We start from the raw sequence: 64,768 nt of genomic DNA, 5'->3' as shown, positions 1-64,768 counted from the left end.
TAAAAACTGCTTGTTAAAAGTTTGCGATGTCGTGTGCCCAGATAAAAGACAAGCATTTTTAAACGTCAGTCTGAGCAGAAACACCGTTGCTGATCGTGTATGTGAGCTCTCCAGCAATTTACAACAACAGCTGATGGAAAAGGGAAAACATTTCATCGCATACTCCCTCGCTGTGGATGAGAGCACCGACACATCAGATACGGCCCAGCTGTCAATCTTCATCCGCGGAGTTGACTCAAGCCTGCGCGTTACAGAGGAACTTTTAGGACTGAAATCAATGCATGGCACAACTACCGGGAAGGATCTCTTTGATGAGGTGTGCAAATGTGTGAATGAAATGGGTCTGCCTTGGGATAAACTTGTGGGACTAACAACGGATGGGGCGCCAGCGATGTGCGGTCAAAAGAATGGATTGGTGGGCAGGATTCGGGAGAAGATGCTGGAGGTGAACGGCGCAGGTGAGCTGACAGCGTATCACTGCATCATACACCAGGAATCGTTCTGTGGCAAAGCTTTGAAAATGGATCACGTAATGAGAACTGTAACACAAGCAGTTAATTTCATTAGAGCCAAAGGTTTAAATCACCGTCAATTCAAGTCCTTTCTGGTGGAGATTGGTTCGGAATATGGTGATGTGGTCTATCACACAGAGGTGCGGTGGCTAAGCCGGGGGAGGGTGCTGAACTCAGAACTCAGAACTTGCTGCAGCTCAGACTCTCATCTCATCTCACCTGCACCACGGATACTTTTCCCGATGAAATAATCCGCAAAAATTCATCCAGCGTACACAATCAAAAAAAGGTAACTAGAAGGGGCAAGAAAAAAGGAGGAATTAAAGCTAGGCTTAAACGGGAGAAATTTAAACAACGGCCACTTCCGTCTATCATCTTGGCCAATGTGCGCTCCCTCCGCAACAAAATGGATGAGTTACAAGCCAACGTTAACCACATGCATGAATACAGAAGTGCCTCTATTCTTGCTTTCACCGAAACGTGGTTAAATAAGAACGATGAAGAAAGCACGACGCATATTGATGGCTTCGCACCCCCTCTCAGACTCGACCGGGACAGTGAGCGCACCGGTAAACAACATGGGGGCGGTGTGTGTCTCTATGTTAACACCCGCTGGTGCTCCACAGTTGTAGTGAGAGAGAAACTGTGCACCCCTGACATCGAGCTCCTGGCTGTCTCCCTACGACCCTTTTACCTCCCCAGAGAGTTTCCTCAACTTTTTATCATCCTGGCTTACATACACCCCAGAGCAAACGCAGTTACTGCCACTGAGCACATCAAAAGCTCATTAAATAGACTAGAACAAATCTCACCAGACTCCCCAAAATTCATCCTGGGTGATTTTAACCACTGCTCTCCTGATAAATCACTCAAAGGCTTTCAACAATATGTAACATGCACCACTCGCCGTGGGAGGACACTGGATAAATGCTATGGCTCTGTACCAGATGCTTTCAGGTCCATAGCCCTCCCCCCTCTTGGCACTGCCGACCACGACACCATCCTGCTTGCTCCATCTTACATACCTGTCATAAGGAGGGCAAAGAAGGTTATTAAAAACATCAAGCAGTGGACTAGCGACGGCATCGAAGCGCTGCAAGGATGCTTTGAATCCACTGACTGGAATAACCTCCTAACCCCTTCAAACGACATGGAGGAGCAAGTGGACACCGTCTCATCTTACATCAACTTCTGTGTGGACAACATCATCCCCTCCAAAACGGTCACCATCTTCCCAAACAATAAGCCCTGGATTACAAAAGAATTGAAGGAAATTCTTAACAAGAAAAAAAGGTTTTTCTTCACTGGCTCAGAGTTTGAAAAGAAGGAGGTCAACAGGGAAGTTAAGCGCGCCATAAAAACTGCTAAGCTGAAGTACAAGAACAAGGTTGAGGAAAAATTCATCCAGGGGAACCTCCGCTCAGCCTGGCAGGGCCTCAAAACCATGGCTGCTGTTAACACCGTTGCTACCAACCACAAAACCATCCAGGTGGCGGGTAGTAGCTCTACATCTCTCCCTAACGACCTCAACTCCTTTTTCACCAGGTTTGAGACTGACAACTCCACCCAACTGGCAGATACATTAACAACACTGAAACCTGGTGACTCCACACTCACCTTTAAAACAGAGGAGGTGGTCAGAGCCCTCAGGAAGACCAGGGAGAACAGCTCTCCTGGCCCAGACAACATCAGTGGCCGCGTCCTGAGGTTCTGTGCTGAGCAGCTGGGGGGAGTGTTCCAAACCCTGTTTCAGAGATCCATGGACACTAGCACAGTCCCCCAGCTGTGGAAACACTCTATAGTCATCCCCATCCCAAAGAAAAGCACCATCAACACTCTGAACGACCTCAGGCCTGTGGCCCTCACTTCCCTGGTGATGAAGGCCATGGAGAGGGTTGTTAAAAAACACATCCTCACTGTAACCGACACCCTGATGGACTCACTACAGTATGCTTACCGCACAGGCAGAGGTGTGGACGACGCAAAAGCATTCATCATTGACACTGTACACAAACATCTGGAGCGGCCCAACACATCAGCCAGACTCTTGTTTATTGACTTCTCCTCTGCATTCAATACACTACAGCCCCACATCCTGGCGAACAAACTCACCTCCTACTTCCATCTAGACGACCAGCTCATCCGGTGGATAATGGACTTTCTAACCGACAGGTCACAGAGAGTCCGGGTCAACAACATCTTCTCCGACCTCCGACACACCTCGACGGGCTCCCCTCAGGGCTGTGTGCTCTCACCTCTGCTCTTCATCCTCTATACAGATGACTGCAGATCCACACAGCCTCAGTGTCACCTGGTGAAGTACGCAGACGACACAGTTCTCCTGTCCCTGCTCTCAGGTCCTTCACAGCAGCATGGATCAGCTCTCCAGGAGTTTGTGGAGTGGTGCGACAGCTCATGCCTTGAGATGAACGTGAGTAAAACCAAAGAGATGGTGGTGACCTTTTCTAAGAGGCAGAGAGAGCTGGCCGCAGCATCCATCATCTCAATCCACGGGAGGCCGGTGGAGCTGGTGGAGGAATATAAATACCTGGGCACCATCTTCGACAGCCAGTTGAAATTCTCCTCCAACACTGAAGAGATCCTTAGGAAGTGTCATCAGCGGAAGTATCTCTTAAGGAAACTAAATTCCTTTGGAGTCAGCAAAAACATACTGCTTACTTTCTATTACTCCTTCATTGAAAGCATCTGTACATTTTCTATAACTTGCTGGTTCCACTCCATCACCCTCCAAAACAGAAACCGCCTGGAGAGTACGGCCAGAGTTTGCTCTAAAATAATTGGACTTTCAATAAGAACTCTCTCCTCCTTCCACGACCAGCAAACACTCCGGTTAGCCAAAAGAATTATGCAGGACCCCTCACACGCTCTACACCCTGCCTTTGAGTGGCTCCCCTCAGGGCGCCGACTACGCTGCCTCGGCTGTAGGACACAGAGGAGAAAAGCAACCTTTGTTCCCAAGGCTGTTCACCTCCTCAACTCCTCCTAAACCCCCCACCCGGGCTTGTGCCCTCCCCACATGGACTGGTGAAGCCGTGTTTGTTTTTGTTTGTTTGTTTTTGTTTGTTTTTGTTTGTTTGTTTTTGTTTGGACATGGCCCTGTCCTTTGTAATGCTGCTGCTATGTGCCCTCAATTGCCCCCTGGGGACAAATAAAGTTTTTTTGAATTTGAATTTGAATTTGAATTTGAACAGATGTTTCGAGTTGCGTGAGGAAATATGTCAGTTCATGGAAAGCAAAGGGAAAGACACAACAGAGCTCCGGGACAAAGGGTTTTGGTGTGAATGGGCGTTTCTGTGTGACATTACGAGCCATCTCAATGCGCTCAACCTGCAGCTTCAAGGACGGGATCATGTGATCACTGACATGCACGCTGCGGTGAAGGCGTTTAAAACCAAGCTGCGCCTGTGGGAGATGCAAATACTGCGAGAAAACCTGGGCCATTTCCCGTGCTGCCAAACTATGCGAGAGCAGGTCTCTGTGTTCCCAAGTGCACAATTTGCTGAAAAGCTCGGCCTACTTAGCGCCGACTTCACACGCCGATTTGCCGACTTTGAAGCCCAAAAGAGTAGGTTTGAACTGCTCAGTAATCCGTTTGCAGTTGACGTGGAAAGCGCACCAACCAACCTCCAAATGGAGCTGATCGAGCTCCAATGTAGCGACACACTCAGGTCGAAGTATGACTCTGTTGGTGCTGCACAGTTTCCAAGTTTCATCCCTGACACAATGCCCCAGCTGCGTGCTCAAGTTGCTCAAATGCTCTCTATGTTTGGTAGCACATACCTATGTGAACAACTTTTCTCTGTAATGAAGTTGAACAAAACATCACACAGGAGTTGTCTCACTGATGAACACCTTCACTCAATCCTGAGGATTTCCTCAGCTCAGAGCCTGACCCCAAACATAGAGGAACTTGCGTCGAAGAAGAGATGTCAAGTATCTGGTTCAGGCACCAGGGCAAATCACAGTGCAGTAAACTGAGGTTTAATGTTGCATAGGTTTCATTTTTGCACTTTTGTATATGTTTGGATTTTAATTGAGGCATGTGAAATTAGTGTCTCTTTTATTGTATTTTGAAATTTGATTTGAGTTCGATTCCTTGTTTCAGATTACACATCTATTTATAGGTGTAAAACTAAGGCTGAGTTCATGTTTAGGCCTATAAATAAATAAATCTTAATGTTTGGAATTTCAATGAGAGGCATGATAATTAATGTCTTCTTTATTTTATTTAGAAAATCGATCTGAGACTCCTTGTTTCAGATAACATATATATGTGTGTAAAACTAAGGCTGAGTTCATGTTTAGGCCTACAAATAAATAAATCTTATTGTTTGGATTTTCAATTTGAGAGGCATGAGAATTAGTGTTTTCTTTATTTTATTTTGAAATTTGATCTGAGTTAGACTCCTTGTTTCAGATTATATACATATATGTGTACAACTAAGGCTGAGTTCATGTTTAGGCCTACAAATGAATAGATCTTATTGCAATAAGCCTAAGCTTTAGGACACTTTCAGATTCAATATGTGTAAAACTTAAGTTCATAATAAATATTGAACATGTCCGGCCCTCGACCTTGACCCATTTTTTTACTTCGGCCCACTGGGTATTTGAGTTTGACACGCCTGCTGTAGAGCAGTGCTGACATTGGGCAGCCCTGCCTTACTGACCTCTTGACATCAAAAGAGTCAGTCAAAACACCGTTACACTTTATTTTGCTCTTAGCCCCCCCATAAAGCAATCCCACCCACCCCCTTAATTTAGTCCCAAATCCATGTTTCTCTAGTACCCTCCCCAAAAAATCCTGATCCACCCTATCAAACGCTTTATTTAAATCAATCCCCAGCCACAATCCTCCCTCCCCTTCCATATCTCTTACTACCTGTTTTATTGTTATTATTGAATCCCCAATGTCCCTCCCCGGAATACTATATGCTTGAGTTTGACCTATTAATGAACCTATCACCTCCCTTATTCTATTCGCAAGTATTTTAGCAATTATTTTATAGTCAGTGTTGAGTAGACTGATTGGCCTATAGTTATCTAGATTTTTGGGTAACACTTTATAATAACTACACACAATTCATCATTTATTAAGCATTTTTTACCTATTGGGTAATGGTTTGTTCACCATTAGTTATTTATTGTTCATACATAACGTATCATTAGTAAAGCATTTCTTCACACAGTTATAAATGGGTTTGTTCATAGTAAATAAGCCTTCTAAAAAACTATTAAATAATGGTTTGTTCACCATTAGTTATTTATTGTTCATACATAACGTATCATTAGTAAAGCATTTCTTCAAACAGTTATAAATGGTTTGTTCATAGTAAATAAGCCTTATAAAAAAGTAATTTTACCATTATTATCTAGGTACTTAGGAATGTATAAGGCCGGTTAAAACCTGGAAGTTGATGATTAACAGACTATCTAGACCTACATTTGTTCATGCCTTAAATAAAATGTTATGATTTAGAAATAGGCCTCAACTAATAGCTGGGGTGTTAATACACATGTTACAAATACTTACCAATTAGGTTACCCATGATTAATTCATGAGTTACTACGGATTAGTTGACTACATGGTGTGAGCCCATCTAAAGTGAGCACTTTCTATGCTTTACAAAGCATTTATAAATGAATTGCAAACATAACCTGGACACAAATATGTATTATTCTATTTGGACATGCCTTCAGAACTATGCCTACGGATAGCTAGTGTTACTACGTCTTTAACAAGCACTTAAAAAAACTTAAATTCATGATTAACTCATGAGTTACTACTGATTAGTTGACTATATGGTGTGAGCCCATCTAAAGTGAGGACTTGCTATGCTTTACAAAGCATTTATAAATGAGTGGCAAACATAACTTGGACACAAATATGTATTATTATATTTGGACATGCCTTCAGAAATATGCCTACGGATAGTTAGTGTTACTGCATCTTTAACAAGCACTTAACAAGACTTCAATTCATGATTAACTCATGAGTTACTACGGATTAGTTGACTACATGGTGTGAGCCCATCTAAAGTGAGGACTTGCTATGCTTTTCAAAGTATTTATAAATGAGTGGCTAGCAGATACCAAAGAGACACAAGTTAAAACAAAATATTATTTTAAGAAAAGGGAAAGAAGCTATGTGCTGAAGTGCTGAAAACGTACAAATATTTATTTTAAACTACATAAATTCTTCTTTTCAACAAAGAACACACAACAAAAAAATACAGATAAAATATGAACAGTGGTATTGTACAGAAAATGTAAAAATTACTTTACAGGAACACTTGTAAAGCATAATACAAAATGCACATAATTATTTCTTTTTCAGTGGTAGCAGCTTACCACTGGCTTTAAGCGTGTTGACTGCGTCAACTATTTCTACATCGCCTAGAATTGTCAAGGCACAGTGTTCCGCAAATGCTTTCAATTTTGTGGAATGGGTATACGTTTTCAAAGCTTCCTTGTACTGGTCTGGGGCAGCAATGGAAAGCTCGGCGATTGGTGCATTGACCACCACTGTATTACGGTCAACACCGACCTTTCGAAATGCCCCAGACATGGTTCCAAGCCTCTTGTAGCATTTAAGAATCTTTTTGTACCGGGCCAAAGCCTGCTCAGGATTCCGGGCTGCAATTAAGAGAACATACAATTAGTGCTATCTATAGTAGTAGTTTTGTCATTTATATTACTGTACTCATACTGTACTCATCTTTAACATGCACACACTATCTCCTTGAACACACACACACAACGGCAACTATGCTCAGTATGTGTTGCCGGTGAGAGGCAGGAGAAGCTACAGTGGTGGAATGCCCACACACACACAGGGTGAAGGAGCACACATACACAACATCTACTTCCCCACACACACACACACACACACACACACACACACACACACACACACACACACACTACACTATGAATCTAGTGTGGCTTGTCAGCTACACACTTAAATCTGATTTCAATCTAGAATATGAGATGACCACAAGCTATTCCTCTAAAATTCACTGTGTGAGTGCTAGAAACAATCACACATGCAATGTCACATCATATGGGAGGAGCCAGCCTGGAGAACACAACACAGCGAAGCAGGAGTGATCTAGCACCCAGGTGAGTGGAAAGTGTTGAAATGAGTATTTCTAACCTCTTTGCAGTGTTTTTTCCATTTTAACCATCTTGGATGCCTTCTTTCTCCCTTTCCCCTTCTTCTTCCTCTTCTTGTCCTCTGAGGATGAGCTGTTGGATGACTCTGAGTCTGTACTCTTTGAACTCATCTCGGAGGAAGATGAGTCCAGTGTAGAGACACTAATGGAACCGGCAGTTGCTTTGGGCTCATCTTTTTTAAGAGCTGTTTAAAAAGATTAAAATACAAACATAAGAGTCACAACACATAATACATAACAACACATGTGTGCACGCATACAATGCACAGCCAGATCCTGCAAGTTCATGGTCACACTTTTTCCCCCACTACTTTTTAAAGTAATTTTAATACTAATGTGAATGTTAAAACAACAATCACAATACTAATGTAAATTGTATTCGGGAGATATGCGAATAACAGGTACACAAACACACGCAGACTGAGAGTCAGACGTTCCTGTCATTAATTGATAGATGTAGCCTGCTGCCAAGCAATAGTAGTACTATTTCCGATGAAAGCAAAGACTGCCTCATAAACCAGAACCTTACTAAGCGAAGACTTTAACATCATGAGTTTGCGGTTGTGTGTTAATAACAGCAGTTCAATAACCTGATGGACTGTGGAAAGGGAATGTGTGAAACTGCTAATATGGAATAGGGCTTTGACTTTGGCCCAAAAATCATATTCGAAGTTCGTTTGTTTATTAATATTAATATTCGAATATATTCGAATATTTATTAATACTATTTTGACCATTAAATGCCTTCAGTAAGACCTGGGCTGAATCTGAATACTTAGTACATACTATTTCTGTTCAGTGTCTACTACTTCACCGTACTACAGCTATGCGTAGAACGCCTCTGAAACTCCACCGGACGTTTGGAGATGACGTATCTCCCCTCAGATGCCGGCAAAATTACCTTGATAAGTTACCTGTTTTCCGTCTTGTCATCGTTGCTATTAAATTAAAAATGTCTCTTTTTACTTAATTACTTACTTTACTTTTTTAATGTCTCTTTTTTTCGCCGCTTTCTACGACGTCTTTCTAAGCCGCTGTTAGGGCCCTTACATAGTCGACGCGAGCGACGCGCGTAAACGACGTGAGTGACGCGAGCGTCGCGCTTCCTTTCATAGTCTACACAGCATACGCGAACGTCGCGGGCAATGCATGACATGCAATACACCACTCACGCCATGGGTGGCAGCAGAGTCACGGTGTTTTCGCGGGGGGACGTTCCAGGTGACGTTCCGATCAAAGTGGCTACGGAAGATGAGTGATGAAGCGCAGAGATATGCGGTGGTATGTGCGCCCTTTAAATACCACACGATATCAGGATGGGGAATTTGTTTCTCTGGTGCTTCTGTAACCTGCGTTGTGTTTTGTTTCCCTTCAAGCATTGGACTCGGACGCTCAGCATTGGATGCAGCGGTTTTATTGCCTGCACAATGGGTCAGCAACATAAAGGACAGGTTTAGAGCATTTCCTGGTCCGCCTGCAGCAGTTACCGTTTTCTCTGCTCTATAATTTATTATATATATTTAAAACAGTTGCGCTAAACAGCGCGCATAAACAGGTGATCCCTCCCCTCATGTGGCGACCAGCGGTATTGCATGTAAAAATGGCGGGACCGGCTAGATTTTGAATGCTAGCATTGAATGCTAGCAACGCCACAAGTGGGATTATAAACATACATTTGACTAGAACAACCTATCGGTTACCTGCACAATGGGTCAGCAACATAAAGGACAGGTTTAGAGCATTTCCTGGTCCGCCTAGACAAAATACATACAATATTACAAATGCAAACGAAAATCAAAACTCAAATAAAAGAAACAATACAATGCCAAATATATGAAGAGTGTATTAAACAACCGTCTACAGATAAGTGACAATGATATTGATGAATTACTGAATCAATGAATTACTTTAATAAACGTTTTATGCTCAACCTACCTGCAGCAGTTACCGTCTTTTCTGCTGCAGGATATCCGGAATACAACATTAACAACATATCAAAATAAAAGTCTTGACCCAATGATACAGGATTTAACTATACACATACTCATTTTATTTGTTCCGTTACATACACCTCCCTTAAATCCTGCTAAATTGGGGACGTAGCGGTAGAACACTCACCAAAATAAAGAGGTAGAGAGATAGAAACAAATAATAAAAAATAATACCTCCTAGGCCTCAAAACCGAGAAAAAAAAATAAAATAAATTATACAGGCACTAACAAGTCAATAAAACCAAATATCACTAGCTGTCGATTAAGGAATCCTCCAACTAAGGAGTACTTAAGGAATGTGATGGCGCCATCCACAAGACCAAAAGTAGACTCTTGAGATGCCTGTTACACCTCAAATATTGCTATAAATGATACTTATCTCTAACTGTGTCTTACTGTGTCTATAGACTGACTACACTGACATCTAGTACCTATATGCTGAATCTCAAAACAAACTTTTAACTAAATAAATGAAAGAGTTCACTGTGGACTCTGAAGTGTCAAGGACTTGTTCATTCATTTCGCAAATGAGCCTCTCTGGAGGGTTGACAGCCCTGCCTCGTCTGGTTCGAGCTACTGTGTCTTCAACACCCAGAGGTTGAGTGCATACTGGAAGTGCATCTGTGGATACCTCTTCATGTGCAATGACCACAGGGTGGAGCTCAGCACTGTGTCGACCATTGATTATAGGGGGAACATCACTGTCCTCCAACCTCCGATCACTGCCGATGACACTAGCTGAGTGAAATGGCTCAGACACCCAATCAGACACATCAGGTCCTTCAGAGAGGCTAGTCTGTCGATCCTCCAACTCAGAATCATCAGGGCTGGACAGCACCCAGTGTACAGTCCGGTCAACGCTGCCATCAATCTCACCTGGGAGGTTGACTTTGGGAACCATCCCCTCACTGACATCCACCTCAACTACAGGATTGACTTCAGGCACCACCTCGCCTCTGTGATCTACTTCTTCCGAAGGGCTGACTTCAGGAACCACCTCACCACTACCCCTGGTGTGGGTGTCTTCTCCATCACCAATCGGTAAGAAGTTCACAGGAAGCAGTAGATTTCGGTGGACTACCTTCAGTTTATCAGAGGCAACGTCTTTGATCTTGTAGACATTGATGTCAGGGTTTGCAGCCACAATTTCGTACATTGTTGACTCCCATTTGTCAGCCAACTTCCTTCTCCCTCTTTCACCTCTGTTCGCAACGAGCACTCTGTCACCAATGATTAGAGGTGACCCCTTGACCTTCCTGTTATAGAGCCTTGCGTGTCTAGTCTGTTCTTTCTGACTGTGTCTTTGTGCAATCTGCACCGCTTCACGCAGGTCTTTCTTCAGGCGTGACACAAACTCATTGTGACCCACCACAACATCGTCAGAAACCACAGTTTGAAACAGGACGTCAACTGGGAGACAAGGGACTCTACCGAACATCAGATAGAATGGTGCGAAACCTGTTGTCTCGTGCTCTGTGCAATTGTAACAGAAGGTGAGTAGCTGTAACATCTGGGGCCACTTTGCTTTGGATTTAGGAGGCAACGTTCTGATCATGGACCCAAGGGTCCTGTTGAATCTTTCAACCACGCCATTGCCCATGGGGTGGTATGGTGTTGTGTGCGACTTCTCGACACCCGAAAGAATCAACAGCTCCCTGATCAACTTGCTTTCAAAGTTCGCTCCCTGATCAGAATGAATCCTCCTAGGGAAACCGTATACGAGAAAGAAATCATCCCAGAGCTTCCGAGCCACTTGCTTAGCGGACTGATTTTTGCATGGGAATGCATGAGCCATTTTGGAAAAATGGTCAGTCACAACAAGCACATCCATGGACTTCCCATCATTGACCTCTGCAGACCAAAAGTCAATGCAGACCAGTTCCATCGGCTCCGATGTGCGGATGCTCTCAAGTGGAGCACAAGCACCGGGCTCTGGTGTCTTTCCAACAACACAGCGATGACAGTTTTTCACATGATCATCAACGTCTCTTTTCATGCCAACCCAAAAGAATCTCTGCCTAGCCAGAGACAGCGTTCGGCTCTTCCCTTGGTGACCAGCGGAATCATGAATTCCATTCAGTACTTGCGCTTTTTTACCTCTCCTGGAACCGTCACCTTATCGTGGTGGAGAGGTTTGCGTGTCCCTGTGAACCTGAGGGCTGTGTTGTCTGGAGCCTTGTGCTCCTGGTAGGGTCTCTCATGGCAGAGTGGTCTCAGGCGAGGGGCCAGACTAAGAATGGTTCAAAAATCCTCAATGAATATCGAAAAAAGAGGAGATGTGACCCGGCCCGGAGGAAGGCCGGGGCCCCCGTCTGGAGCTAGGCCCAGACGGAGGGCTCGATGGCGAGCGCCTGGTGGCCGGGTTTGCCACGGAGCCCGGTCGGGCACAGCCCGAACAAACTACGTGGCACCCCCCCTCTCTTCATCTCATGGGCCCACCACCTGTGGGAAGACCCGTTGGGGTCGGGTGCGCAGCCACATGGGTGGCAGCGAAGGTCAGGGGTCTCGACGGACCAGACCCGGGCGGCAGAAGCTAGCTCTGGGGACGTGGAACGTCACCTCGCTGTGGGGAAAGGAACCAGAGCTTGTGAGGGAGGTGGAGCGCTATCAGTTAGATCTGGTGGGGCTTACCTCCACGCACAGTCTCAGCTCTGGTACCGTACTCCTGGATAAGGGTTGGACTCTATTCTTCTCCGGAGTTGCCAAGGGCGTGAGGCGCCGGGCGGGTGTGGGGATACTCATAAATCCCCGGCTGAGCGCCGCGGTGTTGGAGTTTACCCCGGTAGACGAGAGGGTCGCCTCCCTGCGCCTAAGGGTTGTAGGGGGGAAAACTCTGACTGTTGTTTGTGCGTATGCACCAAACAGCAGTTCAGAGTACTCGGCCTTCTTGGAGACCCTGAATGGAGTCCTGTATGGGGCTCCAGTAGGGGACTCCGTAGTTCTGCTGGGTGACTTCAACGCTCACGTGGGCAACGATGGAGACACCTGGAGAGGCGTGGTGGGGAGGAACGGCCTCCCTGATCTAAACCCGAACGGTCGTTTGTTATTGGACTTCTGTGCTAGTCATGGATTATCCATAACAAACACCATGTTCGAACATAAGGGTGCTCATAAGTGTACCTGGTACCAGAGTACCCTAGGCCGAAGATCAATGATCGATTTTGTGATCGTGTCATCTGATCTGAGGCCGCATGTTTTGGACACTCGGGTAAAGAGAGGGGCGGAACTGTCAACCGACCACCATCTGGTTGTGAGTTGGATCAGGGAATGGGGGAAATTTCCGGATAGACCTGGTAAGCCCAAACGCGTAGTGCGGGTGAACTGGGAACGTCTGGAGGAGGCCCCCGTCCTAGGTATCTTCAACTCACACCTCCGGCGGAGTTTTTCTAGCATTCCTGTGGAGGTTGGGGACATTGAGCCGGAGTGGGCTGTGTTCAAAGCCTCCATTGCTGAAGCTGCGGTGGCTAGCTGTGGCCTCAGGGTCTTAGGCTCCTCAAGGGGCGGTAACCCTCGGACACCGTGGTGGACACCGGTGGTCAGGGAAGCCGTCCGATTGAAGAAGGAGGCCTTCCGGGATATGATATCCTGGAGGACTCCTGACTCGGTTGCAGGGTACCGACAGGCCCGAAGGGCTGCAGCTGCTGCCGTGTCGGAGGCTAAGCAGCGGGTGTGGGAGAAGTTCGGAGAGGCCATGGAGAAGGACTTTCGGTCGGCACCAAAGTGTTTCTGGAAGACTATCCGGCACCTCAGGAGGGGGAAACGGGGAACCGTCCAAGCTGTGTACAGTAAGGAGGGGACTCTGTTGACCTCAACTGAGGAGGTTGTCGGACGTTGGAAGGAACACTTTGAGGAACTCCTGAACCCGAATAACACGCCCTCTATGTTGGAGGCAGAGCTCGAGGTTGATGGTGTTTCGTCGTCAATTTCCCTGGTGGAGGTCACTGAGGTAGTCAAACATCTCCGCAGTGGCAAAGCCCCAGGGATTGATGAGATCCAGCCAGAAATGCTAAAGGCTCTGGGTGTTGAGGGGCTGTCATGGTTGACACGCCTATTCAACATCGCGTGGGAGTCGGGTACAGTGCCAAAGGAGTGGCAAACCGGGGTGGTGGTTCCCCTGTTCAAAAAGGGGGACCAGAGAGTGTGTGCCAATTACCGGGGTATCACACTTCTCAGCCTCCCTGGTAAAGTCTACTCCAAGGTACTGGAAAGGAGGGTTCGGCCGATCGTCGAACCTCAGATTGAAGAGGAACAATGCGGTTTTCGCCCCGGACGTGGAACTACGGACCAGCTCTTCACTCTCGCAAGGATCCTGGAGGGGGCCTGGGAGTATGCCCATCCGGTCTACATGTGTTTTGTGGATCTGGAGAAGGCGTATGACCGGGTCCCCCGGGAGAAACTGTGGGAGGTGCTGCGGGAGTATGGGGTAAAGGGGTCTATCCTCAGGGCCATCCAATCCCTGTACTCCCAAAGCGAGAGCTGTGTTCGCGTCCTCGGCAGCCAGTCAGTTTCGTTCTCGGTGGGTGCTGGGCTCCGCCAGGGCTGCGCCTTGTCACCAATCCTGTTTGTGATATACATGGACAGGATATCGAGGCGTAGTCGTGGTGGGGAGGGGTTGCAGTTCGGTGGTCTGAGGATCTCGTCACTGCTTTTTGCGGATGATGTGGTCCTCATGGGATCATCGGCCTGTGACCTTCAGCACTCACTGGATCGGCTTGCGGCCGAGTGTGAAGCGGCTGGGATGAGGATCAGCACCGCTAAATCTGAGGCCATGACTCTTAGCAGGAAACCGATGGATTGCTTACTCCGGGTAGGAAATGAGTCCTTAGCCCAAGTGAAGGAGTTCAAGTACCTCGGGGTCTTGTTCGCGAGTGAGGGTACTATGGAACGTGAGATTGGCCGGAGAATCGGAGCAGCGGGGGCGGTATTGCGTTCGCTTTACCGCACCGTTGTGACGAAAAGAGAGCTGAGCCGCAAGGCAAAGCTCTCGATCTACCGGTCGATTTTCGTTCCTATCCTCACCTATGGTCATGAGGGCTGGGTGATGACCGAAAGGACGAGATCGCGGGTACAAGCGGCCGAGATGAGTTTTCTCAGAAGGGTGGTTGGCGTCTCCCTTAGGGATAGGGTGAGAAGCTCAGCCATCCGTGAGGAACTCGGATTAGAGCCGCTGCTCCTTTACTTAGAAAGGAGTCAGCTGAGGTGGTTCGGGCATCTGGTAAGGATGCCCACTGGGCGCCTTCCTTGGGAGGTGTTTCAGGCACGTCCAGTGGGGAGGAGACCTCGGGGAAGACCCAGGACTAGGTGGAGAGATTATATCTCAACACTGGCCTGGGAACGCCTCGGGATCCCCCCGTCAGAGTTGGTCAATGTGGCCCGGGAAAGGGAAGTCTGGGGCCCCCTGCTTGAGCTGCTCCCCCCGCGACCCGACCCCGGATAAGCGGAAGAAAATGAGATGAGAATGAGATGAGACTTGCGCTTTGAGAGAGTTGGGCACGACAAAGAGAAAAAGTCGTCTGTTCATGCCTTGATCTTTTCTCACCTTGCACAGTAAGCCATCATGGATAACGAGCCTGTCCCAATACTTCAGGAGCTGGCGCACACTGAAGGACTCATCTGTTCTCTCATTTTTCGATGGCTTCCGCCGTCTCTCGATATAGTAGAGGACTCGGCTGATCGTACTATCCTGCCCTTGTTGGTTCACAAGACTGCTGTGAGGAATGGGGGAGTCAACCTGCTGCAGTTGAGGAACAGCCGGACTCGCACCCAGGACTTCACTCAGACCACCACTGGAATGAGCTTCCAGAACAGCTGAAACATCTGGAGCTCCGACCGAACCAGTGTCTGAGGCTTCGTCGGCGGACGTGTTATGTGGATTTTTGCCTGATCTCAGGACCATCTGATGATTGTTGGAGTACCTGAAGGCATTTTGGACTGTGTCATCCACAACACCACTGAAATTTCTCAAGAGAGACATGTATGGCTCGGTAACAATGCGGTGGCTTACGCAAGACTGGACGAAGGGTTCTCTGCTTAAAGCATCTGCCACAATGTTTCTAGGGCCTGGGACATACTTTATGTCAAAGCTGTATGATGCAAGTTTAGCCACCCATCGCTGTTCACAGGCATCCAGTCTGGGCTTTGTCAAAATGTATGTCAAAGGGTTGTTGTCAGTCCATGCTGTGAAATGTCTTCCCTTAAGCCAATGGCTGAACTTTTCACAAACAGCCCACTTCAGTGCAAAGAATTCAAGTCTATGAGCAGGGTAGTTCATCTGTGACCGAGACAACGTTCTGCTGGCAAAGGCTACCGGTCTTGCTATCTCCTCACCAGGAGGGACTTGAGAGAGGACTGCTCCAACTCCGTCAAAAGACGCGTCAACAGCCAGAATGAAAGGCTGGTCGAACATTGGGTGAGCTAAGGTCACACTCTGTAGCAGATCTGACTTCAGGACTTCAAAGGCCTGCTGACAAGCAGGTGTCCAATCAGTAGGGGCGAGTTTAGTGACACTCGGCCGTTTTTTTGGCTTTCTCCCCAACTTCCCACGAGTCTGCTTACTGGACCCTGCTGTCAACTTGAAGAGTGGCTTGGCCTTCGCAGAACATCCCTCAATAAAATGTTGATAATACATCACCATACCAAGGAACGATCTGATCTTCTTTGAACATGGTGTCTGCCCGTCAGCCTCCATCAGATCAACTCTCTGGATTTTGCTGATGGCCTCGACCTTGTCTCGATCCGTCTCAATGCCTTTCTCACAGATTATGTGGCCAAGGAATTTAACAGAACGTCTTAAGAAGAAGCATTTCTTTGGGGCCAGCTTCAGATTGTGACTCGACAGACGGGAGAAGATCATTTCAAGACGCTGAAGGGCCACAGACTCGGAAGGAGCAAACACCATGAGATCGTCCAGATAGCACAGGACACTGCTGAAGTTCTCATCGCCAAAGATTGACATCATCATTCTCATGAATGTGGCTGGACTGTTTGAGAGACCCTGAGGCAGTCTGTTGTACTCGTGCAGGCCGAAAGGAGAAGAAAAGGCTGTACATTTCTTATGCTCTTCCTGCAAAGGCACATTGTAATAGCCTGATGTCAGATCCATTGTGGAAAAGAAGACGTTCCCGCCCAGTGCAGCCAACACATCAGACTGGTGAGGCAACGGGTAGGCGTCTCTGACCGTCCGAGCATTCAACCACCTGAAATCTGTACAAATCCTTAAATCGCCATTCTTCTTCCAGACAAGCACGAGGGGAGATGCATAATCACTGTGTGACTTGCGAATGATTCCCTTCTCCTCCATGTCGTTCAGAGTCGTCCTTAGTTTAGCATACTGGCTTGGTGGTATACGCCTGTAAGGCAAACGAAAGGGTCGGTCATCAGCCAGATGAATGCGATGGACAAAGTCACTGGCTTCTCCACAGTCCATTTTGTCTCTTGAGAATATTGACTCATATCTCTCAATGGTCTGGAGCAGCTTGTCTTTCCAGTGTGCCGACACCTCACAAGACTCCAGATCGATGTCAGGGAGGTTCAAACTGCACAAGGCACGTTTCATCTCTTCCTCTGACCTGGGAGTTGAGGGAGTTGAGGGGCTGCTGTCCGTACACTGCACATTTGACTTGATCTGTTCTGGCTGTGGCAGGTCTTCCACAGCAATGCAAGGTGACACGTCGGCTATCTTAGCATTTCTCCTCAGGACTATTCTATGATTGGTTGGGTTTATAACTTTCATCGGAATGGAGCCATCACCCCAAAGCGGTGTGATCACTCTGCCAACCATTATCTGCTTAGGTCTTGATCTTGACTTGGTCGGCTCAACGATGACTGTGCTACCCACAGACAAGGCTGAAGACACGGGTAGCTTACCCCAAACCAGGTGCTCTGTTTGTGGCTCTAATGTCACACTTCTCATGAGCTTTACAGTGCCCACTCTGTCTGGCACAGACTCACCTCTCCACCTCTGAGTGTTGGAGAAAAGGGACAAAAACTGAGAGCATTCATCACTCTGGTTATTGCTGGGCATGGACGTGAGCTTCCAATTGCCACCTGCCTCTCTCAGACACGTCAAAAGCCTTTTGATGACGTTACTGCCCAGAATCATCTCCTCAGATTGACCTGGGACAACTAAAGTGGGAACAGTCATTGAATAACCGTACACACTGACTTGGAGGTCATAGATTGCTGTTGGAGTGACACGATGGCCTCCACAGCCAACAATCACAATATCTTGAGCTGACTGCTTTGAAATGCCTGGAATGTATTTCAACAACATGGCTTCAGCAGACTCACTAAGAGTACACGCCATGGATCCACTATCAATAAGCGCTTTGAAAGAGAGTCCATTCACTATTGAAACTGATGTGTAAAATAAACTATCAGACCTGGGAACTGTCTGCAAATTCTGAAAAATAACTGTCTTCTCTGACGAACAATCACTACTGTACAACTGACTAAGAGATTCATAGTCAGAAAAAGCCTCAAAGCTAGAATTTGGAAGCACACTTTCACAATCTACGTGGTCCTCCCCCACACGCAGATCTGTTAGTTTGACGCCTGGCCACCGGGTACTGCACTCTGTCCCCTACGTGGACATCTGTCCCTTGCATGGTCAGGAGAAAAACACTGGAAACACAGTCTGTTATCCTTACAGTGTGACAAGGCAGAATGAGAGGGGTCTTTGCAAACTAAACACGGTGTGTCTTTAAGACCTTGAATACGAGGTAGACCACTTGTCCTTCTATCCGCTGATCTGGACTGAGCAGTATTCATAAGAACCTTCTCCATCATACCAATCATCCTCTCCAGAGCAGAGTGATCAGCTGATGTGGACTGTGGTGTTGGCTGAGCGCTACACAGGGGAGCTAGGCTACTCTCCACCTCCATCCTGTTCACAGCCACGTTCTTCTCCCCAACAGCCCCATCTTTCCCTACCCCTGCTGCTTTGATGACCTTCTCTGAGTGGTACTCATCCAAAACTTCTTGCACTTCTGCAGCCGACCACTTGTCGATGGTCTTAGAACGAAAAGTGAGCAATAGACCGGAATCTGGGCAGTTCCTAATGAACATACGTGTGACCTCAATGGACAAGCTGTCTTGCTGCTTACCCTGTTCCAGGAGACACTCGGCAGCAATATCAGCAGCACAGTTAAGGCGAAGCCAGTAGTCAAAGGGATCTTCCCGTGGTTCAGGGAAGGTTGTGTAGAAGTCTTGCAGAGGCAGTGGTGAAAACTGCTTGCAACTGAAATGCTTCCTTAAAAGGCTATAGATAGAAGCTGGACTATGTCTGATGTCAACGCCACTTGATTTAATGCCCACTTTGAGTACATCCTTGGCCTTGCCCCTTAAATGGTTGAGAATCTCTTCCCCCTGCTATCCAATAGATAGACCTCCCTTCTTTATGAAAGTTTGCATTAGCTCAATCCACTCTTCAAGAGTAACTGAGTCTGAATTCTCACCTCTGAAAGTAGGGGGATCTCTCACCTTCCTCTGACTCATTACATGTAGCTGAGATGATGACACAGAGTCCTGAGCTGGAGCGTAGCTACCACTGTGTACACTTGGAGTAGACAAAGCCGCCGCAGGACTAGACCTACCCAAGTGTGTGAGAATGCTGTCTGCTAGTTGTTGACCTATGTGTTGCACGATGCCACTCATCTGGCCTACAAGGTCCTCTGTAGTTAAAGGAGTGGAAGTGCAGGGGGCCTGTTGCGCAGGGAAACTATTTTGTTCTGTGTGAGCAGCGTGTGGTGTGTCACTAACAACAGGACGTGGAGACCTCCCTGCCATCCCTACAGTAGTACCCACAGACGCACTAAGCTGAGGGAAAGGGATAGGCAACCCCAACACACCTCTACCCCGACCCACACTAACAGGAGTCAGAAAGCCTTGAGCTCCAGTAACCCGTGAGCCAGCCATGACAATGGAAAAGACGGAGAGAAGAAAAAAAAATAGTAATAAAAAAAAATACAAAATGTCGATGTGCACTAAAACAGTCACATTAATATCCACTCATAACATTTCATATATTCTACAGTTCCCCAAATATAACACAATACCCAAGTGTTCTCAGTTGATCTCCAGTGTGGGAATGGTAACAGGCCCTCCGGTAAGGGTTGTTGGTCAGCGACCAATCAGTTGAATCCGGGATCACGGCACCACTGTAACCTGCGTTGTGTTTTGTTTCCCTTCAAGCATTGGACTCGGACGCTCAGCATTGGATGCAGCGGTTTTATTGCCTGCACAATGGGTCAGCAACATAAAGGACAGGTTTAGAGCATTTCCTGGTCCGCCTGCAGCAGTTACCGTTTTCTCTGCTCTATAATTTATTATATATATTTAAAACAGTTGCGCTAAACAGCGCGCATAAACAGGTGATCCCTCCCCTCATGTGGCGACCAGCGGTATTGCATGTAAAAATGGCGGGACCGGCTAAATTTTGAATGCTAGCATTGAATGCTAGCAACGCCACAAGTGGGATTATAAACATACATTTGACTAGAACAACCTATCGGTTACCTGCACAATGGGTCAGCAACATAAAGGACAGGTTTAGAGCATTTCCTGGTCCGCCTAGACAAAATACATACAATATTACAAATGCAAACGAAAATCAAAACTCAAATAAAAGAAACAATACAATGCCAAATATATGAAGAGTGTATTAAACAACCGTCTACAGATAAGTGACAATGATATTGATGAATTACTGAATCAATGAATTACTTTAATAAAAGTTTCATGCGGACACGTTTTATGCTCAACCTACCTGCAGCAGTTACCGTCTTTTCTGCTGCAGGATATCCGGAATACAACATTAACAACATATCAAAATAAAAGTCTTGACCCAATGATACAGGATTTAACTATACACATACTCATTTTATTTGTTCCGTTACACTTCCAATGCGACGCATGGACGAGGAGAGGCATTTCCAGTATTTTCGGATGTCGGCGCCAAAGTTTGATGATCTCCTTTCGCGAGTCATCCGATATCTTCCCGACTCACCAAAACCGGCCCTTGTCAGGGAGCAGCTGGCAGATTATTTTTTGTCAGATGCTGGCGTGTTTCCCCACCAGTACAATGTGCTACGATTGGGTATGCGCACTGACCAATAAATGTATATACATTGGTCACTTGGAAGCATGACTTTTGATTCATTAGTTATCATGTTACACAAGTTACCTAATTTGGTTTACGTCAAACTCATTAATTCATATCCATATAAAATGTTTATACAACGAGCTATTGCCTTGACAGATGAATGAATTATTTAAGTGTAGGCCTATAGCCAAAGGCTTTAAGCTATAGCGCATAATGTCCACAGAAATTATATGGTAGGCAAAATTATTAGAGAAAAGGGGTTTATTTATCAAATACAGAAAATAGTCCCACCATACACGCACACATTTTTCATTCACTACACACTCACGCTTTCAAATTTCATTCACTCAAAGAGGCTACTGAACTTATGTTTCACACAGAACATGAACATTTATGTTTCACATAGAACGTGAACACAAAACATTACGTAATTAATTCAAATAGGCTAATTCTAAAACAAATAAGGCCAGCAATAGAACGAATATCGGGTGACAAGAAGATCATTCAAATGGCTCACAATCCCGCATCAGCTGTCTGATGTCGCGCATCAAAATAGCACTTTGACCCTGTGGAAGGGTTCGCATAAATTGGCTCAGATAAAAGTAAGTTAGTAAAAGAGACGTCAAGTCATTCTTATCACGTTCCCGCATCCTCTCATATGTTCTTCTGTAAATATAACCTATAGTAGTAATAATGTACAATATTTGCAGTATCGCCCCCACCGACAACGCTTGGTATTGCATGGTTCGGCGCGTCGCGTATCAAAAATTTGGAGGACGCGTTTTGCTACGCTTCGACGCTTAATGGCGGCCGAAGCGTCGCGTAGCGTAGCTTTTTGGACGCGTAGCGTAGCGTTGCGTCGACTATGTAAGGGCCCTTAGTGTCGGGTCAGCCATCTCTTCACCAGCATTAAGTTAGTTTAATATTCAACATTCATTTAACATTCAAAATACAAACCTATAATGCGCTTCAACCATTTGAGTGAATGATGTCAAATAAACTGTGCAACATACGGATTAATGTCCCTCATGTGCCACAAGGCTTATTTTTCAAATATATATTTTCATCGATTTTTTACTTCTTTTTTTTTAAACGTATTATGCTCCTTGACCTTTTGACCTCAAGATGTCAAACCAACTGTATAATACAGACAATAATAACCCCCATGTGCCACAAGGCTTGGTTTTCAAATATATCATTTCAGCGTTTTTTTTAAATTTATGTAAAATTTATAAATAAACGTATTATGCTCCTTGACCTTTTGACCTCAAGTTGTCAAACCAACTGTATAATACAGACAATAATAACCCCCATGTGCCACAAGGCTTGTTTTTCAAATACATCATTTTAGCAATTTTCTACAATTAATATAAAATAAATACATGTACTTATTATGCTCCTCAACCTTTTGACCTGAAGATATCAAACCAAGTGCATAACACAGATAATAATAACCCCCCTGTGCCACAAGGCTTATTTTTCAAACATATCATTTTAGCAATTTTCTACAATTAATATAAAATAAATAAATAAACGTATTATGCTCCTTGACCTTTTGACCACAAGATATCAAACCAACTGTATAACACAGATAATAATAACCCCCATGTGCCACAAGGCTTATTTTTCAAATATATCATTTCGGCAATTTTTCACAAATAAAATAAATAAATAAACGTATTATGCTCCTTGACCTTTTGACCTTAAGATATCAAACCAACTGTATAACACAGATAATAATAACCCCCCTGTGCCACAAGGCTTATTTTTCAAATATATCATTTCGGCAATTTTTCACAAATAAAATAAATAAATAAACGTATTATGCTCCTTGACCTTTTGACCTCAAGATATCAAACCAACTGTATAACACAGATAATAATAACCCCCATGTGCCACAAGGCTTGTTTTTCAAATATATCATTTCGGCAATTTTTCACAAATAAAATAAATAAATAAACGTATTATGCTCCTTGACCTTTTGACCTCAAGATATCAAACCAACTGTATAACACAGATAATAATAACCCCCCTGTGCCACAAGGCTTTTTTTTCAAATATATCATTTCGGGAATTTTTCACAAATAAAATAAATAAATAAACGTATTATGCTCCTTGACCTATTGACCTCAAGATATCAAACCAACTGTATAAGACAGATAATAATAACCCCCCTGTGCCACAAGGCTTATTTTTCAAAAATATCATTTCGGGAATTTTTCACAAATAAAATAAATAAATAAACGTATTATGCTCCTTGACCTTTTGACCTCAAGATATAAAACCAATTGTATAACACAGATAATAATAACCCCCGTGTGCCACAAGGCTTATTTTTCAAATATATCATTTCGGGAATTTTTCACAAATAAAATAAATAAATAAACGTATTATGCTCCTTGACCTATTGACCTCAAGATATCAAACCAACTGTATAAGACAGATAATAATAACCCCCCTGTGCCACAAGGCTTATTTTTCAAATATATCATTTCGGGCATTTTTCACAAATAAAATAAATAAATAAACGCATTATGCTCCTTGACCTTTTGACCTTAAGATATCAAACCAACTGTATAACACAGATAATAATAACCCCCCTGTGCCACAAGGCTTATTTTTCAAATATATCATTTCGGCAATTTTTCACAAATAAAATAAATAAATAAACGTATTATGCTCCTTGACCTTTTGACCTCAAGATATCAAACCAACTGTATAACACAGATAATAATAACCCCCATGTGCCACAAGGCTTGTTTTTCAAATATATCATTTCGGCAATTTTTCACAAATAAAATAAATAAATAAATGTATTATGTTCCTTGACCTTTTGACCTCAAGATATCAAACCAACTGTATAACACAGATAATAATAACCCCCCTGTGCCACAAGGCTTATTTTTCAAATATATCATTTCGGGAATTTTTCACAAATAAAATAAATAAATAAACGTATTATGCTCCTTGACCTATTGACCTCAAGATATCAAACCAACTGTATAAGACAGATAATAATAACCCCCCTGTGCCACAAGGCTTATTTTTCAAAAATATCATTTCGGCAATTTTTCACAAATAAAATAAATAAATAAACGTATTATGCTCCTTGACCTTTTGACCTCAAGATATAAAACCAATTGTATAACACAGATAATAATAACCCCCGTGTGCCACAAGGCTTATTTTTCAAATATATCATTTCGGGAATTTTTCACAAATAAAATAAATAAATAAACGTATTATGCTCCTTGACCTTTTGACCTCAAGATATCAAACCAACTGTATAACACAGATAATAATAACCCCCATGTGCCACAAGGCTTGTTTTTCAAATATATCATTTCGGCAATTTTTCACAAATAAAATAAATAAATAAACGTATTATGCTCCTTGACCTTTTGACCTCAAGATATCAAACCAACTGTATAACACAGATAATAATAACCCCCCTGTGCCACAAGGCTTATTTTTCAAATATATCATTTCGGGAATTTTTCACAAATAAAATAAATAAATAAACGTATTATGCTCCTTGACCTATTCAAGATATCAAACCAACTGTATAAGACAGATAATAATAACCCCCCTGTGCCACAAGGCTTATTTTTCAAAAATATCATTTCGGGAATTTTTCACAAATAAAATAAATAAATAAACGTATTATGCTCCTTGACCTTTTGACCTCAAGATATAAAACCAATTGTATAACACAGATAATAATAACCCCCGTGTGCCACAAGGCTTATTTTTCAAATATATCATTTCGGGAATTTTTCACAAATAAAATAAATAAATAAACGTATTATGCTCCTTGACCTATTGACCTCAAGATATCAAACCAACTGTATAAGACAGATAATAATAACCCCCCTGTGCCACAAGGCTTATTTTTCAAATATATCATTTCGGGCATTTTTCACAAATAAAATAAATAAATAAACGCATTATGCTCCTTGACCTTTTGACCTCAAGATATCAAACCAACTGTATAACACAGATAATAATAACCCCCCTGTGCCACAAGGCTTATTTTTCAAAAATATCATTTCGGGAATTTTTCACAAATAAAATAAATAAATAAACGCATTATGCTCCTTGACCTTTTGACCTCAAGATATCAAACCAACTGTATAACACAGATAATAATAACCCCCCTGTGCCACAAGGCTTATTTTTCAAATATATCATTTCGGGCATTTTTCACAAATAAAATAAATAAATAAACGCATTATGCTCCTTGACCTTTTGACCTCAAGATATCAAACCAACTGTATAACACAGATAATAATAACCCCCCTGTGCCACAAGGCTTATCTTTCAAATATATCATTTCGGGAATTTTTCACAAATAAAATAAATAAATAAACGTATTATGCTCCTTGACCTTTTGACCTCAAGATATCAAACCAACTGTATAAGACAGATAATAATAACCCCCCTGTGCCACAAGGCTTATTTTTCAAAAATATCATTTCGGCAATTTTTCACAAATAAAATAAATAAATAAACGTATTATGCTCCTTGACCTTTTGACCTCAAGATATCAAACCAACTGTATAACACAGATAATAATAACCCCCCTGTGCCACAAGGCTTATTTTTCAAATATATCTTTTCAGCTTTTTAGTATGTGGGTAGTATGGAACATGCCAAGTTGAAACAGTAAATTTTCACTTCTCATGTATAACTGCTTGCAAGGCTGATCTTGTCAGTAATCGTGAAATCTTAAGTGTAGCACGTTTTTGGAAACATTGGTTGAGTTACTAAAATCTTTAATTCAGTCATAAGATTATTTTTTGTCCAGCATTTTCTTATTTTTTGCAGTTGAATAACCTATTATCCATCCTCTTCAAATGGCTTTAAAAGTATCCTTTTCTATTTGGGCTGATTGTCCTGAGATCCGATAAATGGCTAAGAAATCAGACATTTCTTTCTCTTAATTTATTATTATTTTCAAAATCACATCAAAATGTAACATTGACGATCTCTATCGTAACTCTATATTTAGTTTTCTTTCCGTCTTCTTACTTTCCTTGTGTCCTGGTGCCTATAGATAGAAAAATGTAATTACTAATTTTAAAGCATTAAAAAGTTTGTATTGACTCAAAATAATTTTTAATGAACACAATAATGCAGTCAGAGATTTTATTTTCATTATTTCACATACCTTTTTCATTCTGTCTTAACATAAAAGACAGTGCCATGGCAAGTCAGTTTCTGGGGAGTTACTTTTATTTAGGGTAATGCAGATATCGTGAAACCACCGCTTGCATGTCTCACATTGGGTCTAGAAAATAAAACATTTGAACACCAGTTACGTTTATTGAGTTTTTTTTGAAGGCATGTATGTATGTTTGGTCAAATCATTTCTGCCTTAGGGGTCAAAAATAACTTGAGAGACAATCTGATAATGTTTGCTTATGTGCCTTTGTACATGTTTGTGTGGGTGAGTGTGCGTACAATTGAACAGAGTGGCATGTTTGGGTTTTTAAGTTGGACTATGCAATCCACATATGTTTCAGTCAGTGCAAACATCTAATATTATGTGTCTGATATAATGTGACCTGATGTTACACAAAAGACAGCAGGAGTAGTTACCCAGTCAATAACAACTGCTTCAGTTGTTGCCGTTTTTGGGACATCTTTGAGTCCACAGATTGAGCAATACTCATCTCTTGGTTCTACAGTGGCAAAGGACACAAGTGAACTTTACTGGACAAGCTTTGTTGTTTTGTGTGCATAGTAAATATATTACGAAAATTGTATTATGTAGTATGTATACCTGAGGAAGAGAGCATTGTCTCTGCCATTTCAGCCCGCAGCTTTCTTATGCTGCTGCTTGTTGGATTTATGGTCATTGATGCAGGAATTTGTGGAAAACTTTCAGCAACCTTTCTTGCCATCTAAGGAAATCCAGAAATACGTCTTTATGCACATTTACAAAACATTTGGTACAAGAGTCTTTGTTACATAATAGTGTTTAAGGTCACGTGAGATAACTGCTGATTGTTGTGCGGTACTACCTGCATCACAAACACTCCACAACTTGTGCTGTCCTTTTGTTCATTGTGCTTTATGGTTCTTGCTGTCCACTTAATGCTGCTCCAGTGCTGCCTGCCTTGTATGTTTTGGCGCATTTTGAAATACAATCTGCAAATATCGGTTATTTTGGGTGAATGCTCTCATCAAAATGTATGTTTGAAAGTCACAGGCAGAAATACTTTACCGGTAAGTCATTGCAGCCTTATTTGAGATGTCATGGTCAATCTCTGAAGAAGCAGGGTCAATGACAAACACTTGGGCTGACGGAGCATGAAGATACTGATGATCATACATGAAAGGAGAACAATATTAGAACTACGCTTATCCATTAAAAACGTTGTTGTTGTGGGTCAAACACGCTTAAAACGGGAGCGTATATTTTCCCTGGGTTCTATTTTACTCTACCCCTGGAAAAAAGCTTTCGGAAAACTGCCCCTTATGTCATCACAGGTGGGCATGTTGGGGGTATGTCAGGTGAACTTTAGAACAACATTACATGGTGCTCGCCATACTATATCCTTATTACTCACCACAAACCTCCAGTGACTGTCATTGATATTTACAAAAGACACTGCACCATCAAAACAGTCAAAGTCCACCTGTGTAAACAACAAGGCCATACATTTGAATAATGCTCAGTGAATTCAGCTCAATCCACTCTTACAAAATGACATAATCTGCTGTGTTTGTACAGTTACTGGGATACCTTAATATTGACATAGAAATTGAAAATATACTTTTTTCATTTGGTGTCGAGACATTTGTTGTCTTGTGCCTTCAAGGATCACACCAGTAACATAGTGATCCATCTGGAGCAGACGTCCAGACTTTTCAAATTTATTAAGAGCAGCCCGAATGTAGCATTCGATTGCCTGCAGGGATGAAACATTTAGTTATTCACATCAACATGTAAAACATTTCAATGATTAAGAAGCAAATGACTGTGTTCCAACAGATTCCTAAAATATTGTGTGTAGAAAACTGCAATAATCGTCAGTGCATAGCATTACATATCTGTAGATAGAGCCACTGGGGGAAAGTTCTGAAAGATGACAGTATATGTTTATTGCTATATTATACATACAGTCATGGCCAAAAGTATTGGCACCCCTCCGGAAGTGTTGGTTTTTGAGCAAAATTCACACACTTTAAGGTTTTTTGATGAAATAACCAAACCAGGATAGTGTCAATAGCTCAACACAACTGCAACAACAATTGGTTCCCCCAAATTCAACACAAAATAGCGCCACCAATTGTTGTTGGAAGTGAACACTGCATGGTCAAAAGTATTGGCACCCTTCCCAACAAGTGTCTTTTGCAGTGCTAAAAGCAAACTTTTCATTGTTAAAATCCAGTGCTACCGTTATAGGCAGTCAGACGTCAGCTGTGGTATCATTCCTGAGAAATATAAGCCCATTTATAATGGTCAATAAACTCCAGTTTACTCACTTTACAACTCTATTGGTTTCTATGGACATGTATGAGGTTTTCTTTAAGGATTCCAAATATTTGAATGAATCTACCTAACCCTTTATATACAGCTGATTATCAGTGCCAGTGATTATCACTGCTTCCTCTGACACTGATAATCAGGTGTATATAAAGGGGTAGTGGTAGTGTGCTTTTATCACTGCAAACGACACTTGTTGTTAACTCCTCATTACATTCATTTGTAAAAGTTAAATCATTTCTGCTGTGTCTAAATTTGATTACTTACCTCACCATTAAGAAGTTCATGTGGTCGTAGTGTTACCAAGTCTGCATGCCTCAGAGTAAAGGCATGAGGAGGTGATTTAATAACTGCCACTACTACTTCTGTTTGAGGTTGTTCCCACAGCATCTTTACCTACAGTATGGGAAATGACAATGAAAATGCTTTATGGTGATTTTGCCTGGTTCACAGTTTGTTCATTTAATTCCTACTGTAACACTAATTTTGTGTTTACAAATACCTCTTCTCTCCACTTCTGTTTCTCTGTGCCTATTGTATCTGTTTGTGAAGTCATTTCTCCTTGTTCTCTGCTGTCCTGTTCCTGTTCTGCTCTTGTCCCTTTCTCTGTCATTTCTCCCTTTTCCCTGCTGTCCTGTTTCTGCTTTGCTCTTGTCCCTTTCTCTCTCATTTCTCCCTTTTCCCTACTGTCCTGTTTCTGCTTTGCTCTTGTCCCTTTCTCTCTCATTTCTCCCTTTTCCCTGCTGTCCTGTTTCTGCTTTGCTCTTGTCACTATCTCTGAAGTCATTTCTCCATTTTGCCTGCTGTCTTGTTTCTGCTTTGCTCTTGTCCCTATCTCTGAAGTCATTTCTCCTTTTTCCCTGCTGTCCTGTTTCTGCTTTTCTCTCGTCACTATCTCTGAAGTCATTTCTCCTTTTTCCCTGCTGTCCTGTTTCTGCTTTTCTCTCGTCACTATCTCTGAAGTCATTTCTCCTTTTTGCCTGCTGTCCTGCTTCTGCTTTTCTCTTGTCCCGATCTCGGTCATTTCTCCTTTTTCACTGCAGTCCTGTTTCTGCTTTGCTGTTGTCCCTATCTCTGTCATTTCTCCTTTTTCTCTGCCATCCTGTTTCTGCTTTGCTCTTGTCTTTGTTTCTGATGTCAATTTGCCTTTTTTTGCTTTTGCCCTGCTCTCTATCTCTTTTCTTTTTGTTTTTTGTTCACTTTTAGGTGCACCATAGTATTTGGATTTGTCAGCTTGTCTTGGGGATCCGCGCTTTGCCCATCTCTCTTCAGCTAAATCCACATAATTTTTGGGACATAGTGGTCTGATAAGGAGGTCCTCTGGAAGTTGATTTCTGAGGATATGTTCAGTATATCTTCCTTTGAGTGAACAATACATTTTTCGGATGAATTCTGATGACCTGAGGTATCGTTTTTTGTGGAGAATGTTGTGTTTAACAATCTTAAACCAATTCTCAATATGGCAATTTGTGTCTCTAGTTTGGTCTTGTTCCAGGTCGTTTTCTCTGTGTGTTTTGTCTGTGGCATACCTCTGTAGGTCTCCCAACATGGCACCACTCCAAAGAGGGTAAATGGCCATGTAATTGTCCAGAAGAACTTGTATTATTCTGGGGCAATGGTATGGATTTGAACCGTGAACATTTTCCTGCTGTCCTTCTGCCGCTGATCTTACTTCCTCATAGATTCCTTTGAATTCTCTTGTGTATGGAGAGCTTCCAACAAGTGTTTTGACAGACCTCCCGATTTCTGCATCCTCCCAACTGTACAACTCTGCCTCCATATGATCCTCCTGCTCTTGACTCTTGCTATTGTAGATAAGTGCCTTCAGAAAATCCAAACTGCTTTGGACGTCGTCATTCAGATGTTCTGTCAGCAAAGCAATGCAGAAGTGTCTAAAAATGCGACATGCAGTCTTAAAATCAATTGTGTTCTGCAGTCTTGCAAAAATGAAGGTTGAGAACTCTCTGAGGGACTTGTCATTGGTTTTCCTACCAATGCTGCAATTCACTGCTTTAATTATGTGGGCAGAGCACAGATGAAGCACTGTGAAGGGTTTTATATCGACCCATTTCTGTTGCCTCTGGATAATGTGAAATGTTCTCTTCAGGTATGCATCTATGCTTTCCTTGTTGAATGCTAATAGTACAGCCTGAATTAATGCCCAACTATAATCTGTCTCTACCTTATGTACCCTGAGAGAAGTATATTTGGACAATTTCAAAAGAAACTGCATCAGCCAAAAAGCAAGGGGAGGTACACTGTGCTCATTGGAGATCATCTCGGTGACTGGGAGGGGCGGGGCATCTTGACCATGTCCTGGCAAGGCCATTGCATAATAAAGGACTCTCCGCTTGTCTTCAGGAGGCTTTGACACCACCCCCCCTGTGGCATCCAGGTACAAAGAGACAGGCTTCTTCATCCTCAGGTGATGCACCAAGATGCTTAGGCCTGTCTCTGTGTACAGGTGTATCCCCAAGGGGTTCACCTGAAGATGATGTACATATCCTGGCATGGTATAATAGCTGCTGTCACATTCCCTCATTATGCCTTGCATAAGCTGCATTTCTAGGAGAACATTGTCGTGTAATTTTCTGCTTTTCTGCACTTCTGCAGCGATTACTCTCAAGATGTTCTTATTGAGACTTTTTGTCAGGTTGCCTGACACAAGTTCTGAAACTGGAGTGGTGCGCAGTCTCCTGTAGTACTCTGCACTCACTCCTGTGACCACAGATTTCGCGATTTTGCCCCTGCGAATATTGGTTGCTGGCCTGAACCGTGTCTCATTTTTCAAATGTTTAATTTCTCCCTGACGAATAACAGCCATTCTAATGGTGGGTTGACGCCGACTAGGCTTGTTTTTCATCCTAATAATGTACCTTGCCTGACAGGTGGAGAATTTGCAAACAGCAAGCAAAGTTAAATATGGTGCATTTCTTTTCCTGCTGCCATGAACACGGACATGCTGGTATGTAAAATGCAGGACACAGCTCGGGTTTTTTCTTTTAAATTCACTGTGAATTACATTTGTCCATGTTTTTTTAAGTTTGTTGACACCACTGTGAGGTGAGATGTTGCTCCACTGATTTTGTGTAAGTGAAATTGTGAATTTCTTGGCCGTGGATGGCACCTTTCTAAACACTCCATCACTCTTTACAAGAAAAAATTCAGATAAATGTCCTTTTGCATTTGCCTTTCTCTGCCTCACCTTCTCTGGCTCGGGATCACTAAAAGAAACATCAGATCTTCCACTTTTAGGGGACACTGGACTGTCAGAGTCTTCTGACTCTTGCCCTTCTGCGATTTCCCTCTGACTTTCTGAAGAATCGTCATCTGTGTACTGCAGCACAACAGCTTTTTTCTTGCTGTGCCTCTTTTTAACACAACTCAATCCTTCTTTTAGTGCAGATTCTTGATCGCTAATGGAAGCATCAGATCTGCCACTTTTTGTGGACACTGCACTGTCAGAGTCTTCTGACTCTTGCCCTTCTGCAATTTCCCACTGACTTTCTTCAGAATCGTCATCTGTGTACTGCAACACAACAGCTTTTTTCTTGCTGTGCCTCTTTTTAACACAACTCAATCCTTCTTTTAGTGCCGATTCTTGATCGCTAATGGAAGCATCACATCTGCCACTTTTTGGGGACACTGCACTGTCAGAGTCTTCTGTGTCTAGCTCTTCCACCATTTCCCTCTGACTTTCGACAGAATCTTGATCTGTGGGTAACTCTGGACCTTTTGAAATGCATGATGTTGCCTTGACCTTTCCCCTAATATCTCGCCGATCGTATGTCCATAGACAGTGGAGCCATTTCTTGTTTTTCTCTTTTACATTGCCAAAAATCTTTTGGGACAAATTTGACCACACATCTGAACAGTATGACTGGTCTTGATCTAAAATATTCAATGAAAGGAAATGCTCCACAATCAATTGCTCTCCTCCAGCTATTGACCAGAGATCATCTCTGGAGGATCCCTTGCCTTTCCGTTTTTTGGGCATGTCTGTACACCAAAATGGAATAAAAATGGAATAAAGTTACTATCCTCAAGAGTGCAGAGCAACACTGACAAATTAACAAGTTAACTAATACTCATAATTGAGTACTTTTGCCAAAGTAAGTAATAATAATCATTATTTTTACAGCACTATCATTATAGTCAGTTTCACTATGTAATGTCGCCAGAATTTTGTGGAGAGTACCAAAACTATACATTTTTGGAAACTTTATTGTGTAAGCAATCAGAAAAATAATGTTTCAATTTGCCCTGATACCGATATACCCGCCATATTGGATTTTACAAAAAGGCTGCCGTGTAAAGGGTTTTCGTCAATATCTCAGCTTCAAAATAACCTAGAGCTTTTATTTTGAGAGCTAAACCATCATTTCAGGGCCAAGAAATCCAATGGTAACAAAATAAATAAGATCGATTAAACCTAAAACTTAATTGACAGAAATTTGTAGTTTTATTGAATGTTTTACAAGTGATCAATCATGAACGTTCCACTAAGTTAATGTCCATTAAGAGCCAACCTGCTCCTCATGACAGAAATGTGTTTAATGTTTAAGGCAATCAAGGAGTCTTTATATCATCACTATCATCGTCATCATCAGTTTCATACTTATTCTGTGTGTCCTCATCCTTCTGACACGCACTGCCGCACTGGCAAAGATCGGTGCAGGAGAAGTTGTTTTTTCAGCAAGAACATCAGAAGAACAGTCTCTTTTGCATTGACAGCTAACCATCTCAATGATGGCCTTTGGAGCTGGAAGGGCATCTGTCATGGATGGTTTCAGCTGGCTATCAGACTCCTTGTGGTAGCCATTCTGCAGGGGATCCATCTGAGAATCTTGCAGAGCAATGCTGGCCTGTCCCCATACTCTGGCTTGGATATGGACTCTCATGTTGTCTCAGAGCTCCAAGGGTAGGAGGTAGCTAAGGCTAGGAACCATAAGCCAACCCACGCACAATTGCCATATTTTTCTGTGTTTACAGTACAGTTGTGTATTTTTGGTTTATTTTTGATTCAACTGAATTTATTGCACTGTAAAGTACCGTACTGCAATGTACAGTTTTGAGTATTTGATTTTTTTTGGTTGGGGTGAAAACGTGCCTTCTGTGGAACTGAAACAGTAAATATGGAAGACTGCAGTGTTTTATATAAAGTAGACTAGTGTGTTGCTGCTGATCTGAAAGTGTATTCATATTATACAAGTGTGTATCATTTTGGCATCAGAGTGACATTTTTACAAGGGATTGTTAGGTTTTGTTAGAAGAGTTTCAATTTGACATTGATGTGAATGGCATATTCCTCAGTGTTGTGTCTTATTTTCTGGTGTGTAGAGTATTGACACAATGAGCCAAGATTTGCAAAATGTGTTCAAGCAATTGAAAAAAACTGTAATGGACATTAACTTAGTGGAACGTTCATGATTGATTACCTGTAAAACATTAAATCAAAACTAGAAATTTCAGTCAATTAAGTTTTAGGTTGATTATAGCTTATTTATTGTGTTACCATTAAATTCATTGGCACTGAAAATGTTAGTTTAGCTGTCAAAATAAAAGCTCTAGGTTATTTAGAAGCTGAGATATCGACGAAACCCTTTTTCACGGCAGCCATTTTGTAAAGTCCAAGATTGCGGCCATATAGGACTTGAGGCAATTGGAAACATTGTTTTTCTGATTGCTTATACTATGAGGTTTCCAAAAATGTATAGTTTTCATACTCTCCACAAAAAGCCAACGGAAGTTCAAATCCAAACATAATGAACCTGACTACTATTAGGCTCCCCACTATTTTTTGGATTTTAAACTGCCATACTATTAAGTCTGACATCACGCCGGTGTTACACTGAATTCTGCGACCCATCGAAAAGTGTGACCCCAGAGGGCGCTGTTGCACATTTGCTGCAACATGCACGCAGCACGAGTTGGAAGTAGACAGGCATGAAGTCGATAAAACAGTGTGCATTATAACAAAAACATAAATAAAACATAAGATCAGGTCCAAATAAAAGTCAACACAATATCTATATAATCGAAACTACGCAAGTTAAGCATGAACGATGCGACTAATAACAGATGAGTCTGACACACGTATCTGTTGCTGACGACACTGACCACACACACACACACACACACGCGTACGACGCTGAAGTTGGCATCCGATTCGCAGCATCCGATTCGGCTTGAAAACCACTTAGAATCTTCAAATCGGTCCTGATTGAAAACCACTACACCTATACTCTTCAAATCTGGACTACATTATCACAGTGAGGCTATACATTATGTAAAACATAGTTTCAGATTTTTGAAACCGTTACCCTATTTGTGAAAATGCAATGCGGTCAGGACCCCTAAATGAGCCTGTATTGCATTTTCACAAATAGGGTAAAGGTTTCACAAATCTGAAACTATGTTTTACATAATGTATAGCCTCACTGTGAAAATTAAGTCCAGATTTGAAGAGTCTAGGTGTAGTGGTTTTCAATCAGGACCGATTTAAAGTGGACCAGCTGCCGAATCGGATGCTGCGAATCGGATGCCAACTTCAGCGCCGTCACACGCGTACAAGTTGCAACTACCTACTTTCTGAGGGGTATGCAGACACATCACTGGCGTCCCCCCCTCCCAAAAAAGAAAGTGTATAAATCGAATTGATTCAAGGAGTTTCAATGATGTAGTCATCATAAAGCATGGGCTATAAAAACGTAAATGTTTATTTTAAAGTGCAATTTCAAAGTACAAGTTCAAAGAACAAGTTCAAGAATTGCAAGCAATAAATTGTGCATAACGTTACTTTGAAACATTGCATAACGTTACTTTTTGAAGTTTGACAAGCAGCAGGGACATTTATTTCACCACATTAGAAATTGAATGAGTCAATCTAACGTTAGCATATAGCTCAGCTTGCTAGTAGAAAATGCAACATCAGCGAACCACCAAACAAACTCTGTAAAACGTAACAATATTTCAATCTTACCTTCATATCAGCCAAAAGGAGGTGGCTGCAGAGACTGTTAACAATTCGAAAAATAAGCACTTATGGCACGTTAATCTGTATGTTGCACAGTTGGTTTGACAACTTGAGGTCAAAAGGTCAAGGAGCATACCGTGCCGAAGTTAGTTTGATGTTGGATATCCAACAGATATTCAACAGATATTCGGCCATTAATTTCCTATGGAAGACGGCTTTTTGCTCAATAGCTTCCGAGTTATGGGACCCAGAGGCCCCAGACCAATGTAGACCTGTCCTACTATGTGGTACTAACAACACACACCTCACTAAAAATTTATATTTTATTTATTTCATTTTAATTGTGAAAAATTGCGGAAAATATATATTTGTAAAATAAGCCTTGTGGCACATGGGGGTTATTATTATCTGTGTTATACAGTTGGTTTGACATCGAGAGGTCAAAAGGTTAAGGAGCATAATACGTTTATTTATTTATTTTATTTGTGAAAAATTGCCCAAATGATATATTTGAAAAATAAGCCTTGTGGCAAATGGGGGTTATTATTATCTGTGTTATACAGTTGGTTTTATATCTTGAGGTCAAAAGGTCAAGGAGCATAATACGTTTATTTATTTATTTTATTTGTGAAAAATTGCCAAAATGATATATTTGAAAAATAAGCCTTGTGGCAAATGGGGGTTATTATTATCTGTGTTATACAATTGGTTTTATATCTTGAGGTCAAAAGGTCAAGGAGCATAATACGTTTATTTATTTATTTTATTTGTGAAAAATTCCCGAAATGATATTTTGGAAAAATAAGCATTGTGGCACAGGGGGGTTATTATTATCTGTCTTATACAGTTGGTTTGATATCTTGAGGTCAATAGGTCAAGGAGCATAATACGTTTATTTATTTATTTTATTTGTGAAAAATTGCCCAAATGATATATTTGAAAAATAAGCCTTGTGGCAAATGGGGGTTATTATTATCTGTGTTATACAGTTGGTTTTATATCTTGAGGTCAAAAGGTCAAGGAGCATAATACGTTTATTTATTTATTTTATTTGTGAAAAATTGCCGTAATGATATTTTTGAAAAATAAGCCTTGTGGCACAGGGGGGTTATTATTATCTGTCTTATACAGTTGGTTTGATATCTTGAGGTCAAAAGGTCAAGGAGCATAATACGTTTTATTCATTTATTTATTTATTTTATTTGTGAAAAATTGCCCAAATTATATATTTGAAAAACAAGCCTTGTGGCACATGGGGGTTATTATTATCTGTGTTATACAGTTGGTTTGATATCTTGAGGTCAAAAGGTCAAGGAGCATAATACGTTTATTTATTTATTTTATTTGTGAAAAATTGCCCAAATGATATATTTGAAAAATAAGCCTTGTGGCAAATGGGGGTTATTATTATCTGTGTTATACAGTTGGTTTTATATCTTGAGGTCAAAAGGTCAAGGAGCATAATACGTTTATTTATTTATTTTATTTGTGAAAAAATGCCAAAATGATACATTTGAAAAATAAGCCTTGTGGCAAATGGGGGGTATTATTATCTGTGTTATACAGTTGGTTTTATATCTTGAGGTCAAAAGGTCAAGGAGCATAATACGTTTATTTATTTATTTTATTTGTGAAAAATTGCCGAAATGATATTTTTGAAAAATAAGCCTTGTGGCACAGGGGGGTTATTATTATCTGTGTTATACAGTTGGTTTGATATCTTGAGGTCAATAGGTCAAGGAGCATAATACGTTTATTTATTTATTTTATTTGTGAAAAATTGCCCAAATGATATATTTGAAAAATAAGCCTTGTGGCAAATGGGGGTTATTATTATCTGTGTTATACAGTTGGTTTGATATCTTGAGGTCAAAAGGTCAAGGAGCATAATACGTTTATTTATAAATGTTATATTAATTGTTAAAAAATGCTGAAATTATATATTTGAAAAACAAGCCTTGAGATTGTTTTGCGAGGTTGGTTTACCGGCGTTGCTATGGTTACCGGTCTTGCGTGTTCAAACGGTTTATTAGGTTTCTAATAAATCGCTGTCTAATCAATACTTCAGTCACTGCCTCTTCCGTGGTCATTACAATATTATGAATAGACTGCGTCAGGTTCTCCGACGTCTCTCCCTCTTGGCCTGCCCATAACAGGTTCGAATATTAAGGGCTGCCTAATATTTGTTCGAATTTTGATTTATTTTTTGATATTCAAATTATATTCGAATTACGAAGTTCGAAGTCAAAGCCCACATTCTTGGACCATTCGGCAGATGACTGTGGCGGACTGGAGGCAAAGAGGACACGCAATGCCTTCCTTCTACCCTACTAAAAACAAACCAACACTTTGACTAAACATTGTGTTGGGAGACTTGCCGGATACTAGTTGTTCCTTGAGGAAATCTCTCTCCTTGGTCAACTCCTCTATTTTCTCATTCTGCCATTCCATTTTCTTTTTGCACATCTGCAACTCATGTGCTTTATTGTTTAGTGCCAGCTGTGCTGTGGGGGCTGCTGACGCACCTGAAATAAATACATATGTCATTTTTGAATGAATGTAGAAAATCTAATTAAAGTAAAATCACTGGACACTGGACAAATCACAGGAATTCAGTAAAATGTCATTCTTCTATTCAAGCACGGGTTTCATAAAGTAGCCTATAAAACATTAACTGTTAGCCTATTAAAGTAACCTCATCTGACAGAAAGAAATTAAACTAATGGATTTCAGTCAATTTCCTTTTCTAACGCCTGTATAGCTTATTGTTCAGGTATGCAGTGTGAAATACTATACAATTAGTTCATTACAGACTGCATTCAGAGGTTTTCATTCGGTTATCTTATACTGTCTTTATAATACGTTCACAGGATTAATTTGGTTTGCTGAAATCAGGAGAAACATGCTGAATTAATTTGTTGACGTTCCATGGTAGTTAGGCTACAGTAAACTCTCACTTCTTATTCATTAAATTGCTGATGCAGTTCAGTGCCCCCGCATATGAGTAGCTAGCTACTATATGTGGCTGTACTGTATAAGTAGCTAGCAAGCTAGCAAGCAATCTACCTCATTGTCAATCAATGTAAGTTTAAAAAAACAACAAAAACATATATTTATACTCACCAACACTGCTGCCTTCCGCTTCTGTCTCCTCTACATATTTTTTTCCTCTGGTCTGTATCCGTTTTCTGTTTGCCATTATTACTGCTACTGTCAGCTGGAACAGGTGGCTATATCCAGGCCCGCCGACAGGGGGGGACAAACGGGTACGTTGTCCCGGGCCCTGGACTGGCCCTTGAATGGGGGGGGCCCATAACTGGACCCCCATGAAGTTGGGATTAATTATTGTATGTATACTTCAAAATGTGTTGATTTCGAGAAGAAAAGTGCTTTATTTGCATTCAATTAATGACTCCTAGATTGTTTGCCTTCATTGCCCTTGAAAAAACGGCCAATAACCCCCTATCACCCCTATGCCAAAATGGTTTGGTCTTTGGAGAAGAAAAAAGACGACATCATTCCTTTAGTGGTCAGTGCGCGAGTTGATTCAACATGCACAAGTCAGGAGCCCTGAAAAAAAAAGAAAGGTGAAAAAGAGAGGAAGAAGCCGAAAGCCTGAGGGGATCTCTTTATAAATATTAATAAATATTTCAGAAAAGACTCAGGTGATGCTGCAGCCGGTACCAGTAAAGGCAGCTGTGCAGCACAGCCAGGTAAGACACGGCCAACTTTTCCAGCCCCGTCGTCAAGTAACACAGGCACAGGCGGCGTGTCAAACATATTAGCGCAGCACCACATGAGCAAGTCACACGGAGATCAATATCAGACAGACAGGGGGCATTGAATAATTTGATAACCACAACGGCTTTATTACACTGTGTTTCATACGCCTATATCTAATTGAATGTTAGAATATGCACATTACCCCGCAAATAGGCCCATGTCCAAATCAAATGTTTCAGGCAGGCACGCGCTGCGCACTCCAATCAGGGTGAATTGATTTGAGAATCATTCCCAGTCAGCTGAATTACAGCCAGTGTAACGCGGCTCATGGTTTAAAATAAGCCAGTGGCATGGCAACATGTGAAATTGCCATTTAGATAGAGTTGGATGTAACGAATGGGTTATAAACGTGACGTTTTGGGGTAGCCTGTAACTTAGTTTCTGATTGCCGTTAACTTGAAACTCGCCAGATGAATGGGCTCCGCCTTGTTCCCCAAACATTCTCTGGAAGTTCAGCAGACATAAACGCGGGTCTGGCGATAAATAAAAGTACCCTTGACATGATTCCCCTTGGTCAAGTGAAAAATGGTCGATGAAATGTGCAGTTAATGAGCTCTAAGTGAATACAATAGCGTGAGTTTTATTGTGGTATGATTTTGAAAGCCATAACTTCACTTTCACTTTGGTTTATCCGTAATAAATGGGCTTGTCATCCCGACGTCATGTGTCTGGGAGCTGCACAATGGAATTCTGTGGTTGTGTTTCGGCGTTTGACAATTTTGGGAACAAAAAAAAAACCTTAGATTTTTAAACTCTTGTAGTCTTTGGGATAGAGTTAGCCAAGTTGATCAGTCTATTATTTTCTGTGTTAAATCGGCAAATTAAGGGGTTTTCAATTTGTTATTTTTTAAATGGTTCATTTTGACCCCTGTTAATTTAGATATAGCCCTTTTTATCGAAATATGTTCACCTTTATAGGAGAGGCTAGAGAGGATGAGAGAGAAGAAGAACAGGCTACCAAACAGGATGAGAGAGAGGAAGAACAGGCTACCAAAGAGGATGAGAGAGAGGAAGAACAGGCTACCAGTGAGATAGAGGAAGAACAGGCTACCAGTGAGAGAGAAGGGGAGGAGAGTGAAGGGAGAGAGAAAGAGAAAGACACAGTGATTCAGGGGAGGGGGGGGCCCATTGAGAGAATTTTGTCCCGGGCCCAGCCAAACCTGTCAGCGGCCCTGGCTATATCACTATAGAATAAGCGCGAAACCTTTCTTTGTCCCACGTTGATGACGCGATTCCTACTGAACACAGGCGTTAGATTCTGTGGCAGCACGATCCTGGCGGCATCATTCACCAGTGTAATGACAAGATTCAGCAGTGTGAGAAACCTTCTACATCAGGAAGTCTCTAAACAAAATGCTTGGAAGCTTATTAAGTGGTTTCAGAGGAAGAAACTTTTGAGAAGAAAAATGAAATGCAGTAAATGCTATCATGGCATGGAGCTGAAGAGAAGAGGAAACAGTGTGGACCAATATGCTTGGTAAGAAAGGGATAGCTGAGATGAGATACATTCAGTTTGAATAGCATGATATGCTGCAATTTTTTATTGTAAAGAAACAAAATAATTTATTTCTTCAACTTCATATGGGACTAGACTGAGCCTACTTGGGGTGCACATGTTGCACACTTGAAGAAAGTAACTCTAAACAGTGTGCTGGGAAAGATTGCCTTCATTTATTTACACATTTACACATATTTCAGCTCACTTCATAAGCAACGACTGCTTCCCTTTTCCTTATCATGTATTTTGTAGTTTATAGTAAAATATGGGGACATGTACAATTGTGCTGATTGTATTTTAATTGTATGATGCACCTCTCTAAATAACAACAACGGTATGTTACTGTTTGTTAGGATCTGTCGACGGGCTGCACATTACAGAAAGCCCACACAAAAATCTGTGCGGCATAAGTCAATGTTCAGTCATTCAAAGGTCTCTCTGAAAAATTGGATGCAATTCATGTACAGGTAGGTAAGCAATACATTTGAGTTTTAAGAAATCACCTCGCCATTCTGTTAATGTAATTGATTATGGAGCCATACTTTTATTAACTTTTTATAGTTGTACCTTTTTATTTTAATTGATTACTATTTGTTTTGTAGCTGAACATGCTTAAGCCTACACTCAATGTATTACGATGGCATTATTATTCGTATTATTGTAATGTATGTGCTATTGTTGAGTTAACATTATATTTGTCATTGCTTGTTATTATTGGCTATGTTGGTACTTTTTAGTGTTATGCGTTATGTGTAAGGTTAACAATAGGTATATAATATAACCACCTTTATACAACCCTATTAGCAAAAATAACTACAAATGTTATTCCAAGGAATTACCAGTGCATGACAATGCAAAAGTGACTTAACATGTCATTGAAAGCTAAAACAGATAATGCGTAGAAAGACTGTTGTGTTGCTAGACATGGTGGCTGCTAGGTAGTAGAGACAGAGAGCCTTTAAAGTTCAGCAGTTAAGTGAGCAAGGACCTTTTGAAATAGCACCATGCACTTGAGCAGAGGAAGTGTAGAAAAGTAAAACACACCGAGAAAAAGAGCCTATATTTTGAGTACTTGAAACATGCCAAGCATTTTCTTTTTAAAAATAAATAAAATAACAAAATGAATAGTATAGAGTGCTCGGTTAATATGTGCTTGATTGTCTGAATATGATGTTAACCACATTTCTATGTTGACGGTTCTCAAAGTATTTTTGGGTGCCGTCACGGCTGTTGATGTTTCAAACAAAACAGAGAGCTAGCATATTCAGCGGACAGGCAGCTAGTGGATCGTTAGGAGATGATTGCTGTATGTGACAAAATAAATGTTCTAGCTAAGAAACTGCGTAGCAAGATTTAAGCCAGTCAAGCTGAATTAATTATTGAAGAAACAATACAGTGTATTGTTTTGCTTTTTGCTGGTCTCTTTGATTGTGTTAAATGTATTAACAGTACAATTTTTTTTCTATTTACCTTTGAAGATTTTCACAGGGTCTTAGACTTAGACAAATTGACATGATGGAAGACAGCATTGCAGCCAGTTCAGCCACTCGGACCAAAATGGCCAAAAAAATAAGGGAGGCATGTGTGTTTGCGATGGAGAGGTTGAGGAGGCGGACAGGTCAGCAGATTGGTGGGAGAAGGGAGTTTGTAGCTATTGATGAGAGCCATTTTCGACACAAACGAAAGGTATGTTTTTAGCTTTAGTTTACAACATTTTGATACTTGTGAAAAACAGTAGTTAATCTAGTTATTTTTTTATAGTAATATGATTGTATAATAGTAAAATATATAACTGATTATATCTTTATTGTTTTTTTCCTGTATAAGTATGGAAGAGGAAGGATGGCTGGTGGGTGGAGACGGCGGAAGTGGGTATTTGGGATGCTTGGCGTGAATGGAGAGGCAAGGAGGCCAGTTTTGCGCCTTGTGGAGAAGAGATCCAGGGGGCACCTCGTGCCTTTAATAGTTCACCATGTCCGACCAGGGACATCAATTATAAGTGATGAATGGCGTTCCTACCGTGTACTCTCAGGGCTTGGGTACCACCATCATACTGTGAATCACAGTAGGTGGTATGTTGATCCGCGTACGGGGGCTCATACTCAGCACGTGGAGAGGGCCTGGCGCTCTTACAAGGAGCAGATATGGAGACTGAGGGGCAATCGGTCAGAAAGTCTGCTCTCTGACCATTTGACCCTCATAGAGTGGAACGAGTGGCTGGCGAAAAAGCACCACCATGGTGCATTTGGTCGGCTAATGCACGACATCTCAAAAAAATATAAGTAGGCCTAGGTAGTGTTAATTAATTGTACATGCATATGTTTATATTGTTGTTTGTTTGTTTTATGACAACATAAGTATGCATTAATTGTATTTTTTTATTTATTGTAATTTGCCTTTTTTTAATGTTTGTTCAATACCATTGTTCATAGCTTATTTTCAGTTTCTTTTTTTCCCCCTGGGGTGTGTGATCTTAGTCACTGTTTAAAAACACAATTTGTGTTGAAAATAATTATAATGTATTGAGTTTTAAATAAATGTTTGTACGTTTTCAACACTTTGACATTTCTTTCCCTTTTCTTAAAATAATACTTATTTTACTTGTGTCTCTTTGGTATCTGCTAGCTTTTGCCACTCATTTATAAATACTTTGAAAAGCATAGCAAGTCCTCACTTTAGATGGGCTCACACCATGTAGTCAACTAATCCGTAGTAACTCATGAGTTAATCATGAATTTAAGTGTTGTTAAGTGCTTGTTAAAGATGCAGTAACACTAACTATCCGTAGGCATATTTCTGAAGGCATGTCCAAATAGAATAATACATATTTGTGTCCAGGTTATGTTTGCCACTCATTTATAAATGCATTGTAAAGCATAGCAAGTCCTCACTTTAGATGGGCTCACACCATATAGTCAACTAATCAGTAGTAACTCATGAGTTAATCATGAATTGAAGTTTTTTTAAGTGCTTGTTAAAGATGCAGTAACACTAACTATCCGTAGGCATAGTTCTGAAGGCATGTCCAAATAGAATAATACATATTTGTGTCCAGGTTATGTTTGCAATTCATTTATAAATGCTTTGTAAAGCATAGAAAGTGCTCACTTTAGATGGGCTCACACCATGTAGTCAACTAATCTGTAGTAACTCATGAATTAATCATGGGTAACCTAATTGGTAAGTATTTGTAACATGTGTATTAACACCCCAGCTATTAGTTGAGGCCTATTTCTAAATCATAACATTTTATTTAAGGCATGAAGGTAAAATTACTTTTTTAGAAGGCTTATTTACTATGAACAAACCATTTATAACTGTTTGAAAAAAATGCTTTACTAATGATACGTTATGTATGAACAATAAATAACTAATTGTGAACAAACCATTATTTAATAGTTTTTTTTAGAAGGCTTATTTACTATGAACAAACCATTTATAACTGTGTGAAGAAATGCTTTACTAATGATACGTTATGTATGAACAATAAATAACTAATGGTGAACAAACCATTACCCAATAGGTAAAAAATGCTTAATAAATGATGAATTGTGTGTCGTTATTATAAAGTGTTACCGATTTTTGTTATCTCCCTTCTTTTTATAAAAAATCGTGATTATGCCTAATCCCATACTCTCAGGGAGCCAGCCTGTTTTCTTTACATGTTTGCAGAGTTTTTCAAACACCGGAGCCAGAATTTCCTTTAAGCCGACGTAAAACTCGTCTGTCAGCCCATCACTCCCAGGGCTCTTATTTTTGTTTAGTCAATCAATAGCACTATTAATCTCTTGTACAGTAAATTCACAATCGTACCAAACACTATCCTCCCTACTTAAAGTTTTCTTTAGTGCCTCTAAGGCCTCTTCTACACTATCTTTATCACATGCATCTTTTTTAAATAAACACTCATAATAATCCCTAACTACTTTTAATATCTCTTCCTTATCAGTTATTATTTGACCATTATTATCTAATACTTCCTTTATCTCAGTTTTATTTTGTTTTCGTTTTTCCAAACCCAGGAAAAAGGCTGTGCTCCTTTCCCCTTCATACATATATTGAATCCTGCTTCTGATAGCTGCCCCTCTACACTTCGCTACCTCTAAGGCACTCAATTTTTCTTTTAAATCTACATATTTTTCCGTACATATATTACCATCCTCATCTAACAATTTAATTTCCTCATTTAGTTGTTTTCTCAAATTATCCTCCTCTGCATTTTCCCTTTTCCTTTTTTCTATACCATACCTGACACATTTGTTTTTAATTCTCATTTTCACACTCTCCCACCACACACTCATATTCTCATCATCATTCCATTCATCCATCATTCTCTTCAAAAAAAAACCCCATACTCTTCACAAACACAACATCCCCCAAAAAGCTGGCATTAAAACACCAAGGCCTCTTTTTAACACTCCCTCCCCTCCCTCCCACCTCTAACCTAATCCCCGCGTGGTCACTCCAAGTATTATTAATGTATTTCACACTCTTAATTAATTTAAAATTTCTACTTTGCACTAACTCTAAGTCAATTCTACTCTGTTTAAGAGTATTTGCAACAAGTTGCCTTCTTGAAAAAATCCTTTCCCACGGGTGTAGGACTCTCCATATATCAACCAGTTGATTGTTCTCCATTAAATCCCTAAGGGTTCGCCTAGTGCTGTCCCCTTTAAATGTATTGTTTCTCGATAAATCAGATTTAGTCAAAATAACATTAAAATCCCCCACAATCATACAATTAGAGATGCATCACACATTCAAACCAGCCAAAAAAAAACTCTCTCCTTCTCCTCATTGGGTGCATGTAAATTAACTATTTTAAGTTCCCTCCCCTCATAAACACAATCAACAACTATCAACCTCCCCTCTAAATCTCTATGAGCTAAATTAATCCCCGTTATTTTAGCACTGTTAAAGCAAATCGCCACTCCCCTGGCCCTGGGAGTCCCTTCTGAAAAATAAATCTGGCCTTTCCACTGCTTTCTACTTATATTAAGTAGGTTGTCATCCCATCTAGTCTCCTGAAAACACAGAATATCTGCTCTCATTTCCAGTATGGCTTTTCTTTTACATTCGGTTCTTAAACCGTTCACATTCAGAGAAATTATAACCAAGGCCATAAATAATAAAAATAAAATAAGGAAAAAACCAACGAAAAAGAGCCAGCAAGCACATTAACCTTCATTAATTAATTACCAATTCTTGTTCTTCTTCCCACTCCCCTCCGTTTTTTGCTTTGCAGACCGCCTTTTTTTCCCCTCCCTTAGCTCCTCCATGTCCATATCACTCCCCAAGCTCCCCTCCCTCACAGTTTCTTCAACAAAATCCCCACTCTCCCCCACCTCATCATTGCCCCAAGTCATTTTAAGTACAGTTTTCCCCGTCCCATCCCCAAACATTCTTACCCCTTCCCGTTTTTCACCTCTGCCTCTTACGCTCCTGTCTCCCTGCCGCCGCGGCAGGCCCTCGCTCAGCTCTCCCTTCAGGCCCAGGTCTGCAGACTGGCCCGAGGTGAGCTCCTCCTCCAGCAACGAGGGGAAGTCTTCCCCCCTAGAGTCACCGTCCTGGTCCATGCTCGCGTCCATGTCCTCATTCTCTCCCTCCTCATCCTCACCACCACCGTCGTCCGGCGCCCCCGGTTCGCCACTATCCGACTCGCCGCCGTCCTCCCCCGCCTCCTCTTCCACCGGGCATACGCAGTCTCTCTCCCTCCTCCGGCACGTCTGACATTTTGCCACCCCTGTGGCACACTCCCGTGCGTAGTGGCCTTGGCATCCGCAGTTGTGGCAGGTGAAGTCCGGGCACTCACGCAGGATGTGGCCAGGCTGCATACAACTCCTACACACCTTCATTTGACGGTCATGGATCACTCTGAAATATTCAACATCCGTTGCCGTGTTGAACTTCGTGGAGTACGGCAAGGATTGCACACGCTCATTAAATTTAACCCGTACAATCCTTGTTCCATCCGCTATATTTGTGCCCGGCCACATCCTCCTCTTAATGGGCGAGAGCGCCCGGACTCCCCACCCACTTAGTTTATCAAGAATCTCCTCGTCAGATGTGTACGCTGGCAGGGTGAGAAAAGACACCACCAGCTCATCATTGCACAGTTCTTTGGCAATTATCCTTGTATTATGGATTTTAAAGCCGTCAAGCAGACGGTCCTTCCCCCTCTCTCCGCACACCGTCACCTCCAGCTTCCCGAGGGCCAGCACCCTACAAGCCCTTATTTCGCCACACACAACTGCCATAGCCTTCATTAGTTTGCCTATAGGTATTACGTCCCTGCACTGCTCCACCACCACCACTGCCGACACCTCCGCAGCCTCCTCTGCCAGCACCACTGCCACCGCCGTCGCTCCACCATCCCGCCGCCCCTCCTGGCTCTCATCCGCTCGGTCTCCTCCTCTCACGCCACGTGACGGGCATTCCCGCGCGTAGTGCCCCTGCGTCTGACATCCGTGACACGTGAATTGTGGGCAGTCTCTCAAAATGTGCCCTGGTTGTATGCACATCCGGCATACTCTGACCTGTCGGTCATGAATGGACATTATTGGGGAGACAGCTTTCACTCCCCACTCATGCAGCTTCACCAATATCACCTCATCAGGTACATATGTCGGCAGGTTCAAAAAGGAAACAACCAGCTCATTATTCATCATCTCCTTCACAAACACCAAACTGTCTTTTATCTTCAACCCATAAAGCAATCTCTCCTTTCCGTCCACATTTTCCATGGTCATTTCATATTTCTTCTGTGCCTTAATCCGACAGCCAATCACCACCCCACATATCCTCTTTATTTATTTTAGCAGTTCCATCATTGATACACCTTCCTCCCCAATAACCTCCACAGCAACCGTCAGCCTCTTCTCAAAAGTTTGAGTCCCACCTTGGTACAAAGCCTTCGTGCCATCGTCCATGATCCCTCTCGTTGTCGTTTCCTTTCCAATGTCGGCGTTCTTCGTCTGTTGCTGCGTCTTGCCGTTGTCCATGATCTTGCTCGTCGTCGGGGTCTTTCCATGGTCGGTATTCTTGGGCGATATCTGCTCAATGCCGTTGTCCATATTCTGTGTCGTTGTGCTTGCCCGTCCGCTGTCAGTTTCCATGAGATCCGTCCTACTCCTCTCTACTCGCTCTCTCCTCTCCATTACGTCACTCATTCAACACACAAACAAACAAAAAAGACGTTCCCCCGAACAGCAAGCTGCTGGGGGAATAAAAACTAACACAAAAAGTAAAACACACTCACTTACTTTCAATCAAACAAACAAAAAAGTCCACCTGCTCTCTCCACCCGCTCTCTCTGCTCATCCACTTCCTGGTTGCACACCTGAACGGGATCAGACAAGATCGGGCGTGCTTTTTTTTTTTTTTTTTTGGTGACACCCGTCACTACTTACAGCAACCTGGGCTTCCGAGGAGGTCTCCCATCCAAGTACTAACCAGGCCCGACCCTGCTTAGCTTCCGAGATCAGACGAGATTGGGCGTGCTTTTTTTTTAATCTTTTATTATAAAAATAAATCAGATTTTATGTACAAGCGTAATCTACACAGAGGGGAAAAAACATATACTTGAATTCAAATGTAAAATCACAAAATAAATAAAATAAAAGTAAACAATAACATCAGCATTTTAACAAATAGGTCCTCCTGCCAAGCATCATTCAATCTTATACATCAGTTTCACTTTCAACCCCGATACAAAGTAGGCCCAGACAGATATTATTTTTTGTTCAAAATGTGCTAGATTCCTTCTTAGCCATATAGCATATAGCATGACTTAGTACATAGTTTATCATATTTATGTTTACTTTCTCTTTCTTTTCCCATACTCCAAACAGAAATGTTTTTTTCCAGTCCTTTCCCTCAAAATACTGCTTCCCCCAGTTCTCCTGCAAGAATTCCTTTAACTTGGTGAAAAAGATCTTCAGTTTGTCACACTCATAATACGAATGCATTAATGTCTCCGGATCAGTTTTGCATACATCGCACTCCCTTCTTACATCCTTATTTATTTGGTGTATCACCACATTTGTGTACAATCTGTTGTGCCGTAATTTAAAATCATGATCCTGACATTCTATACTATTTTTGCTTACATTCCACTGCTTCCCTATTTGATTTCCTTCCATACCTGGGAACACCTTTTCCCAAACCTTTTCCGATGCAGGTTCCTTAAATTCCTTTTGGATCAGCGCTTTGTAGTAGTCCTTTACCTTTGAATCACTTAGTGGCCTTTTTTCCCCATTATTTTCTATATATAACTCTGGGAACGTTATTTTCCTTTCTATAACCACGTTATTTTCTATTTGCCTCACCCAATCTATAGGTATGCTTTCTTTTATTTTATCGTACATATTTACAGTAGTGGTTTCGTTCATTTCTTCGTCATACTCCTTAACTGCGTCTATTATAGCCTGGTACCTTAGAAACCCAGGTATGAATTCATATAGGCAATCTTTTATTTGCGTTAGTCCGGAATAAAATATTTTTTTATCCCATAGCATGTTATTGTTCATTTTTATCAATCGGTTACACCATATTGGTTGATTTATTACCTGACTGTATTTTGTGCATTCATATTTAATGTTTATTCTGTATTTCCCCCATGCATCAAACACCTCTTTATAATATCTAGGCACTTTCTCATACATGGAGTTTTTCATTATCATTATTAGACCGTTTTCTTCACATCTTCCATTTTTATATAAATATTCCTTAAAAACATTTTTCCATCCATAATCAACCCTATCGTACAGATACTTTTTAACAGTTTTTATTCGTATTGCTTTTTTCTTAATATTCAAGTCCACCAATTTCAATCCTCCTTCTTCATATTTCCCTCTCAGTGTCTTTTGTGCTATTCTTGCCAGTTTCCCATCCCAAATGTAATTTGTAATTGTGCTGTTTAGCTCCTTGTGCACCAACTCAGGCATGTCTATCACAGTCAAGGCATAGACAATCTGGGATAGTATTAATGCATTTACCACTAAAACCTTCCCCTTTAATTTCAATCTCCTCGGCTTCCACGCATTTAATGTGTTTTTCACTTCATTTATTACCCCATTCCATGTCTCATCTCTCGCCTCCTTTTCTTTCACTCCCATATTTATCCCCAATATTTTCATATAATCATTTGACATTCTAAAAGGTATGTTACAATCATTTTGGTTTATGTTCCCGAAGCACATTATTTCAGTTTTGTCTATGTTTACTTCACTGGAAAAAGGGTCTTAAGCCGTACTTCATCTGATTATTATTTTGTAATTCAATTCAAATAAACATTTTTTGTTTTATTTTTAAAATAACTTTTTTTTATTTCAAAATACTGTGAAATATAGATATTTTTAATTAGGAGCTCAATTAAGAAATATCCATTTTGACAAATGTAAAATTTTAAGGTTGTGTATGAACTGATTAATAATTTTGTCATTCAATCCAAAAAAAAAAAAAAATGTTTTCTTCCTAAAAAACTGTTATATTTGATTAGGAGCTCAATTTAGAAATATTTGTTCAGGCAAATGTACAATTTCAAGGTTACGTACAAGCCTGCGCATGCGCATTAAATACAAAGACGCTTACGACTACTGGACCAAACCGCAGTGTTGCCAACTTAGCGATTTTGTCGCTATATTTAGCTACTTTTCAGACCCCTTTGGCGACTTTTTTTCAAAACAGCGACAAGCGACAAATCTAGCTTATTTTTCAGCTGCTATTGGTGACTTTTGAGGTGAAAGCACTAGCCTTGACCAGAGTGACGATAACTCACTGGTTCTGTGAGCTAGGACAGTCTGTCTGTGTCTGGAGGGAGGTCTGGAGTAGGTCTAACTCTGCCATTTAGATTGTTAATATATATTATATATTGTGTGGCGGCAGTAGCTCAGGTGGTAGAGCGGGTTGGCTGGTAACCTGAAGGTTGTTGGTTCGATCCTCGGCTTCACCAAGCAGAGTATCGAGGTGTCTTTGACACTGCTGATGCTGGAACAGAGATTTTCAACTCTCCAGCAGAAGCGCCCCAAGGCCATGAAGCGGCGAGCGCCAGAGCGGGAAAATATGATGATGATGATGTATACAAAAAAATGTTCATGTTTAAATGTGAACCAATTGTTTGATTAAATTGTAATCTTTTTGATTGGATAAAACAAATTATTTCTGATAGATATTTCTTAAATGAGAAACAATTGTTGGAGTGAATCAATATTTTTTTGTTTAGGATTTAACATACGATTTAAATGTATTAACTTCATTCAAAGAATAGAATTATACTTGGTGCCAAGTTGTATTATTTTGTTTTTATGAACATAGGAAATATTGTTTGAGGCAAGCTATATATTTGTCATTGGCTCAAGTTATGTAATATAGATGTGAACCATTACCCTTGTTTTTTTTAATTGGTTCAACAGAAGGCTTTTTCCAGTGTTTAGCCCCTGCTGCTCTCCCATATATTTCCATTTTTCCCATTATCCTTTTCACGCTATTCATATTTTTTACCATACATGTGGTGTCATCAGCGTATTGCTGTATTTTGCTTTCACCCCCATTTGGCAATTTTATCCCCTCTATTTCCTTATCCTTCTTTATCATTTCCGCGAGACTTTCTGCAGTCAAGCTGTAAAGTACTGCCGATAGCGGGCACCCTTGCCTCACAGATCTCTCCAATGGAAAAGGATCTGTTATAGCTCCATTTATTTTTATCGTACTCCTTGCATTTTTGTACAATAATTTAATCCAGTTGATTATTCTTTGCCCAAAACCAAATTTTTCTAATGTGCAAAATAAAAATCTATGCTCAACCCTATCGAAGGCTTTATTAAGGTCCATACTTAAAATAATTCCACCATCCTTCCCCATGCATTCGATTGTGTCCCTTATTGTGCAAATAATGTCCGATATGTCCCTCCCTGGTATCCCATACGCTTGTGTTGGCGCTATGATTGTTGGTGCTGCTGTTTTTATTCTGTTTGCTAATACCTTTGTTAAGATCTTGTAATCCGTGTTTAGTACAGTTAGCGGCCTATAGTTTTCCAGTTTTCTTTTGCTTCCCTTATTTTTATATATGATCGTTATTAGTCCTGTTGCCAGCGACTCTGGTATCTCCTGCTCCTTCTCCATCTCTGCATAAATTATGTTTAAAATTGGGAGCAGATCGTCGATAAATGTTTTATAAAATTCACTTGTAAGGCCATCGGTTCCCGGACTTTTATTGGTATTCAATGAGATTATTGATTCCTTTATTTCTATGTCTTTTATGTTGTCATCACACATACTTTTCTCATCATTTGTTATCGTTTTATTAATATTACCTAATACTGTATTTATATCTTCCTTCTTTGCATTTCCTTTTTTGTATAGATTTTTATAAAATGTCCAAACATTTCCAATAATGTCTACAAAATCATTTATTATCTCTCCATTTTCATTTTCTAACTCTTCAATATATACCCTTTCCTGTTTCCTTTTTTCTAATCCCAAAAAATAGCCTGTGCATCTCTCCCCCTTCATCGCATATTTCTCCCTACTCCTTGTTATTGCTCCCATACATTTATTCTGTTCATAAACGTTTTTTTATTTGACAGGGACAGTGCATATTAATAGACATTTCTGTAAATATGCCAGATTTAGCCAGAAGGTTAGTTTCCATATGCAGTCCTTGGCCAGATGTAACAATAGGCTCCCTAAAAAGCAGATAAGCAAATAACTGAAAGAGTTTAAAAAAGAACATAGAAAAGCAACAGATAAAACATTAATTATAACCACATACAAGTATTCAGTAGTTCAAGCATTAAAATACATGAAGCATGCAGGACAAACAAGAGTCAGCATCAAACAAACACAAATTGAAAAGGTAGACTAGGACTTATAGAGGACATCTATATGTGTTAGACATCGAGGCAGTAGCCCACCAAAGCAGATAGTACATGCACAACAAACTAACAAAAAGTCGACATGACAATAGTACATGAAGCAGCACAGGAGAGACATAGAACGAGCTACAAAAAGCATACAAACAAGCAAGCATACAAAGTAAGTTGCAGGACAAATTCACAGACACGCTGACACAAGTTTGGAGTTTGGATTTCACCTTTATGTATTTTTCTATGCTATGTTTTGGATCCTTATCAATTCTTTCTGCCTCTTCTGCCAGCTCATTCTTCAAACATGTTATTTTCTCTCTTTCTTTAAAAGCCCGGACCTTTGCATATCTAATACTTATTGTCCTTATCTTTTGCTTCAGTCTTTCCCACCATAATCCCTTGTTTCTACACATGTCCATGTTCTTTTTTCCATTCTCTATGCAGGCCACTATTTTATTTCTATATCCCTCTTCCTCTAGGAGAGTACTGTTTAGGCACCACACTCCTCCTCCCCTTCTCTCTATCCCAGTACCAACCTCTATTGACAGGATTGCATGGTCACTGAATGATGTGAACTTATACACCATATTTTTTATAAATTTAACCATTGTCTGATGTGCTATACATAAGTCTATTCGGCTTTGTTTTAATTCCCCCATTACCATTTGCATCCTTGAGTATTCTCTCCTGTTTGGGTTTTCGTTCCTCCATACATCAATTAATTGTTTCTCCTCCATTGTTTTCAGAAAAACCTTTCTTGAAGCATCATTTTTTAATTCCTTCCCTCTTGCCATATCCAACCTTATACTTTTTAAATTAAAATCTCCCACTATTATACAGTTTCCCACACACCATTTTCCTAAATCCAAGAAAAAAGCCTTCCTGTCTGCTTCTATATTTGGTGCATATATATTAATTATTCGGTACTCTTATCTTTTTGTATTTCAATTCTATGATTATGACTCTTCCTTTTTTATCTTTGTAGATTTCTTTGAGGTTTTCTACAGTATTATTTTTTATCAGGATCGCTACCCCACATGATTTATCCATGGTTTGCATACATAATGTCTTTCCATTTCGTTTTTATATCTTTCATGATAAGGTCTGTCCAGTTCGTTTCCTGCAGACATAACATGTCATTATTTTTACATTTAATTAATAGTTTTCCAAATTTTTTTTGGTTTCTTAGCCCATTTGTGTTGAATGAAATCAAGCTTAACATTAAACACATAATTATGGTTTCATTTCCAACCTTCATTTTGTCCTTCTTTCCTCCCTCTTCCTCCTTTTCTCCTCAGCCAACACATTCTCACTCCGAGCGCGTCGATTTCTGACGAACGGTCAGTGACTTTGGCTTCAGTTTCTGACGCAAAAGGGTACTTGATGAAGAGAAAGTTCTCTCACGGACACGTCGGACAGCGAAATATTTGATTTAATCTTAAGGCATGATCATGGGAAAAGTACTGGCAGCAAATTTTACCGAGAACACATTCGACGAGACAATAGATTCACAAGATTCTTATAGGGAACATTAACATTGTGGGAAGGAAGTGGGAGTGACCTTAGGCCAAGTAAATTTGTAATACAATGGGTGGGTATTGGACATGTCTACAGAATTGGCTCTAAACGAGTTTACACAACAAAGAAGTCAGTCGATTGGCCTGGTCACAAAACCAGACTTACTGGCTCCAGTGGGAACTTGAATACGAATTAACTTAAGTTACAGGGAGAATGTATACAGTTCCTTCGAATGTAATAATTATATAAACAAGGTTAATATAATTTGTATGTGATTGTATATTTATAGTTATGATTGATATTTCCACGACAGTTCCTCCCTTTTTGATCATAAGATCAACACTTATTACAGGTGATATATTATGTCACAGGATTACAAGTGATGGTAAAACAAGTTAAAACACAGAATAATAGGAATAAAATTCAAAGAAATTAGTAAAAATCAATCATTAATAAAGTAATCAATATGTACATTAGTAAAATTGCAAATTCAAAGAAATTAGTCAAAGTAAAATTAATCATTAATAAAGAAATAAAATGAAAGTCAAAGAAATTAGTAAAAATAAATCATTAATAAAGAAATAAAATGAATTTCAAAGAAATTAGTCAAAATAAACAATAAAGAAATAAATATGTACACTAGTAAAGCTTGTAAATAGAGAGCTTAAGATTAAATATGTGTCAATCATTAATAAGGCCATAAAAATGAACAATAGTAAAAATTATGTTTAGCATGTTAGGTCACTCATTTTCCATTTGGTAACTCTTCATTGGAGTAAGGGGCCCATTTTGAGAAGGAAATGCGAGTAGTCAAGGGGATGTTGGTGGAGAGGTCTGGTGTGATGCTATTCATCATATTTGTAGCAGTTTTAAAGCAGGTTGAAATAAATGCTTTAATACATGCGATTATTATGAACAAAATGATTACTGCAACGACGGCGTATAATGCATATTGTAAAATAGTGTAACCAAATGACCCTAATGACAGTGCTAAAGGGTCCCAAGAGTCATTATTATTGTTACGACTATGTATTTCAGCGATGGTTGTTTTCATGTCATTTAGCATTTGTGTGAGGTTAGCTGAAACATCTGTGATATCGGTGCAACATTCGGGACCAACTACTTTACATGTTCCTCCAACAGCAGCTAACAAATAATCCAATGCAGCACGGTTTTGCAGCACCATGAGTCTTGTAGATTACAGTTGTGTGTTTATTAAAGTTATAGAGTTAGTGGTGAGATTCGCTAGGGATTCCACGGATACAGATAAATCCCGGACTTGGTCTAGGGCTGCCATGACTCCATAGTTGGGGATTAATGCTCCTAGGATGCGGGACCATGATGTTTGTGTGTGTGTGTGAAGTGGGTCAGATCATTTTGCCCTTCTAATGACAAGTTTTCCCAGAGGGGCTGGGCGTAGGGCTGGGACTACAGAGGCTAGAGCGCATTTCCCGGTCCATTTTGGAGGCAGAAAATCATATGCTGAGTTGTTGCAAACCCAATACAGTCCCTGAGGTGCAGGCAGTGTACAGTTTTGTCTCTCTTAGAGAGGCATAGTGAAACTCCCCCTTGTCTGAACGGTTCTTATTGTTAAAAAAAAAAAAAAAATGGGCCTGGAAAGAAAACTGTTATTGATATGAGGTAATGACACGGATGAAAAATCCTTGTAGTTATATTTTTGTATTTGGTTTTCTTTCCTTTTTATTGTATTTTGTTTTTCCTATATATCAGGAACCTGTAAATCATAAGAGAAACTATGTAAAAGGAAAAGTATCCTACGATGTTTGAAACTAAGTGGCCTCAATAAAGATACAATTTAAAAAAAAAAATGAAATGTTGATATCTCTGTCAATTTCAATTCAAACGTGTTACTAAGCTTACCAAAGGGTTATTAGGCCATTCTAAACCATTTGGAAGTGGAATACATTCGTTTTGAGCGAAATCAACAATGTAAGGTCAAAAACAAGTTTATGGTCGAAAAGTGATTCTAGCGCTCTGAAAAGCATTTTGCAGGCATAAAAACAAGAAATGTTGATATCTCTGTCAATTTCAATTCAAACGTGTTACTAAGCTTACCAAAGGGTTATTGGGCCATATTAAACCATTTGGAACTGGAATACATTAGTTCTGAGCGAAATCAACAATGTAAGGTCAAAAACACGTTTATGGTCGAAAAGTGATTCTAGCGGTCTGAAAAGCATTTTGCAGGCATAAAAACAAGAAATGTTGATATCTCTGTCAATTTCAATTCAAACGTGTTACTAAGCTTACCAAAGGGCTATTGGGCCATTCTAAACCATTTGGAAGTGGAATAGATTCGTTTTGAGCGAAATCAACAATGTAAGGTCAAAAACACGTTTATGGTCGAAAAGTGATTCTAGCGCTCTGAAAAGCATTTTGCAGGCATAAAAACAAGAAATGTTGATATCTCTGTCAATTTCAATTCAAACGTGTTACTAAGCTTACCAAAGGGTTATTGGGCCATACTAAACCATTTGGAAGTGGAATACATTAGTTTTGAGCGAAATAAACAATGTAAGGAGAAAAACACATTGTTGGTTGAAAAGTGATTCTAGCGCTCTGAAAAGCATTTTGCAGGCATAAAAACAAGAAGTGTTGATATCTCTGTCAATTTAAATTCAAACGTGTTACTAAGCTTACCAATGGGTTATTGGGCCATACTAAACCATTTGGAAGTGGAATACATTCGTTTTGTGCAAAATCAACAATGTAAGTTCAAAAACACGTTAATGGTCGAAAAGTGATTCTAGCGCTCTGAAAAGCATTTTGCAGGCATAAAAACAAGAAATGCTGATATCTCTGTCAATTTCAATTCAAACGTGTTACTAAGCTTACCAAAGGGTTATTGGGCCATACTAAACCATTTGGAAGTGGAATACATTAGTTTTGAGCGAAATAAACAATGTAAGGTGAAAAACACATTGTTGGTTGAAAAGTGATTCTAGCGCTCTGAAAAGCATTTTGCAGGCATAAAAACAAGAAATGTTGATATCTCTGTCAATTTCAATGCAAACGTGTTACTAAGCTTACCAAAGGGTTGAAGGGCCAAACTCCACCATTTGGAAGTGATCAAAAAGTGATTCTAACACTCTGAAAAGCATTTTGCGCTCATAAAAAAAGAAATGTTGATATCTCTGTCAATTTCAATGCAAACGTGTTACTAAGCTCACCACCGGGTTATAGGGCCATTACTCCACCATTTGGAAGTAGTTTTGAGCAAAATCAACAATGTAAGGTCAAAAACTAATTGTTGGCCAAAAAGTGATTCTAGCGCTCTGAAAAGCATTTTGCGCTCATAAAAATAAGACATGTTGATATTTCTGTCAATTTCAATGCAAACGTGTTACTAAGCTTACCAAAGGGTTGAAGGGCCAAACTCCACCATTTGGAAATTATCAAAAAGTGATTCTAACGCTCTGAAAAGCATTTTGCGCTCATAAAAACAAGAAATGATGATATCTCTGTCAATTTCAATGCAAACGTGTTACTATGCTCACCATAGCGTTATAGGGCCAACTCCACCATTTGGAAGTGATCAAAAAGTGATTCTAACGCTCTGAAAAGCATTTTGCGCTCATAAAAACAAGAAATGTTGATATCTCTGTAAATTTCAATGCAAACGTGTTACTAAGCTCACCACAGGGTTATAGGGCCATTACTCCACCATTTGGAAGTAGTTTTGAGCAAAATCAACAATGTAAGGTCAAAACACATTGTTGGCCAAAAAGTGATTCTAGCGCTCTGAAAAGCATTTTGCGCTCATAAAAAGAAGAAATGTTGATATCTCTGTCAATTTCAATGCAAACGTGTTACTAAGCTTACCAAAGGGTTGAAGGGCCAAACTCCACCATTTGGAAATGATCAAAAAGTGATTCTAACGCTCTGAAAAGCATTTTGCGCTCATAAAAACAAGAAATGTTGATATCTCTGTCAATTTCAATGCAAACGTGTTACTAAGCTCACCATAGCTTTATAGGGCCAACTCCACCATTTGGAAGTGATCAAAAAGTGATTCTAGCGCTCTGAAAAGCATTTTGCACTCATAAAAAAAGAAATGTTGATATCTCTGTCAATTTCAATGCAAACGTGTTACTAAGCTCATCACCGGGTTATAGGGCCATTACTCCACCATTTGGAAGTAGTTTTGAGCAAAATCAACAATGTAAGGTCAAAAACACATTGTTGGCCAAAAAGTGATTCTAGCGCTCTGAAAAGCATTTTGCGCTCATAAAAATAAGACATGTTGATATCTCTGTCAATTTCAATGCAAACGTGTTACTAAGCTTACCAAAGGGTTGAAGGGCCAAACTCCACCATTTTGAAATGATCAAAAATTGATTCTAACGCTCTGAAAAGCATTTTGCGCTCATAAAAACAAGAAATGTTGACATCTCATTCAATTTCAATGCAAACGTGTTACTAAGCTTACCATAGCGTTATAGGGCCAACTCCACCATTTGGAAGTGATCAAAAAGTGATTCTAACGCTCTGAAAAGCATTTTGCGCTCATAAAAACAAGAAATGTTGATATCTCTGTCAATTTCAATGCAAACGTGTTACTAAGCTCACCATAGGGTTATAGGGCCAACTCCACCATTTGGAAGTGATCAAAAAGTGATTCTAACGCTCTGAAAAGCATTTTGCGCTCATAAAAACAAGAAATGTTGATATCTCTGTCAATTTCAATGCAAACGTGTTACTAAGCTCACCATAGCTTTATAGGGCCAACTCCACCATTTGGAAGTGATCAAAAAGTGATTCTAACACTCTGAAAAGCATTTTGCGCTCATAAACAAGAAATGTTGATATGTCTGTCAATTTCAATGCAAACGTGTTACTAAGCTCACCATAGGGTTATAGGGCCAACTCCACCATTTGGAAGTGATCAAAAAGTGATTCTAACGCTCTGAAAAGCATTTTGCGCTCATAAAAACAAGAAATGTTGATATCTCTGTCAATTTCAATGCAAACGTGTTACTAAGCTCACCACAGGGTTATAGGGCCATTACTCCACCATTTGGAAGTAGTTTTGAGCAAAATCAACAATGTAAGGTCAAAAACACATTGTTGGCCAAAAAGTGATTCTAGCGCTCTGAAAAGCATTTTGCGCTCATAAAAACAAGAAATGTTGATATCTCTGTCAATTTCAATGCAAACGTGTTACTACGCTCACCACAGGGTTATAGGGCCATTACTCCACCATTTGGAAGTAGTTTTGAGCAAAATCAACAATGTAAGGTCAAAAACACATTGTTGGCCAAAAAGTGATTCTAGCGCTCTGAAAAGCATTTTGCGCTCATAAAAATAAGACTTGTTGATATCTCTGTCAATTTCAATGCAAACGTGTTACTAAGCTTACCAAAGGGTTGAAGGGCCAAACTCCACCATTTGGAAGTGATCAAAAAGTGATTCTAACGCTCTGAAAAGCATTTTGCGCTCATAAAAACAAGAAATGTTGATATCTCTGTCAATTTCAACGCAAACGTGTTACTAAGCTTACCAAAGGGTTGAAGGGCCAAACTCCACCATTTGGAAGTGATAAAAAAGTGATTCTAACGCTCTGAAAAGCATTTTGCGCTCATAAAAACAAGAAATGTTGATATCTCTGTCAATTTCAATGCAAACGTGTTACTATGCTCACCATAGGGTAAAAGGGCCAACTCCACCATTTGGAAGTGATCAAAAAGTGATTCTAACGCTCTGAAAAGCATTTTGCACTCATAAAAAAAGAAGTGTTGATATCTCTGTCAATTTCAATGCAAACGTGTTACTAAGCTCACCACCGGGTTATAGGGCCATTACTCCACCATTTGGAAGTAGTTTTGAGCAAAATCAACAATGTAAGGTCAAAAACACATTGTTGGCCAAAAAGTGATTCTAGCGCTCTGAAAAGCATTTTGCGCTCATAAAAATAAGACATGTTGATATCTCTGTCAATTTCAATGCAAACGTGTTACTTAGCTTACCAAAGGGTTGAAGGGCCAAACTCCACCATTTTGAAATGATCAAAAATTGATTCTAACGCTCTGAAAAGCATTTTGCGCTCATAAAAACAAGAAATGTTGATATCTCTGTCAATTTCAACGCAAACGTGTTACTAAGCTCACCATAGCGTTATAGGGCCAACTCCACCATTTGGAAGTGATCAAAAAGTGATTCTAACGCTCTGAAAAGCATTTTGCGCTCATAAACAAGAAATGTTGATATCTCTGTCAATTTCAATGCAAACGTGTTACTAAGCTCACCATAGCGTTATAGGGCCAACTCCATCATTTGGAAGTGATCAAAAAGTGATTCTAACGCTCTGAAAAGCATTTTGCGCTCATAAAAACAAGAAATGTTGATATCTCTGTCAATTTCAATGCAAACGTGTTACTAAGCTCACCACAGGGTTATAGGGCCATTACTCCACCATTTGGAAGTAGTTTTGAGCAAAATCAACAATGTAAGGTCAAAAACACATTGTTGGCCAAAAAGTGATTCTAGCGCTCTGAAAAGCATTTTGCGCTCATAAAAGCAAGAAATGTTGATTTCTCTGTCTATTTCAATGCAAACGTGTTACTAAGCTTACCAAAGGGTTGAAGGGCCAAACTCCACCATTTGGAAGTGATAAAAAAGTGATTCTAACGCTCTGAAAAGCATTTTGCGCTCATAAAAACAAGAAATGTTGATATCTCTGTCAATTTCAACAGGGATTCAACAGAGAGTGTTACTATGCTCACCATAGGGTAAAAGGGCCAACTCCACCATTTGGAAGTGATCAAAAAGTGATTCTAACGCTCTGAAAAGCATTTTGCACTCATAAAAAAAGAAATGTTGATATCTCTGTCAATTTCAATGCAAACGTGTTACTAAGCTCACCACCGGGTTATAGGGCCATTACTCCACCATTTGGAAGTAGTTTTGAGCAAAATCAACAATGTAAGGTCAAAAACACATTGTTGGCCAAAAAGTGATTCTAGCGCTCTGAAAAGCATTTTGCGCTCATAAAAATAAGACATGTTGATATCTCTGTCAATTTCAATGCAAACGTGTTACTTAGCTTACCAAAGGGTTGAAGGGCCAAACTCCACCATTTTGAAATGATCAAAAATTGATTCTAACGCTCTGAAAAGCATTTTGCGCTCATAAAAACAAGAAATGTTGACATCTCTGTCAATTTCAATGCAAACGTGTTACTAAGCTTACCATAGCGTTATAGGGCCAACTCCACCATTTGGAAGTGATCAAAAAGTGATTCTAACGCTCTGAAAAGCATTTTGCGCTCATAAAAACAAGAAATGTTGATATCTCTGTCAATTTCAATGCAAACGTGTTACTAAGCTCACCATAGGGTTATAGGGCCAACTCCACCATTTGGAAGTGATCAAAAAGTGATTCTAACGCTCTGAAAAGCATTTTGCGCTCATAAAAACAAGAAATGTTGATATCTCTGTCAATTTCAATGCAAACGTGTTACTAAGCTCACCATAGCTTTATAGGGCCAACTCCACCATTTGGAAGTGATCAAAAAGTGATTCTAACGCTCTGAAAAGCATTTTGCGCTCATAAACAAGAAATGTTGATATGTCTGTCAATTTCAATGCAAACGTGTTACTAAGCTCACCATAGGGTTATAGGGCCAACTCCACCATTTGGAAGTGATCAAAAAGTGATTCTAACGCTCTGAAAAGCATTTTGCGCTCATAAAAACAAGAAATGTTGATATCTCTGTCAATTTCAATGCAAACGTGTTACTAAGCTCACCACAGGGTTATAGGGCCATTACTCCACCATTTGGAAGTAGTTTTGAGCAAAATCAACAATGTAAGGTCAAAAACACATTGTTGGCCAAAAAGTGATTCTAGCGCTCTGAAAAGCATTTTGCGCTCATAAAAACAAGAAATGTTGATATCTCTGTCAATTTCAATGCAAACGTCTTACTACGCTCACCACAGGGTTATAGGGCCATTACTCCACCATTTGGAAGTAGTTTTGAGCAAAATCAACAATGTAAGGTCAAAAACACATTGTTGGCCAAAAAGTGATTCTAGGGCTCTGAAAAGCATTTTGCGCTCATAAAAATAAGACTTGTTGACATCTCTGTCAATTTCAATGCAAACGTGTTACTAAGCTTACCAAAGGGTTGAAGGGCCAAACTCCACCATTTGGAAGTGATCAAAAAGTGATTCTAACGCTCTGAAAAGCATTTTGCGCTCATAAAAACAAGAAATGTTGATATCTCTGTCAATTTCAACGCAAAAGTGTTACTAAGCTCACCATAGCGTTATAGGGCCAACTCCACCATTTGGAAGTGATCAAAAAGTGATTCTAACGCTCTGAAAGCATTTTGCGCTCATAAACAAGAAATGTTGATATCTCTGTCAATTTCAATGCAAACGTGTTACTAAGCTCACCATAGCGTTATAGGGCCAACTCCATCATTTGGAAGTGATCAAAAAGTGATTCTAACGCTCTGAAAGCATTTTGCGCTCATAAAAACAAGAAATGTTGATATCTCTGTCAATTTCAATGCAAACGTGTTACTAAGCTCACCACAGGGTTATAGGGCCATTACTCCACCATTTGGAAGTAGTTTTGAGCAAAATCAACAATGTAAGGTCAAAAACACATTGTTGGCCAAAAAGTGATTCTAGCGCTCTGAAAAGCATTTTGCGCTCATAAAAACAAGAAATGTTGATATCTCTGTCAATTTCAATGCAAACGTGTTACTAAGCTTACCAAAGGGTTGAAGGGCCAAACTCCACCATTTGGAAGTGATAAAAAAGTGATTCTAACGCTCTGAAAAGCATTTTGCGCTCATAAAAACAAGAAATGTTGATATCTCTGTCAATTTCAATGCAAACGTGTTACTAAGCTCACCATAGGGTTATAGGGCCAACTCCACCATTTGGAAGTGATCAAAAAGTGATTCTAACGCTCTGAAAAGCATTTTGCGCTCATAAAAACAAGAAATGTTGATATCTCTGTCAATTTCAATGCAAACGTGTTACTAAGCTCACCATAGCTTTATAGGGCCAACTCCACCATTTGGAAGTGATCAAAAAGTGATTCTAACGCTCTGAAAAGCATTTTGCGCTCATAAACAAGAAATGTTGATATCTCTGTCAATTTCAATGCAAACGTGTTACTAAGCTCACCATAGGGTTATAGGGCCAACTCCACCATTTGGAAGTGATCAAAAAGTGATTCTAACGCTCTGAAAAGCATTTTGCGCTCATAAAAACAAGAAATGTTGATATCTCTGTCAATTTCAATGCAAACGTGTTACTAAGCTCACCACAGGGTTATAGGGCCATTACTCCACCATTTGGAAGTAGTTTTGAGCAAAATCAACAATGTAAGGTCAAAAACACATTGTTGGCCAAAGAGTGATTCTAGCGCTCTGAAAAGCATTTTGCGCTCATAAAAACAAGAAATGTTGATATCTCTGTCAATTTCAATGCAAACGTGTTACTACGCTCACCACAGGGTTATAGGGCCATTACTCCACCATTTGGAAGTAGTTTTGAGCAAAATCAACAATGTAAGGTCAAAAACACATTGTTGGCCAAAAAGTGATTCTAGCGCTCTGAAAAGCATTTTGCGCTCATAAAAATAAGACTTGTTGATATCTCTGTCAATTTCAATGCAAACGTGTTACTAAGCTTACCAAAGGGTTGAAGGGCCAAACTCCACCATTTGGAAGTGATCAAAAAGTGATTCTAACGCTCTGAAAAGCATTTTGCGCTCATAAAAACAAGAAATGTTGATATCTCTGTCAATTTCAACGCAAACGTGTTACTAAGCTCACCATAGCGTTATAGGGCCAACTCCACCATTTGGAAGTGATCAAAAAGTGATTCTAACGCTCTGAAAAGCATTTTGCGCTCATAAACAAGAAATGATGATATCTCTGTCAATTTCAATGCAAACGTGTTACTAAGCTCACCATAGGGTTATAGGGCCAACTCCACCATTTGGAAGTGATCAAAAAGTGATTCTAACGCTCTGAAAAGCATTTTGCGCTCATAAACAAGAAATGTTGATATCTCTGTCAATTTCAATGCAAACGTGTTACTAAGCTCACCATAGGGTTATAGGGCCAACTCCACCATTTGGAAGTGATCAAAAAGTGATTCTAACGCTCTGAAAAGCATTTTGCGCTCATAAAAACAAGAAATGTTGATATCTCAGTCAATTTCAATGCAAACGTGTTACTAAGCTCACCACAGGGTTATAGGGCCATTACTCCACCATTTGGAAGTAGTTTTGAGCAAAATCAACAATGTAAGGTCAAAAACACATTGTTGGCCAAAAAGTGATTCTAGCGCTCTGAAAAGCATTTTGCGCTCATAAAAATAAGACATGTTGATATCTCTGTCAATTTCAATGCAAACGTGTTACTAAGCTTACCAAAGGGTTGAAGGGCCGAACTCCACCATTTGGAAGTGATCAAAAAGTGATTCTAACGCTCTGAAAAGCATTTTGCGCTCATAAAAACAAGAAATGTTGATATCTCTGTCAATTTCAACGCAAACGTGTTACTAAGCTCACCATAGCGTTATAGGGCCAACTCCACCATTTGGAAGTGATCAAAAAGTGATTCTAACGCTCTGAAAAGCATTTTGCGCTCATAAACAAGAAATGTTGATATCTCTGTCAATTTCAATGCAAACGTGTTACTAAGCTCACCAAAGCGTTATAGGGCCAACTCCATCATTTGGAAGTGATCAAAAGTGATTCTAACGCTCTGAAAAGCATTTTGCGCTCATAAAAACAAGAAATGTTGATATCTCTGTCAATTTCAATGCAAACGTGTTACTAAGCTCAC

At 40.4% G+C, this 64,768-nt stretch overlaps 2 protein-coding genes across 2 annotated transcripts; both read right to left on the bottom strand.

Annotated features, from left to right (window-relative positions):
- Positions 1-6,081: 6,081 nt before the first annotated feature.
- Positions 6,082-38,502, bottom strand: LOC130378899 (coiled-coil domain-containing protein 106-like). The gene is made up of 4 exons (XM_056585495.1): positions 38,395-38,502; positions 37,650-37,796; positions 7,690-7,893; positions 6,082-7,169 (listed from the first exon to the last, which is right to left on the bottom strand). Exons 1-4 carry the CDS (start codon positions 38,468-38,470, stop codon positions 6,856-6,858), a joined length of 741 nt encoding a protein of 246 aa, XP_056441470.1. The 5' UTR covers positions 38,471-38,502; the 3' UTR covers positions 6,082-6,855.
- On the bottom strand, positions 25,420-35,457 carry LOC130378898 (uncharacterized). Its single transcript, XM_056585494.1, has 10 exons — positions 35,278-35,457; positions 28,563-28,691; positions 27,583-27,717; positions 27,376-27,444; positions 27,030-27,124; positions 26,827-26,953; positions 26,586-26,706; positions 26,402-26,484; positions 25,971-26,090; positions 25,420-25,850 (listed from the first exon to the last, which is right to left on the bottom strand). Exons 1-9 carry the CDS (start codon positions 35,281-35,283, stop codon positions 25,986-25,988), a joined length of 870 nt encoding a protein of 289 aa, XP_056441469.1. The 5' UTR covers positions 35,284-35,457; the 3' UTR covers positions 25,420-25,850; positions 25,971-25,985.
- Positions 38,503-64,768: the final 26,266 nt, after the last annotated feature.

The sequence above is a fragment of the Gadus chalcogrammus genome, unplaced genomic scaffold (genome assembly GCF_026213295.1).
Source record: "Gadus chalcogrammus isolate NIFS_2021 unplaced genomic scaffold, NIFS_Gcha_1.0 GACHA113, whole genome shotgun sequence".
Classification (NCBI taxonomy): domain Eukaryota; kingdom Metazoa; phylum Chordata; class Actinopteri; order Gadiformes; family Gadidae; genus Gadus; species Gadus chalcogrammus.
The sequence above is the reverse complement of the archived record's forward strand: the minus strand, read 5'-3'. Positions and strand labels throughout refer to the sequence as shown.

Coding starts and splice junctions, on each gene's coding strand:
- LOC130378898 (XM_056585494.1), bottom strand. Junction 26,485..26,585: donor GACAATGCTCTCTTCCTCAG/GTATACATACTA, acceptor TTGCCACTGTAG/AACCAAGAGATGAGTATTGC. Junction 26,091..26,401: donor AAGCAGTTGTTATTGACTGG/GTAACTACTCCT, acceptor TTTATTTTCTAG/ACCCAATGTGAGACATGCAA.
- LOC130378899 (XM_056585495.1), bottom strand. CDS start 38,470: ATGGCAAACAGAAAACGGATACAGACCAGAGGAAAAAAATATGTAGAG. Junction 37,797..38,394: donor AGCGGAAGGCAGCAGTGTTG/GTGAGTATAAAT, acceptor TATTTATTTCAG/GTGCGTCAGCAGCCCCCACA. Junction 7,894..37,649: donor CAAGGAACAACTAGTATCCG/GCAAGTCTCCCA, acceptor CTTTTTAAACAG/CTCTTAAAAAAGATGAGCCC.